Genomic DNA, 72,089 nt, shown 5'->3' on the forward strand with positions numbered 1-72,089 from the left:
ATATGTCCCCTTTCGCAACAATATAGACAATTTAAGTTAGAATGAGAGTTGCTTTTGCTAACTTGATCATTTACCACATAAGTGTATTTTTGATAAGGATTATTCATGTTACTTCTAAAATGTGATTGATCAATAACAAAGGTAACTTTAGGTTGTAAAGCCTTATCTAATTTGGCTTGAAGAGTTCTAACCTCTCTTTGCCAAATGTGATAGGTTTCACATCCGGACCATCCAAACCAAAATCCCTTATCATCTTCAGTTTTGCCTTTACTAACCTCTATCATAGATTTCTTGAGGGTTTCTAATTCCTTTTCGGAATCAGAAATCTTCTTTTCTAAATAGCAGAAAAATTTCTTTCTTGAGGCTAGGCGTTTGAAATCTTCCTTGGCCTCATTGTGTAGAGTACTAAAGGCATTTTGCAAATCACAATAAGACATTTTATCAACATGATCATATTTAGAATGACTCACATTCTTTTTCTTCTTTCGATGAGTTGTAAGACAAAGATTGTCGTTTTTTTCTTCATCACTTGAGTTATCATCGCTTGAGGACTCACTATCGCTCTCCCATGCAATGTATGCTCTTCTAGATTTGCTATATTTGTTGTGACAGTTGTCTTTTCCTTTGTATTTCTTCAGGAAGGGACAATCCGGCTTATAATGACCGGTCTTTCCGCAATTAAAGCATGATCCTTTTGACTTAGTTGTCTTACCTTCCTCTTGATTCGGGAATTTTGACTGTCTTCTATAGCAGATAAGATTTTTATCCGAATGTTGGACTTCGTTCTTTCTAAGGTATTGGTTATACCTCCTTACAAACAGTCTCATGTCTTCATTCGAATCTTTATCGTCATCACTTGATTCACTCTCTCACACATCATTGGTGGATGACTTATATCTTGAAGTATTTAAAGCGATAAACTTCCTTTCGATGTCCTTAGCTTTCTCCTTCTTTTCCTTCTTTTGACTCTTCTCATGTTTCTCAAGGTTCATGAGCTCTTGCTCATGCTCTTGAAGTTTTCCAAAGAATGTTTCCATGTCCAATATTGTTAGATCATTGGCTTCCTTATCGCGGTGACCTTTGGTAGACAATTCCTATTAATACATCTTAAGATTTTATTAATAGCAACATCATTAGGGGTAGTTCTACCAAGAGCATTTAATCGATTGATTAGGTGAGAAAATTGCTTTTGCATATCGGCAATGGTTTCACCATCCTCCATATGAAAAATGTCACGTTCTTGAGTTAAGGTGTTGATTCTAGATAGTTTGACATCATTGGTTCCCTCATGGGTAATTTGCAATGAGTCCCACATAGCTTTAGCACAAGTACAATGAGAAACCCTATAATACTCATCAACACCTAAGGCGGCGATGAGTATGTTTCTGGCTTTCCAATCATATCTGTACTTTTTCTCATCTTCTTCATTCCATTGTGCTTCAAGTTTACTATTAATTTCACACAAACCGTAATTAATGCAGAATTTAAAGAGTTAAGAGAAAGAGAGAACAAGACAGGATTTGTTGAGGCAGTTCCCCTATCATCCTCGCTTAGGATACGCCTGCCCTCAATTCTAAATCTAGAATTGAGATGTTTTTATTAACATGTTTCAAAGTTAATACAAGAGAAAAAATGATCACCACCAATCAACCCCTAGAGTTGTTGCAAATCCTACTTTATTCTCTCTCATTGATTCGAGTTGAACCAAGTCCTTCAAGTGCTTCGAACAAACCTCCGGTTACCGCTACCTTATTGCAAGAACGCCATGTTCCCCAAAACTTCAGCTCGTCTGATTTTGAACGCAAGTCGCTTAAACCCTAAGCTTTCTTCACAATCCTCCGGTTACCGTTAATTGTTTGACCGAACCCACCGTTCTTCAAACTTTTCACTCGGCTGAATCTGCGAAGCAAAGGTTAGTGCAAAAACCCCTAATTCTTGAAGGACAAAACCCCAATGGCTTTATTCAAGAAAAAATCACACAAAGCCTCAACCCAAACTAAGATAATCCAATCTTATTTGGACGTTATCACAACAGCAATGCATAATGCTCAACAAAGATTATTATGTGTGATTATTGAGAAATGCAATGAAGAATGAAGATGATGAGCACTTTGGTGTATATCTTTCACTTTTCTTGTTCCAATGATGAAGAAGAGACTCTAGAATATTTATATGATGCATGGACTAACTAACAGACATAACATAATTATTTTGCAAAATTACACAGCAGAAAATTAAGTCTAAGCAGCAGTCACTCGACCTGTATGGACCCGAGGCAAAATTATTCAAGTAAAACAGGTGATGACTCGACTCAAATAGGGGATGAGTCGCCTCAAACATAATTTTTCTAGGATTTCGTCGGCCTATGACTCGACCTGTTCAGACCCTTGACTACATGGTTCAAATGAAAATAGGCATTGAATCGACGCAACATGTGGATGAGTCGACTCATTCAGTTTTCCCAAGATTGAGTCGACCTGTGGCATGACTTGTTCAGACCTGAGAGTTACCCTCTGAGTCATTGAGTCGACCTGTGACTCGACCTGTTCAGACCCGAGAGTTACGCTCCGAGTCATGAGTCGACTCACAAGTCTTAAACTCCCAAAAATGAGTTTTGAGATGTATTTTGACCAATTTAACCAATCACTTATGAACCTAGGATATTTACTATGATCAAGTGCATGATTCACATCTATGATATGCTTTTATATGCCAGGACACGTTGAACCTATATTTTGAACATGTTAGAGGATGAATGCATTCTATGATATGACCATACTGTCCAAAGTACACGTTATGGGTGATTAGAAAGATTTGACATCATTAAAATAAGGACTAAGCATATTTGTCCTCACAGATGTGTTGCTAGATATCACTCACTATTTATTATATTAAATATGTGATTTAGTATTTTGCCAACATCACGAGAACCTACAGGGTCAAACACATAATGAGTGCTTAATGAGAGATAGAATTAGTAAGTGAAATAAGGAACACCATAAGGTACGTTGTACTTAAGTAACTTACGAAAGACCATAAGGTACAGTATACTTAAGTGAGTTGTAGAACATCATAAGGTACAATGCACTTGGATGGGATACGAATATTGTAAGGTACCGTGCAATTAAGTGAAATACAGTACATCGTAATGTACGGTTCACTAAAGTGGGCTTTTTCAGCTTGCAGCATGCACAAGTAGTTCTATAAATAAAACCCTTGTGCATAAGCGTTTTCACTTGATGAAATTTGGTATTGAACCCTAGATGTATTCTCTCTCTCTCTCTCTCTCTCTCTCTCTCTCTCTCTCTCTCTCTCTCTCTCTCTCTCTCTATCTATATATATATATATATATATATATATATATATATATATATATATATATATATATATATATATATATATATATATATATATATATATATATATATATATATATATATCTCAAGGTGTTCACTCTTAGCAGCTAAGACTGAGATTGAAGGCACTCTCTTCGTGTTGACTGATTTAAGGCGTTGTGTCTTTGTTCAATGCTTGTGATCGTTCATCCAATTATACACCAATGGTTTTAATTATCATAAGAGGTAATTGTTTCTATCAATGATCATGCTCGTTCGTAAGGATCGACTTAAGGAAAATTTCAGTTTTCCGTTGTGTTGTATATCGCGATTACCCTTTAGACAATATATGAGATTTGTCATATAAGTAATTTAAGACTTTTGCTATATAACCTTCCTAATGTACAAATATTCCTTTGTACAAATACTCAATTTGTAAACCTAAATATAACTTTGAATTTCCTAGGTTTTTTATCTCAAACTCTTTCTTTAAGCAACTTATAGCTTTTGAAAGCTCTTCGAGTTCCAATAATATTTATGTCATCCACATAGATAACTATTATCACAATATTTTTTATATCTTTTTATAAAAATACAAGGATAAATGGAGTTATTTGTATATCCCATCCCCCCTATAAATTATTCACTAAGACAATTATACCACATGCGCCAAGATTGGTTTAACCCATGAAAAAACTTGTTCAATTTGATGGAGTAGCTTTCTCGAGATCAAAAATCATGTGCCTTAGGTATAAAAAATCCTTCATGGAGTTTCATATAAATGTCATTATCAAGTGAGTCATAGAAATACGTTCTTACAATATCCATCATGTGAAAATTAATCCTTTCATGTTCCACAAGACTTATTAAATATAAAAAAATACTTCATCCACTACAGGTGAATATGTCTCATCAAAATTAATCTCAGGTCTTTGTGAAAACTCCTTGAGCGACAAGTTAAGCTTTGTATTTCACAATTTCATTATTTTCATATTTTTCGCACGAAAACCCATTTGTATCCAACTGGATTAACACATTGAGGTCTTCAAATTACATGTCCAAAAACATATCTCTTGTAAAGTGAATTTAATTATGCTTCAATTGCATCTTTCCATTTTGGTTAATCCTTATTTTGTCTACAATTTTTAATAGACATTGATTCATAATCATCTTTGTAACTTATCACATTTACTACTATATTGTATGCAAAAATATCGGCAATCTTGGGATCGTGTCAATTCCATAATATTCTATTATGGACATAATTTATCAAGATCTCTTTATTTTATACCCTCATTTGGGTTATCTTTATTCTTAGTCCCCTTTCTTGTTTGAAGATTTTTATCTTTGAAACTGGTTAGTCTGTTGCGCTTCGTGCGTGGTTGAGACTTATTAGACTATCCAACAGGGACATCCATTTTTTTAAACATTAATTGCTGGTAAGGGTGGAAAACCCCACAAATAAACACGGTGGTACAAGCATAACTAAGGGTGTGTGCCTAAAACCTTGGTTCGCCTTACAAAAATATGAGGGCGGTCCCACGAGCATTTCACATCTAAAGTCTAAAAATGAAAAAGAAATATGTTAATTCTTGCGTCCGTAAAAATCCGCAAAAAATAGTGTGGGCGGTATTAGAGGGTGTGAGTCTAAAACTTTGGTCCACCCCATAAAAAAGTGTGCGCAAAATGGGCATGCTCGGTGGGTCAGGACCATTTTTTACAGTCCTAGATGTTGGTATATGGTTTAGTCACGCATTTTGGATCAGTAAAAGCATTTGTTAAATGATTTTCTAAACTTTTTAAGTGAATTATCTTTTGAACTTCTAGTTCACATAGTTTTGTTCGAGGCTCGAGATAAGACAAAGATAATTCATTCCAACTAATCTCTTTTTCCAGCTTCTTATTCTCTTTGTCTAATAATAGGAAATTTGATTAATCAAAATGGAAATCAGCAAGTCGAGTAGTGAATAAATATCCAATTGTTGGTTCGTGGTACTTTATAATAGATGGAGATTCATATCCAATATATATTCTCAAACTTCTTTGAGGAGTCATCTTAATTAGTGTGGCATGGTAGAGAAATTGGAACGTACATTGAACATCTAAAAAGTAACTATAAATGGAAAGAGGTGTGATAAGTTAGCATGATGTGAATCATTGTTGCAACATGCAAAATTGCATGTCCCCAAGTAGAAATTGGGAGTTTGCATCTCATGATAAGTGGTCTTGCAATTAATTTTATACATTAATAGATAATTTTGCAAGTCCATATTTTGTATGAACATATGATGTTGGATGTTCAATGTTAATTCCAATCAACATACAACACTCATTAAATGCTTGAGATGAAAATCTGCAGTATTACCAAGACGTATTTTCTAGACAGTATAATTGAAGAAATTAGCTCTTATTTTTGAATTAGTTGATCTAGCAATCTCACAAACGTCTGGTTGCAAATTGACGACAAACAAACATGCGACCATCTAATTAATGCATCAATTAAAACCATAAAATGTCTAAATTGTCCACTTAATGAGTGTATTGACCCATATTATCACCATGTATACGCTCTAAAATATTGAAAGAGAGATTAAGAAATTCATTTTCAATTTTTGTTGGTGATTTTTCAACTTCTCTCGGTAGTAAGAGTTGCGTGAGAACTTAGTAAATTAAATAATCTCTTAACTCTTCAATGGATGACCAAATAAATTTTCAATTGTTTTTTTGCATCATATATAACCGGGATGACCCAACTAGTCATGCCAAATTACAAATTTATTATTATTTGTAAACTTCAAGTTTATAATGACATGTATATCATTTGTGCTGATATAAGTGTAATACAAATCCGAAAAAAAAGCCGGTAGCTTTTCCATTACATATTCAAATTTTGTTTTATACAACATAGATATTCAATGTCTTCATTGTCTCTTATTTCAATATGATATCCATTAATACAAATATCTTTAAACTTTAATAAATTTTTATGAGATTTAGAGGAATATAATATATTCTCAACGTGTAATTTTGTTCCGCCACGTAACAACATATTGTCTCATCCGAAATCTTATATTTTTGAAGTTCTAGACATAATACTGACATCACTTTTTCATTTCACTAAACAAGAAAAATATTTTTTATCCTTAAAATGTTTGTGTCAGGAATTGCACTATCAATGAGACAAACATCTTCTTTATATGTGTTAGTGGCAATATTCATTCTTCTAGATTTTGAAACTTTGAGTTGATAATGTGTTATAAAATTAATAAAAAACAAGAAGAGAGAGAAATAATATATTATTTTTTTAAATATCATTTAGATTAATTACAAAATAAATCATATTTATAGAACATTAATATACAAACATATTACTAAATACCAATAATAACAATTAATCATAGCAGTCAAGGAATAAATAAAGAGTGGAAAAATGGAAATTTACATCCATATTAAATATTTATGTATCTGACTTTTGCATCTCTAATACAAATAAATCTAAAAAGGTAAACAGAGGTGACACATAAGTTATTTAAAATTAATTGTTGAACAAAGAAATGTACGTGACTACCGACCCAATAATTGAGCTAACTATTTCATCAACATAATATACAATTTATCTAATACTTTCTTGATAATTTGTGTATCGAACAAGCACAATTTCTAGAACCAACATCGTTTGCAATGCATGGAGGCTGAACTTGTCCATCTTTATACCAAACATATCGTTTTTGGACAAATTCACGAACAAACGTGTCAAGCATTTCAATAGTAACATGCTTCAACACTACCACATGTGCAACATTTTTATTGCTCGCCAAATTCCATCTACGAGTAAAGTTATCATCTAAAGGTCTCTCAAAAACAACTATGTTGCTATACTCATTCAACATTGCACCAATTCCAGCACCACGTAGTTGATTTAGCAAGTAACGTGCTTTGAATATACATTTATGCACTTCATTCTCTAGTCCTGTTAAACCCCTTTTTTTGAGAGCATACCAAAGGAAGATTGGAGCGTGTCCACAACGACTACCTGTGATTGTGGCATCTCGTGAAGCAATGATGTCAACGTCTCTTGAAAGTTCATTGATGTATTTCAGACGAGTTATCAAAACACCACAAGGTGATGGACATCCTAAAAACTTATGGCCTGAAATAGTTATGCTGCCAATAGGTTTCTTGAAGCTAATCCTTAGAGCCTAGCAAATCACAAAAACAATATTTTAGAAGAAGTCATAATTAAAAAACATGAGAATATCTATATGTTTAGATTGAAGAAATGATGTTACTCACTTGTTTCATAAATGGCAACATGATTCCATAAAGAGCTCCATCACAGTGAATGTAGAACTGATCATTAGTAAATCCACATTTATCAAGTGTTTTAATGACAAGATCAAGATCATCAATACCTCCTTTCAAAGTTGTCCCTACAACAAAGTAATCATTTAAGTTTAGACAAAAGGAGAGTACCTATTAAAAAATGTATATACTTTTAAAATATAACTTAATTTAGACTAAAGGAGAATACCTATGTTTAAATTGATAATGGCTGGTTTGTCTTTGTTGGCAAGTAGAGAAGCCTCTAGTTTAGCACAATCAATTTCACCAGAGATCAAAGAGCCAACCTTCACACATTTCATTCTATACATTCTAGCTATTTTGAATATTGAATAATGTGAATCTTCTGAGGTATATAGAATTCCATCTGGAAGTTTCTCTCTCCTGTATTCAAATATATAAATTAGTGCTTATTCATCTCTAATCATTTTTTTATGCAAGTTGTAGATAGAAAAACTGACCCTACTAGAATTCCATGAAGATTGCCTTCTGTTCCACCAGAAGTAACGTATCCCCAGTACTCGTTCTTCTCTATTTCCCATAGTTTAGCAAACCAATCAAGCACACTAACTTCAAATTTCATTGAATTTAAAGAGAAACTGCTTCCCAGAAATGGATCTCCGGCATTGTTTAAGTGAAATTGAAGCAACGGTGCTAATGCCTCATAGTTGAAGTCTTGATTAGTAGGGTACCCTTCAATATAATATAACTACGTCCAAGTTAGATATATAGAAACTATATATATGATATAATATTAAATTGCGAAATTCTAAGATAGAAAAATGAAGCACCTACCTAAGTTACGCAAGCTGTAGTTGGTTAGAGTGTGTGCAAAGCCAGTAATGAGTGCATCCAAATGAGTATCTGTTTCACCAATGCACTGAGTGATAGCAAGTCTGTCACTATTGTTTTCATCAACATTTTCATGTCTCTCTTCTTCTCTTGAGAGCTTTTTAGCATCATCAATGAAAGTCACTGTCATTGCCACGTTGTTTCCTCCTAGGCTCTCCATTATATATTTCCCTGTAATATATTATCTGTGACACCAATGTGTATTATTATAGCATACACACAGCATTTATAACATGCATGTATTTTTATGAAGTAGTTTCTTATTGTGATTCCTTCTTAGTGGTCACAATCATGATTCTAATAACACGTGGGAATTGTGGTGTTGCGATTGCAATGTATATACTAATTCAAAGATATCTGAAATAACACAACCGTTTTTTTTCATTACAAGGAATGATAAATTGGAGAATTTTAATTTGGAAACTCTTTCTCAACTTTATTTCCAGCCTACCCAATCTCCTAACTAAAATCCAAATATATTCAACTTTCAAACAATAAAAAATCGTGCCAAAACAATTGACGTGTGTTTCTAATTTTAATAGACGTGTCAATTACATAGGTGTCATTGACTTTTTTTTTAATAAATGAAAATGAATGTGGGCCTAAAGTGTTGATAATTGATGAAAAATAAACGAAGGAGAAAAATGCTTACTTTTGATTTTGTAAATGTGTGGCAGATTTAAAAACACTTTCTTTCTCACGTTGTGTTTAATTGATCCTAAAGCTCTCCTTTATATAGAATATTGAAAATAAACATAATATTGAATATGGTTATGGGGACCGTCATTGAAAAGTCATTAGCAGTAACTTAATGTATCCAATCTGAATTGCATGTCTTAAAATTGCAGTTTACATTCAAATTGAGTAGGCAGTTTTTATTCAACTTCCTACGAAATTCAATTCAGCTACCTTAACAACATATATACTGTCTGCTATACTGTGTTATCTACAGCAATTGTCAGCTCAGCCGTTACAATAGTGTTTTTATTTCTAACTTTAAAATATTGATATCTAATTTTATATCAACAGGTATTTATTGAATTATTTACCATTTATATTCATTACTATTTATATTAATATCTAACTTTTAAATAGTGGTTTAGGTTTTGCTAACAATTTTCTTGTTCTTTTGATAATTTATCGGATGGTGTGACTTCTAGTCGGATTTTTTTATTAAGTGGTGTTTTGGTGAGCGGGTGTTTTTTCTAAAATTTTATTTTTTGGTGTTAGGATTTATTTTAAACTATTATCTTTTGAATTTTTTACGAAAATAATCCACTTTTAAAAGAAAGTTCCCAAAATATCCTTGATTTCAAAAAAAATCTCAAATTACCTCACTTTTAGGAGGAGTCGCCAATTGAATTGGAGACTCCTCTTAAAAATTGAATGGAGGCGCCAATTGGATTGGCTATTGCAGGTGCCCTAGCCAATCCAATTGGCGCCCCTGTGTAGGGCTTAAGAGGAGGCGCCAATTCAATTGGAGCCTCAGTGTAAAATGCTATTTTTTTTAAATGGTATACGTGATAGATAAATTTGATATAAGACCAATTGATATTAATAAAATTTGTCGTTTACACAAAGAAACCTAATGGTGATGACCGAGATCACCTAACCGACCTCCGGTCCCACATCCTCTAGCTACCCTAACCCGTGACTCTAACCCACGTTGATGATTTGGTACCGGTGTTTGAGCATCTGAGGGGCCAGGAGCGTCACTACCAACTATAGGAGAAGGTCTGTTGAGGTAGTCAGACAAGTCGGCATAGTCTTCAGTATGCATCGATGGTGTACCGTCGTAGCTGAGCTCATGACCCATGCCAGAGAAGTTGGGATGTGGTTGACTCATTGATGGGCGACCGGGACGGTTGAAGGGAGACATGGGTGTGAACGATACGTCGAGGAAAGGTTGAAAAGGTTGTTGGGGTGTTTGGTAGAGATAGGGTTGTTGGATGTTTTGGTTTTGTGAGGTTTGGGCTTCTTGGCTACGGTAGAAGGAGGGGCGGTTGATGTTGAATGATCGTTGGGTGTTTTGGCTTAGGCGACTTTGGTAGGGTGATGGGGTGGGTGCGAAGCGATGTTGAGTCTCAGGTTGATGGTCAATTTGTTGGTGGTGGTATGGGGTATGCTCTTGGTATTGAGGTTGGGTGTATGGAATGTTTTGGTTGTATGTTTGTGTGTTGGTTGAACGGAACGTTTGACGGACAGGGGGTTGTGTGTATCCGGTCTGACACTGTTGTTAGGGGTTTGATGTTGAGGTGTTAGGTGTGTAAGTCATCTGGCGTGGGTCGTACAAGTACATATCCTCGGCGATGAACTGAAAACCAACCGATCTGTACCAAGCCATATAAGTACGACTTGGTTTTTCTTCAGTTGGCATGACTGCGTCAGTTAACACATGGTCATGACGGTGCTTCCATTTGAGACACTCCGATCTTGCAAAGCTTTGCCATGGATTGAAGTTCCATTGGTCGTTAACTTTACGCAGATGCCATTCTCCTAGGCTAGCTGGGGGATCTGGGATATTTTGGGGCATACCGAACTGCAGCTTCACACGATCACTGTTGTGTATCTCCACAGTTGTGAACCGTATTATCGGTGTACATGCAGTTCATACGGCCGCGTCTTCAGCATTGACTTGATAGTCATGACCCAAATTAAGGTATGGACGCCAAATAAACTGAAATGTAAAAGAAGGTTGGATTATAGTCAAGGTAGAAGAAGTTAACAAAATATAACGAAATAATTAAGTTATTTTCCTTACGTTTATCGGTCGAAGGTGATCCAACAGGTTGCGATACTGAGTAATACAGTGTCTTGGACATTTGTTGTAACTCATACCACGTGCAGACCATCTACACGAAAAAGTCAAAAAATAATAGTTAGAGGTAATAATCTTTAAAGAAGTAAGTAAAGATATAGCAATTTAAACAACTTACTTTTGTGCATACGAAAATGTGAAAGGGTTGTTGTTGACGGGTGTTAGGGACAGTAGTCTTGACCAACCCCATGCTTGTAGCAAAACAGCACATCCAAAAAATGTAGATGTGTCTTTGTGTGAGTTTTTGCACAAGAAGCTATAGAGATAGGCTAGACAAGCAGATCCCTAACTGTAACTTCCTATTCTATCTACATGTCTAAGTAAAGGTAAATACATAATATGCATGCTAGAACCACTACCTTCGGGAAATAAAAACAAGTCAATTAACAGCATAATGTAACACCTAGTTTTTATTATTCGAGCATCTTCGGTAGAATGCTCATCTAAGTATAAACTATTATAATACGACTTAAGGCGTGAAAGTAGTATACCTTGATCTCTTGCGTTATCATCTAACAAATCAGTCTCCAAGAGATCCATGCAAATTGAATTCGCATAGTTGGTTTTACCATTAACAACCTTACCTTCAATGGGTAGTCCCAAAAGCATGTAGACGTCTTCTAACGTCACGGTACACTCACCGGTTGGGAACCAAAATGTGTGTGTCTCTGGTCTCCATCTTTTGCATAAAGCTAGAATGAGTTTGTTATCTATGGACCAAGACAAAATCTTGCTTATATGACCAAAACCGGCGAGTTCAACATAAAGTTGAATCATCGGGTCCATATGGACATATTCGTGGACCCGAGTTCGGAACCTTGATACATCCATAAAAGAAAGAACAAAAAACTTGACTAAGTTGGTATGTTAAAATAAAAGGGGGTTGGTGAAGATGAAAGATGAAAAGTTAACAAAAGAAAAAACTTACATATGTTGCGATGTTTGCAACCGTTCCTCGATGTGATTCGCCCATTGTGAGGATAGACATTTTGTCGGGGGGTTGGTGTAGATGAAACTACAAGAAGTTGTTGCAGATGAAATTGTAGAAGAAGTAGTGAGAGTGATGGTGTGGAAGAAGTGTTGATGGAGTGGATGTATTTATAGATAAATGGATGGGAGCATGAAAAGTTGTGTTTGCATGGTGTCTCCACTTGAATTGGCGACCATGTACAACCTTTAAGAGGGGTCGCCATTCAAATTGGCGCCTCCATAGGGACATGCATGTAAGACCTAGGTTTGATTGCTTGGTTTTGAGGTTTGAATGCATGCTTTGACAAGGTGTCTCCACTTGAATTGGCGCCCATGTGCAAGGAATGAGTGGGGGCGCCAATGCATTTGGAGTGTGTGTCTGCATGTCTGACACGTGGCTGTCCTCTCTCTTGCATGCTAAACATGTCACTTCTTAGTAGCTTGCATGGTTGACACGTCATTTCGGAGTAGCTTGCATGTGTGACACGTCACTTCGGAGTAGCTTGCATGTGCGACACATCACTTCGAACTAGCTAGCATGTGAGACACTTCACTCCTCTATTTAAGTGTCTTACTATCAACATCCAAAGCACTTCACTCACATTCATCTGCAGTAAGAAAATAGTTTTCATCTGCACAATGTCATCTTCATCATTATATAGTGTCAACGTTCACTGCAACGGTGAAACATACGAGTCTAAGCTATATGGTTTTTGTTTTTGAAACACCGATACCATTAGACTCGCGATCAAGAGAAATGCAACCTTCTTGCATTTGAAAAAAAGAATACAATCATGTATAGGATCAGGTATTGTGTCAAAGATCACATATCAAAATCCAATATTTTTTTAGAATAGTCAATGCAAGTATTTCCCCCTTAAGGTACGAGACGATGAAGATGTTGAATACATGTTTGTTAGTCATGAGCATTCAGGCTACAACTGTATTGAGTTGTACACTACTCTTCAACCATGTATACCATCTCAACAGTCTCAACTAACCAGTCAGGATGAATCTGTTGAATTTGATCCACAATGGTCAGATGACATCAACCCAAAAGCAGAAGCATAAGTGGATGTCGTTGATGAAGAAGAAGAGGAGAGCGAGATACAGGTTGATCACATGCTGAACAACGACGATGAAGATGATGATCAACCACCACCAATACCTCCTAGTCATGTCTACAACCCGCCTCAACATATGACAAATATGGATCTGCACGACGATGAAACATCCAACAGTATTTTCTATAATCCGTATCTGAGATCAGAAGGCAAATTAAAGGTGGGAGACATGTTTCGTACCAAAGAAGAATGTGTTTTGGCTATCAAAAAATTCCACATGAACAACTCTACTGATTTTACACTGAAACGCACTGATTCTAGAAGGTATGTTATCGAATGTCGTAACATGCTTTGTAAGTTTCGTTTGGCTGCATCTTACAAGAAGAAAAACGACTCTTGGGAGATCGACTCAATAGACCCACCTCACAGTTGCATTGCAACTAATGTTGAACAAGATTACCGTAAACTAAGCGCATCGTTGATATGTCAAGACATTCTGTCGTTGGTTAATAAAGAACCATCAGTGAAGGTGAGTATAATTATATCCCATATCAGAACAACATATAATTATACTTCATCTTACAAGAAAGCCTAGATTGCGAGGATAAAGGTTGTTGAACAAGTTTTTGGCAACTGAGAGGATTCATACAAGGAATTGCCACAGTTTTTATGGGCACTAAAAACATATGTCCTAAGAACTGTGGCAATTATGGAGACATTTCCAACGATGATGCCAGACGGAACCTGTGCTACAGGTAATAGAATTTTTCACCGTCCCTTTTGGGCATTTGACCAGTGCATCAAAGGTTTCGCATTCTGCAAACCTATTATTTAAATTGATCGCACTTGGTTATACGGAAAATACAAGGGTACTTTGCTCATGGCGGTTGCACAAGACGGAAACAACAATGTCTTTCCCATTGTCTTTGCTCTTGTTGAAGGTAAAACGGCTGGTGGATGGGGTTTCTTTCTTCGATATCTCAGAACGCATGTGGCTCCACAAGCCAATCTCTGTTTGATTTCTGATAGACATGCTGCCATTGAGATGCCTACAACAACCATGACAACGGATGGCATAATCCTCCTTCTACCCATGTCTATTACATCAGACACATTGCACAAAACTTCATGCGAGCTATAAAAGATAAGAATCTTCGCAAGAAGGTGGTGAGTGTTGGGTATGCTCTAACTCAGTCATCATTTCAATATTATCGTGATGAAATTAGACTGCCTAATGAAGACGCAGGGAGATGGCTAAATAACATACCAGTAGAGCAGTGGACAAGGACATTTGATGGAGGTTGTCGATGGGGCCAAATGAAAACAAACCTTGTGGAATGCATGAACGGGGTATTCAAAGGAATTCGAAATCTGCCGATAACCGCCTTGGTAAGATCAACCTATTATAGGTTGGCTTCTACGTTCATAACCAGAGGTGAAAGATGGAGTGCGGTGTTAATGTCCGGGCAAGTATTCAGTGAGTGTTACATGAAGGTCATGAAAGAGGAGAGCATCAAAACTAGCACACACGCTGTAACAGTCTTTGACCGTCATAGGCAAAATTTCAGCGTCCAGGAAACAATGGACCACAACGAGGGGAGACCAAATTTAGCCTACGCTATTAGACTAAACAGAAGTTGGTGCGATTGTGGAAAATTCCAGGCCTTCCGCATACCTTGCTCCCATGTCATTGCAGCATGCGCTTATACTTGTGAAGATGCTTACAGCCATTTATCTGATGTGTACAAGGCCGACACCGTCATGAATGTATATAATCAAAGTTTCTCGGTACTACCAATGGAGGATTACCGACCTCCATATGAAGGTGATATTGTTTGGCACAATGACGAGATGCGTAGAAAGAAAAAAGGAAGGCCAAACAACACACGTATCAGAACAGAGATGGATTCCACAGATAAAATGATAAGATTATGTAGTATTTGTCGTCAACCAGGTCATAACAAGAACAATTGTCCCAATCGAGGAGCATCATCTAGGTCTTAAGCTTTTTGTAACATTGTATTTCTGTAACCTTCAATCATTATATATCATTAAGTTTTTGTTACAACGAGGTTCACAACAAACATCAGTACAAAATAAGCTATCTGAAAACAAAAATATTTCTAACTGATTACAACAATCAAATTGATGTCGTCTCGACCGAACATCATTTTCCTAGCATCCTTATCAGTCTTCATTCACACCCAACCAAAGATACTGTCAAGTCTCTCAATACTTCTAATTTTTTCCCCATCTGGAATTTTCCCATCTAATCAACGAACCAGCTCCCTCTTTAGTTGATCGAACATAGTGATGTTCCAGAACAACATCAGCATTTGAGGTTTGTCTCTCGCATAAATCACCTTACCGTATCGACGACGAACACTAAACATGATTGCCAAATGATTGTATGAGATATGGAACAATTACTCACACAACGCATCTATTTATAACACAAAAATTGTATTTTAGGAGGAGTCTCCAATTGAATTGGCGCCTCCATTCAATTTTTAAGAGGAGTCTCCAATTCAATTGGCGACTCCTCCTAAAAGTGGGGTAGTTTGGGGATTTTTTTTGAAACCAGGGATATTTTGGGAATTTTCTTTAAAAAGTGGGTTATTTTTGTAAAAATTTCTTATCTTTTAATAATATATTATTTTTCTTTAAATATTTTTTTGCAAATAAGACTAAGATAATATGAGACTCTCAATGTTACCAACTCAACTAAAAGAAGATACATAATAAATATATGTCTTGTCAATATTGGACTTTCTTAATTAGATTGTGTTTGGTGGAACTCATCCCTTATTAGAAAGGAAATTGTGTCATGAACAAGTCAATTAGGCAATGCCTAACTTTAGAGTTACTTATGAACAAGTCAATTAAGCAATGCCTAACTTTAGAGTTACTTAATCGTTAAGGTCATCTCAACTAATATTGAGGTTTAAAGTGAATTTTAAAATTTTGACTTTTATAAAGTTAAATCTTTTATATAAATAATTTAAATAAAATCTATTTTTTAAATATTTTAAGATATAAAATCATTTATTTAATTGAAAATAGATAAAGTTTTGAAATAGATTTTGTGAGTGTGCTTATGACCTTATTACTTTGAGCGCAACATACTCAATTTAGATGATGTCCTATAAAAGATAAGACACTATGATCACATGATTAGATGACAAGCTTTTATCAAATACGTATTTTCTATATGTTTTTTTTTTTTGCATTTGATTATTTTAAATCAATAATCATAAACTCCATATTTTTTTATTTAAATTAATCTTTCTTCTTCATTTGATGATTTTTATGATATCTTACACTACGCCAAATAAGGGAAAAGAGGGCGCTTATTTTGGCCTATAACAGCGCTTTTAAGCGCTCTCTAATCTGGCGCTGGCATAGGTAAAGACAGCGCTTTGTTCTCCTGGAGAAAGCGCTGTCTAAAGTGGCCACATTATAGTGCGCTTTAAGAAAAAAGCGCCCTCTGGAGTGGTCCATAGAGGGACACCTTAGAGGGCGCTTTCTGGTAAAAGCGCCCTCTAAAGTTGTCAGTGTAAAGTGTTTAGAGGGCGCTTTCAGGAAAAAGCGCCCTCTAAAGTTGTCATTGTAAAGTGTTTAGAGGGCGCTTTCAGGAAAAAGCGCCCTCTAAAGTTATCAATGTAAAGTGTTTAGAGGGCGCTTTCAGGAAAAAGCGCCCTCTAAAGTTGTCATTGTAAAGTGTTTAGAGGGCGCTTTCTGGACAAAGCGCTCTCTAATGTGTTAGTTATTTTAAAAAAATTTGTTTGAAAAACAGTGGATATATATTTATTTGGTAACCTGTTCGCATGCTGCAAAAGTGTAAAATTCATATTGATTTCATCCTTTAATCCAATGTTATACACCATTAATCCATTGATATATACAACATGAATCCATTTATATACAACATTAATCCTCCATATATACAACATTAATATATGATTCTTTGATCAACAATATACAACAACATATTCTCAAAGTACTACAATTAAGAGAATAAAACATAGCAACCAACACCCAGTGACCACTGTATCCAAAAGCTGTCTAGTAGTTCTAACCAATACTAAACAAAAACGCCCATCCACCCATGGTGGCAAACATGTTCTGTATATCCAAAAGCTGTCTAGTAGTTCTATCGCACATCCATACAAAATAAGGCTCAACCAAAACAACAGATGGCAGCATAAGTAGTCCCCTACAAAAAGAACACGTCCAAATGCAAATAACACAGAACTGTCAAAAGGCGATTGAGCAACAAATAGTAAACAATGGCATAAAGTTAAATGACATAGCTAATATTACCTGAATTCCTGCATGGCTGTTAAGGTAAAAATCAAATTCCCTAGGGTGACAAATGTCGGTGTCTACCACGGTTCCTTTGACAATTTAGAACAACAAAATCAGCAAAAAGTGATAAATTCAAATGATAATATATACCAGCTGCATTGAGAAATATATTGAAAAAACCTGGCATAATTTTTCCACTTCTATCGGTCTCTTTGGGGTTGACAGGAAAGAGACGGGTGTGATGTCTCTTTTGGACCACTACAAAAGTAACTTTAAGTAGATACCCATCCTCTATTGAGACACAAGCCTGTATCTCCGACCATATTTTTTCTTTGCCAACCTTCAAGTCCGGACTTCTCCAATTATCACATGTAATCGGAATATGTTGTCGAACAAGGAAACCAATGTCGTAGAGGGATACTTTCAAATATCCAGCATCATCATCTAAACAAATATCAATTGATACTTTCGAGCATCCCTTGCCCCCTTGCACAAATGGTTGACTTCATAATAGCCATTTTACCTGTAAAAAAGAAAACAATTAAAATCAGATGACAAATGTAAAAACAATTAAAATCATAAAAGTCATTTTACCTGTAATAAAGAAAACAATTAAAATCATTTGACCTGTACCTTTTTCACTAAGTCCTCTTTCTTTTCTTGGTTGGAATATGTTCTACATGTCTCTTAACAACACGGACGGTTGGATTGATCCAAATACCCTCATTATGATCATTTCTAATATATGAAACATTTGATATATTATTCTCATCTTGATCATTTCTGGTAAACGATTCAATCTCAACATCAATATCATCACCTTGATCTCCAGTGTTTTCATCAATTACTTTGTTGGAAAAAAGAACTATAGACCATTTCGTACTTTTCGGATCATTGACATAGAACACTTGTCTAGCTTGAGAGGCTAGAATAAAAGACTCATCTTTGTATCCCACCCTATTAAGATCCACTTGCAAAAATCCTGACTTATCCATTCGAATGCCGTTATTATTTTCAACCCACTTGCAACCAAATATAGGAATCTGAAACTTCTCACAATCAAACACCCAAATGCGCTCGATAACACCAAAATACGACAGATTTGCAAATTTGGGGTTTAAGTCCTTCACACTTGATATGTGCATTGCTTCAGCTACCATGGTGACACCACTATTCTGCATAGTACTTTTATCATCTTGTTCTTTGGTATAAAATGTGTATCCATTAATCGCGTATGCGCTATAAGAAAAAACATGGAAACTTGGACCATATGCTAAGCATCTCAACCTTTCTGTTATTGAAGCGGGATCTGAATAATACTTTGAATAAATATGATCCTTAAACCAAGGTATAAAACATCGATTGTGCTCTCGTACTATCCAATTTTCATTTCTATTGGGATTTAAACCTCGGAGAACATCCTTGTGAATTTCAACATACGGCTCAACCTCATTCTCATTGTGCAGAACATACAAATGCACTTGATCCCGTTCGACCCTTGATACTGCCACGATTTTATTTCCAATTAGATTTTTTCCTTCTTTCTTTTCGACAAGCTGAGACTTGGGGAGTCCGATTGACTGAACATTAGACAAATATTCAGTACAAAACTCAATCGCTTCTTCAACAATGTATCTTTCAACCATACAACCTTCTGGTCGACTTCGGTTCTTCACGTACCCTTTTAATATTTTCATATAACGTTCAACAGGGTACATCCATCTCATATAAGCTGGTCCACACAATTGTGTCTCTTTCACAAGATGAACAACTAGATGTACCATTATGTCAAAAAATGATGGAGGAAAAAACATTTCAAGCTCACACAAAGTAATAACGATTTCTTTTTGCAACATTGGTAAGATCGCAGGATTGATCACCTTACTGCAAATTGACTTGAAGAAAGAACACAACTTAGTTATAGAGCTTCTTACTTTTTCTGGAAGAATAGAACGTATACCTATTGGGAGAAAATGTTCCATTATAACATGGCAATCATGGGTCTTTAAACTCTTTAACTTGAGGTCTTTCATAGACACAAGTCTTCTAATATCTGAAGAGTACCCTTCTGGAACTTTAACTTCACTTAGAAACTTACACAATGTTTTTTTCTCCTTTCTAGATAGAGTATAAGCAGCAGGCGGTAGATATGTTCGTTTTCCTTTCTTCAAGGGTCCTAATTCAGTTCTTATTCCCATCGCTATCAAGTCCTTTCTTGCCTTAAGGCCATCCTTAGACTTTCCTTGTATATTGAGTAACGTGCCAATAACACTTTCAAATACATTTTTTTCAATATGCATAACATCAAGAAAATGTCTCACATACAAGGACTTCCAATACGGCAATTCAAAAAAAACTGACCTCTTCTTCCACCCACTTTTGACAAGTGTGTGGGCAAAAGGCTTGCCAAACTGAGTATCCAAATCTTTCACCTTTTCAAAAATTTGATCACCCGTCAATATAGGTGGAGCTCTGCCTTGTTCTGTCTCTCCATTGAACCCCTTTCTCCATCCACGGTAGTGATGATTTGAATTTAAGAATCTCCGATGACCGAGAAAGACATTCTTCTGACCAAACTCCAAGCGCTTCCAATCTGTTTTATCTTCACAAATAGGACACGCACATTGACCTTTTATGCTATACCCTGATAGATTTCCGTATGCAGGAAAATCATTAATTGTGCCAAACAACATCGCCCTCAAGTTGAAACTTTCTTTCCTATATCCATCATAAACCTCCACACCGGTCTCCCACAAAATCTTTAAATCTTCGATTAAGGGCTTCAAGTACACGTCTATGTCATTCCCTGGTTGTTTAGGTCCAGAAATCAACAGAGACAACATCATGTACTTACGCTTCATACATAGCCATGGAGGTAGGTTATAAATCATAATAATCACAGGCCATGTACTGTGTGAGATACTCTGGATACCGTGTGGGTTCATTCCATCAGTAGATAATGCCAAGCGAAGGTTTCTTGATTCTTCTCCAAATTCAGGATAATCATTACCAATTTTCAACCACTGTGGTGAATCTGCCGGATGTCGATACTTTCCATCTATAATTCTTTCATCTGCATGCCAGGTCAAGTGTCTTGAATCGGTTTCACTACGAAACATGCGTCTAAATCTCGGAATAACAGGAAAATACCACAAGACCTTTGTTGGAGACAACTTGTTCTTATATCGCGAGACACCGCATTTAGGACACTCATTTAACGATGCATACTCATTTCGAAACAAAACGCAATCGTTTGGACATGCATGTATCTTATCATAGCTCATGCCAATAGAGCACAACATCTTTTTGGTCTCATATGTTCGATTGGGAAGAACATTATCCTCAGGAAGCATATCTTTCAAAAGGGCTAATAACTCTGTGAAACTTTTATCCGACCACCCATTGCCCGCCTTTAAGTTGTACAACTTTAATACCGCAGACAATCTTGTGAATTTAGTGCAACCATCATACAAAGGTTTCTCTGCATCACTTACCAACCTCTCAAACATTTCGGGACAATCCTTAAGATCTCCTTCAAGTGCTTCTGCAATCTCTTCAACTCGATCACAATCGTATGTATCTGCGCCACTATAGTTTGAGGCATAGGTCGTACTATCCCCCGGTTCAACATTTTCGTTACTTTTCTCACCATGCAAATTCCAACATGTATAACTTCGATCAATTCCATGCCTCATTAGATGCGATGTCAACTGAACTGCGTCAACCCGTTTCCCATAACAACAACCCAAGCAAGGACATATCATTCTACTGGGGTCTTCGGCGTTCGCAACGACAAACTTAACGAATTCTAATACCCCATTCTCGTACTCTCTCGACAATCGATTGGAAGACATCCATGTATTATCCATTACTAATTAGAATAAACAAAAAACAATTTCAGAAGAGTTCAAACACATTCGGACCTAGGTTTCTAATGATATTGGTGTTGACACAAAATCAGATATTCATAGGGCTTGAAATTGCCTAATAAACCCAAACAAACGTAGGGCTTGAAATTTAACGCATGCGCTATCAAATTTAAAATGACTATGAATATTGAAACTTTACAGGTTGAAACAAACGTAGCATAGACAACGCATAGACAACAATAACAAAAAACTGAAATGGGGCAAAGCTAAAACAAAGCAAGAAATAGGGCAAAGCTAAAACGAAACAAACGTACCTTTGGTGCCAGAAGGAGGAAACGTCGTAGATCTAACAGAGGTGGAAGGAGAACGCCTTAGAACCCTAACGTGAAAAAGAACGAAAATAACAGAGAGTGAAATAACAAAATGCGCAGTATGTTATAATTTTAATGTTTACTAAACGGGACCTTAGAGGGCGCTTGTGGAAAAAAAGCGCCCTCTAAGGTGCGCTGTCTATTGCTCCTTATTTTTTCGCTTCACTTTAGACAGCGCTTTTGTAATAAAGCGCCCTCTAAAGTGCGTTGTTGTACATGGACTTAGAGAGCGCTTCCTTAGAAGCGCCCTCTAAGGGTATCCTTAGAGGGCGCTTGCATAAACGCGCCCTCTATTGTTGTCCCTCCATTTCCTCATTATTTTTTCGCTTCACTTTAGAGGGCGCTTTGTTACACAAGCGCTATCTAAAGTGCGCTGTTGTACATGGACTTAGAGAGCGCTTTTTTAAAAGCGCCCTCTAAGGGTATCCTTAGAGGGCGCTTTCATAAACGCGCCCTCTATTGTTGTCCCTCCATTTCCTCATTATTTTTTCGCTTCACTTTAGAGGGCGCTTTGTTACACAAGCGCTCTCTAAAGTGCGCTGTTGTACATGGACTTAGAGAGCACTTTTTTAAAAGCGCCCTCTAAGGGTACCCTTAGAGGGCGCTTTCATAAACGCGCCCTCTATTGGTGTCCCTCCATTTCCTCATTATTTTTTTGCTTCACTTTAGAGGGCGCTTTGTTTCAAAAGCGCCCTCTAAAGTGCGCTGTCTATTCCTCCTTATTTTTCTCTTCACTTTAGAGTGCGCTTCTTTAAGAAAGCGCCCTCTAAGGTGCGCTGTCTATTCCAGTTTTTGGCGTAGTGTTACTCTGACCCGTTTTGTAATCATCAAAATTCGTTAAACATGTTAAGCAAATAGAACCACGGAAGTATCCATGAAGAAAGAGACACGTGTGAACTTCTTGATCGACCCACAAGAGTGAGATAAACATTTATGCCAACAAATATTTTGGTGTATGGGTGGGTAGTAGGAAAACATCCATGTTGGACCTGACTATGGTTTCACCACTTATGAGTTTGATTTTTATAAAGTTAAATTTTTTATATAAATAATTTAAATAAAATCTATTTTTGAATATTTTGAGATATAAAATCATTTATTTAATTATCATAATTGATTTCTTATCAATTTTTTTAATAGATAATAAATTCAATCAATTTAATATTTGTTGAGACGTTGTTATCTTAGGTAGGATTTTATTATTTCAATTTTGAAAAAAATGTTCCGTTGCGTAAGGCTTACCTAAATTGTTAACATTATTTTATAATTAAGAACATACATTTTGGAAATAATTTATTCTTTTTACATAATTAAGTATGGTGTATCATTTTCTACACGTATAATTTCTTTTAAGATATTTAGTTCTCTAAATAAATTCAATCCATCCATATCTGAGTTTTCATTATTTTTAATAAATGTTCAAGATTAAGACAATATTCTTTTAATTTTTTATTATCTAACAATTTTATTTTTTCAATGCTAAAAAAAATCTAGAAATATCATCATACAATTTAAATTGTTCATACTTATTTTGAAATAAAATAATTGTTTTATCTAATATGTATAAAAAATAATCAATTTTAAATAATTCCTCAAAAGATTTAACAACTTCATTATCAATATTCTTATTAAATTGTTTCTTTTTTTTGAATATTTATTTTTTACGAAATTTGAGTTCTATATTCATTTCAAAATTAAAAACTATAGCAATTTATCATTGAAATTATATTTTTCTCCCGATTTTAGTGTAAAAAAATAAAATCAAATAAAGGAGAAAGTAATTTATCATTGAGATTATATATTTTTTATTTAAAATATAGTATTTAATCAATTATACAAAATATTTAAACTAATTATATTAACTTAAAAAGTTACAAAATAAAGATAGAGGAAGATTAATTTTAGATAAATATAATAGTATTTATTGTCACTATGGTTAAAATAAGAAATATATATATATATATATATATATATATATATATATATATATATATATATATATATATATATATATATATATATATATATATATATATATATATATATATATATAATTTTTTTTAATTTTAAGATCTTTTATGTTAGTTGTTAGTGAAATATATGTTTGATATAAGTCAATAATATATATATATATCTTAGAAAAAAAATTAAAATTTTAGGATCTAAAACGAGGATTTTATTAATTTAAGGATCAAGAGGGTCCTGGTAATCATTGAATGGATGAACAAATGTATCACTAGGAGTCAATACAACTTTATCTTTAAAAATAATAGGTATGATTTTGTTTGGTAAAACTAGTCGATAGTTGAGTTGATAGTTGATAACTAATAGTTGATGGTTGATAGTTGATAATTGAGAGTTGATAAATGGTAATCGATAAGTTAATTTGAGTGTTTCATGAATTAGTTGTTACACAAGTTGATAAATATACAAAATGACATAGAAGAATATTTCTAATTAAATAAATTAATAATTGCATTATCTTATTATATTATTAAATTAATTTTTATTTGATGAAAATAAATGTATTGATAAAAATATGTAAATGAGTGAGAGTTTATATTGGTAAGTTTGGGGTTTTGTTTGAGGAAATGGTCAATTTGGTTTCTTGGTGTATTGTTTGATAATTTGGATGATGAAATCGTGATCAAAGTTGAAAATGAGTGGGAGTGTATGTTGGTAAGTTTCAGTTTCATTGCTTTTTTCATAATTTATGGAAAACCAGGGATGAACATTCATGTGTTCATCCTTTTGTTCTTCGTAATTATGAATTTGATCTAAAAAGACTTTTAAAACATGAGTTTTTCGTGTTAGTGGCTTAGAGAGTAGTAGAGAGAAAAATATGATAAGAGATAAGGAAAAAAGAGAATTAAGGAGCACATGTTTTACTCACTCTTTTGTTCAGTTTTCATTTCCATCCATAAAGCCACGTGGCGTCCTAACCACGCTTAGAAGTGATTATTATACCTTTAACCAAGGGTTCCCATGACGGTACCCGTACCATAATACCATGCTCCCTCATGCGTCATTCTTTGAATCATGACCACCCCCTTTGTATTCAAATCCAGCGCATCATATTGAGTTAAATTTTTTTACTCTTTTGATCATCTGATTGGGATAATGCCCTTGAGGCCTCAGCCCCCTAGGCTCAGATTGTTGTAAATATCCCCTTTGCCTTTTTATTTGCTATGTTTTTGTTGTCTTTTTTGTGTGGCGGGCCTTTAGCCTATTTCATCTTGCCTTCACTCATCACTCTCTTGTCATTACATGCACCCTCTCCCTTTTTACTTTTTCCCCTTCTATTTCATTATGTTATTTTATTTTTATTACTTGATTAATAAGATCATCTAATAACATAAAATCAACATTTTTTCAAAAAAAAAAAAACTCTTGACTATACATCAAGCTTGTTTTCAAAATCAAAATCAAACCATTTTCAAAATCAATCAAACACTCGACCAATGTCGATTCCTTTTCAAACTTAAGCGCTTACGATTTTTTTGCAATAAACAATCAATTGAAAAATGATTAATTAGACATAATTATCCTACCTAGTCTCTGAGTATTTGTATGACGGTCATACTTAGCCTCCCGTTCGAGTATTCGTCTTCTGTTTAAAACACATTAAATAATGGAATCTAGTTTATTCTTTATTAGACAAAAAAAGATTAGTTGGACATATTTATCCTTCCTAGTCTTGAGTATTTGTGTGATGGTCTTACTTAGCCTACCACGTGAATACTTATATTCCGTTAAAGAAACATGACTGGATTCGCCTAAATTTTTTTATAAATAACTTGGATGAAAAATATTAGATGGACATAATTATCCTTCTTAGTCCTGAGTATTTGGATGATAGTCGTACTTAACCTGTACTCGTCATCCTCCCAAAAATAATCTCAACTAATCAAACTCATTTTCCTCCTTAACACGATATCAAAACCTTTTCATAAATGAAGGATGCTTTGTCCATTACAAGACGATGCGAACTAGAGATTCAATCTTTCCATGTGCGAGTAGCAGGCAACGTTATCCGCTCGAATACGGTTAAAACACGATATACGAGAATCCATATCTTGTTTTATCCATTCCGACACGATGGATTCACAACTTTCCCTACTTCCATGTCTGGGTAATAAGCAATTTTTTCCCGCTTGAATGCGACCTAAACATCCTTTGCTAAAATGGACCAATACATAAACATTTGCTACCCAGAACTACGTAGCTTTGAATTCCTCATCGCACTAGAGGATACATAGGAGCGAGACTCAATGTCTCGTCAAGCACTGTAATAAAAAATCTAAAAATATATTTTTATTGCAAAGAACTACGTAGCTTTGAATTCCTCATCGCGCCTGAGGATATGTTGGAGCAAGACTCACAATCTTGTCAAGCACCCTAATAAAAAAGTTATTTTTAGTTCGTTATTTATTTTTCCTTTCAAACCTTTAATAAGTAGAAGAAAGAGACACATGTGAACTTATTGATCGATCCACAAGAGTATCTGTGAAGAAAGAGACACATGTGAACTTCTTGATCGATCCACAAGAGTGAGATAAACACTTATGCAAACAAATATTCTGGTGTATGGGTGGATAGTAGGAAAACATCCATGTTGGACCTGACTATGGTTTCACCACTTATGAGATTGAGTATTGAATTATGAGATTGAAGTCTGAACGCTTTACTTTGAGACAAACAATTCTCATAACCATTTCAAGCAAAGTGGGTAAATAGGAAAATGCATGTTCTGACAATCAACATATTTTTATATCGTTTGTGTTTGACACTTTTGGCCTCTTAGCACCATAGACAGTGGATCTTTAACAATGAGTTTAAAGGTCCATGCATACCAATATGATGTCTCATAGTTATATAAATGTAGTCTTAAAGATAATTAACTTTGATATCCAAAAAGAGTTAGGGCTTGTTTGAGTGAGTTTTGTAAAATTTGAAAATAATAAAACTTGTTTGATAGTCTAATTTTACAAAATTATTTTTTAAAATTATTTCTATTTAAGAGTTTTAAAAACTAAAAAACTAAATTAGCTTTTAGAGATTTTGATTTTTAATTATGAAATTCGAGAAGAGAAAAAAATGATGCACTTTTCTTAATGACAAATTTGTAATATTATACAACTTTAAAATAAAAGTAAAATTATATTATCTTGATTTTTTTTAAAATATTTTTTAAAATTAATTTATAAAATATTTTTTTAAAATTAAAAGTTTAAACTCTTTCGTACAAGTCCTTACTATTTTATGTGTTTATCATCATGTATAATAATAAATATACTTGTTCTATTTTAATATACAAAAGTAAACTAATATCAAAATTAGTTGTTAACCAACGAACTTTTTACCCAAATAATCCAAATTTTCAAAAAAAATCTCAAAATAACCCATTTTTCAGATTATTTCCCAAAATACCCCAGTTTGAAGAGGTGACGTCAGACCAATTGACACTTGCTCTTAAACTTAGAGAGGTGGCGCCAATTGGATTGGCTAGTGCACCTAGTGCCGCCAATCCAATTGGCGCCTATTTGTTAATTTATAAAGAAGGTGCCATATGGTTGTTGCATATTTTGGTTTTGTGATGTTTGGACTTCTTGGCTATAGTAGAAGGAGGGACGGTTGATGTTAAATGACCGTTGAGTGTTTTGGCTAAGGCGACTATGGTAGGGTGATGTGTTGGATGCATAGTGATGTTGGATGTCTTGATGAGGATCTACTTGTTGGCGGTGGTACGGGGTATGCTATTGGTATTGTGATTGGGTGTTTGAACTATTATGGTCGTAGGTTTGTGTGTCTGTGGTTCGGAAATTTTGATGGATAGGGGGTTGTGAGTAACCGGTCTGACAATGTTGTTAGGGGTTAGATGTTGAACCTTCTTGTGTGTAAGTTTCCTGTTGTGGGTCATATAGGTACATATCCTCGACAATGAACTCAAATCCAACTGATATGTACCAAGCCATATAATTACGACTTGGTTTTTCTTCGGTTGGCATCACAACGTCAGTTAAGACATGGTCTTGGCAGTGCTTCCATTTTCGACACTCAGATCTAGCGAAGCTTTTCCAAGGGTTAAAGTTCCATTGGTCATTAACTTTTCGTAGATACCATTCTTCGAGTTTTATCAGGGGATCTGGGATGTGTTGAAGCATACCGAACTGCAATTTAACATGATCATTATTGTGCATCTCCACAGTGGTGAATCTTATAATCGGTGTGCATGCAGTCCAAACGACTGTGTCTTGTTCGTTGATTTCATGGTCATGATCCAAGTTTAGATATAGACGCCAAAAGAACTGAAATGTGAACATACATTAGATTATAAATTTGTTAGAAGAAATTAACAAATTATTACAAATTGATTAAGTTAATGAAAATACACATGTTGGTCGAAGGTGATTCAAGAGATTGCAATATTGGGTAATATAGTGTGTAGGACATCTATTGTAACTCATACCACGTGTCGACCAACTGCACCATAAAAATAAACATATTATTTAGAGATAATAATTGGTAAAGTGAGTAAATATAGTCCATTTTTAAGAACTTACTTTTGTGCGTACAGGATTGTGAACGGGTTGTGGTTGACAGACGCTATTGACGATAGTCTGGACCAACCCCATGCTTGAAGCAAAACATCACATCCAGAAAATGTAGATGTGTCTTTGTGTGCATTTTTACACAAAGAGTTATAAAGATAAGCCAAACAAGCGGACCCCCAACTGTAACTTCTTGTTCTATCTATATGTCTTAGTAAAGGTAAATACATAACATGCATACTAGAACCACTACCTTCGGGAAATAAAGGTACAGGACGATGAAGATATTGAATATACGTTCGTTAGTCACGAACATTCTGGTTGTAACTCTATTGAGTTATATATTACTCTTCAATAAAGTATAGCATCTCGACAATCTCAGATAACTAATCAAGCTGAACCTGATGAATTTGATTCAGAAGACTCAAATGAAGTTGACCTAGAAACAGAAGCAGAAGTCAACGTCGTTGATGATGAAGAAGAAGAAATTGAGACACATGTCGATCAAATGTTGAACAACAACATTGAAGATGACGATCATCGAGTGCCATTACCTCCAAGTCATGTATATAATCCACCTCTACACATGACAAACATGGATTTGCATGACGATGAAGCATCCAACAATTTTATAACCCGTATCCCCAATAAGAGGGTGAGTTAAAATTGGGAGACACGTCCCGCACTAAAGGAGAATGTGTGCGAGCTATCAAAAAATTTCACATGAATAACTCTGTTGATTTCACCGTGAAATGCACTGATTCAAGAAGATATGTCATCAAATGTCGTAACATCCTTTGCAAGTTTCGGTTGGCTACGTCTCACAAGAAGAGAAGGGATTATTGGGAGATAGCTCCTATAGACCCACCTCATAGTTGCATTGTCACTAATGTTGTACAAGATCACCATAAATTAAGCACAGAATTGATACGTCAAGACATTTTACCGCTTGTTAACAAAGATCCATCAGCGAAGGTGAGTATAATAATATCTCATATCATCATAATATATAATTATACTCCATCTTACAAGAAAGCGTTGATTGTAAGGACAAAGGTTGTTGAACAGGTATTTGGCAACTGGGAGGATTCATACAAAGAATTGTCACGGTTTTTATGGGCACTTAAATAATACGCACCAGGAACTATTGCAATTATGGAGACATTGCCAGCATTTGCGCCATACGGAACTTGTGTTGCTGGAAATAGAATTTTTCACCGCTTCTTTTAGGTGTTTCAACCATGCATCAAAGGTTTTGCATTATGCAAACCTATTATTCAAATTGATGGAACATAGTTATACGACAAATACAAGGGCACTTTACTTATGGCTGTTGCACAAGACGAAAACAATAATATCTTTCCCATTGCCTTTGCTCTGGTTGAAGGTGAAACCGCTGGTGGTTGGGGTTTCTTCCTTCGTCATCTCAGAACACATGTCGCTCCACAAGTCAATCTCTGTTTGATTTCAGATAGACGTGTTGTCATTTAGAGTACTTAAAATAACCATGATAACGAATTGCATGATCCTCATTCTATCCATGTCTATTGCATTAGACATATCGCACAAAACTTTATATGTGCAATCAAAGACAAGAACCTTCACAAAAAAATGGTGAATGCAGGGTATGCTTTAACTCAACCGTCATTTCAACATTACTGTGACAAAATTAGATTGTCTAATGCATATGCAGGAAGGTGGGTGGATAACATACCATTAGAGAGCAGTGGACAAGGGTATTTGACAGAGGTTGTAGATGGGGCCACATGACAATAAACTCTGTGGAATGCATGAACGACATATTCAAAGACATTAGAAATCTACCAATAACCGCATTGGTCAGAACAACCTATTTTAGGTTGACATCTACCTTCGCAACCAAATGTGAAGAGATGAAGTGCATTGTTAATGTCAGGTCAATTATTTAGTGAATGTTGTATGAAAGTGATGAAAGAGGAAACTATCAAAGCTAGTACACACGCGGTTACAATCTTCGACCGTCATAGGCAAAATTTCAGTGTACAAGAAACAATGAACCATAATAAGGGGATGTCAAGTTTATCCTATGCTGTCAGACTAAACAAAAGTTGATGCAACTTTGGAAAGTTCTGGGCCTTTCGTATTCCTTGCTCCCATGTCATTGTGGCATGCGCACATACTCGCCAGGACGCTTACAGCCATCTATCTGATGTTTACAAGGCCATTACCGTCACGAATATGTATAACGAAAGCTTCTCAGTGCTAACAATGGAGGAAAACTGACTTCTATAAGAAGGGGATATAGTTTAGCACAACGATGAGATGTGAAGAAAGAAAAAAGGACGGTCAAACAGCACACGTATTAGAACAAAAATGGATACGACTGATAAAATGATAAGACTATGTAGTATATATCGTCAACCCGGACACAATAAGAACAAAAGTCACAATCTAGGAGAAACTTCTACATCATAATTTAGTATCTCCTTTCAATTTTTGTAACCTTGGTTTTTTATATATTAATAACTTTTTGTTACAACAAGGTTAATAACAAACATCACTCCCGCATAAGCACACTTAAAATCGAACAAGTCTAAATAAACAACACAAACAACAAATATCGAATACAGATGAAAATACTTAACCACAATATTTAAAAACAATATTTCTAACTGATTACAACAATCAAACTGATGTCATCTGGTTCAAACATCATTTCCCTAGCATCCTTATCAGTTTTTACTCGCACTCAACCAAATATACTATCGAGTCTCTCAATACTTCTAATTTTTGCTCCTTCTGGTATTTTTCCATCTAACCAACGAACCAACTCCCTCTTTTAGTTGATCGAAACAACATATGTTCCAGAAGAGCATCACTATCGAAGACTTCTCTCGAATAAAACACTTTTCCATAGCGACGACGAACACCAAACATGTTTGCAATATGATGAAAAGATATATGAAAAAATGAATCACACAACACCTCTATTTATACAAAAAATGCATATTTCATTGAGGCGCTAGACCAATTGACGTCTCCTCTCAATCCAATTGATGCCCCCTCTTAAAAATTAAGGACAAACACCAATTGATCTGATGCCTATGCCTTATTATTTTTTTTTGAAATTGAAATAGATTGAAAATTAATTTAAAACTGAATTATTTTAGATTTTTTTAAAAAAAATCTAAAATAGTTGAGTTAAATCTTTTATATAAATAATTTAAATAAAATATATTTTTTAAATATTTTGAGATATAAAATCATTTATTTAATTGAAAATAGATAAAGTTTTGAAATAGATTTTGTGAGTGTGTTTATGACCTTATTACTTTGAGCGCAACATACTCAATTTAGATGATGTCCTATAAAAGATAAGACACTATGATCACATGATTAGATGACAAGCTTTTATCAAATACGTATTTTCTATATGTTTTTTTTTTGCATTTGATTATTTTAAATCAATAATCATAAACTCCACATTTTTTTTATTTAAATTAATCTTTCTTCTTCATTTGATAATTTTTATGATATCTTACTCTGATCCGCTTTGTAATCATCAAAATTCGTTAAACATGTTAAGCAAATAGAACCACGGAAGTATCCATGAAGAAAGAGACACACGTGAACTTCTTGATCGATCCACAAGAGTGAGATAAACGCTTATGCCAACAAATATTTTGGTGTATGGGTGGGTAGTAGGAAAACATCCATGTTGGACCCGACTATGGTTTCACCACTTATAAGTTTGATTTTTATAAAGTTAGATTTTTTATATAAATAATTTAAATAAAATCTATTTTTGAATATTTTGAGATATAAAATCATTTATTTAATTATCATAATTGATTCCTTATCAAAAAAAATTTAATAGATAATAAATTCAACCAATTTAATATTTGTTGAGACGTTGTTATCTTAGGTAGGATTTTATTATTTCAATTTTGAAAAAAATGTTCCTCGTTGCGTAACACTTACCTAAATTGTTAACATTATTTTATAATTAAGAACATACATTTTGAAAATAATTCGTTCTTTTTACATAATTAAGTATGGTATATCATTTTCTATACGTATAATTTTTTTAAAGATATTTAGTTCCCTAAATAAATTCAATCCGTCCATATCTGAGTTTTCATTATTTTTAATAAATGTTCAAGATTAAGACAATATTCTTTTAATTTTTCATTATCTAACAATTTTATTTTTTCAATGCTAAAAAAAATCTAGAAATATCATCATACAATTTAAATTGTTCATACTTATTTTGAAATAAAATAATTGTTTTATCTAATATGTATAAAAGATAATCAATTTTAAATAATTTCTCAGAAGATTTAACAACTTCATTATCAATATTCTCATTAAATTGTTTCTTTTTTTTTTAATATTTATTTTTTACGGAATTTGAGTTCTATATTCATTTTAAAATTAAAAACTATAGCAATGTATCATTGAAATTATATTTTTCTCCCGAATTTAGTGTAAAAAAATAAAAGCAAATAAAGGAGAAAGTAATTTATCATTGAGATTATATATTTTTTATTTAAAATATAGTGTTTAATCAATTATATAAAATATTTAAACTAATTATATTAACTTAAAAAGTTACAAAATAAAGAGAGAGGAAGATTAATTTTAGATAAATATAATAGTGTTTATTGTCACTATGGTTAAAATAAGAAATATATATATAATATTTTTTTAATTTTAAGATTTTTTATGTTAGTTGTTAGTGGAATATATGTTTGATATAAGTCAATAATATATATATATATATATATATATATATATATATATATATATATATATATATATATATATATATATATATATATATATATATATATATTAGAAAAAAATTTAAAATTTTAGGATCTAAAACGAAGATTATATTAATTTAAGGACCGAGAGGGTCCTGATAATCATTGAATGGATGAACAAATGTATCACTAGGAGTCAATACAACTTTATCTTTAAAAATGATAGGTATGATTTTGTTTGATAAAACTAGTCGATAGTTGAGTTGATAGCTGATAACTAATAGTTGATGGTTGATAGTTGATAATTAATAGTTGATAATTGAGAGTTGGTAAATGATAATTGATAAGTTAATTTGAGTGTTTCATAAATTAGTTGTTACACAATTTGATAAATATACAAAATGACATAGAAGAATATTTTTAATTAAAAAAATTAATAGTTGCATTATCTTATTATATTATTAAACTAATTTTTATTTGATGAAAATAAATGTATTGATAAAAATATGTAAGTTAGTGGGAGTTTATGTTGGTAAGTTTGGGGTTTTGTTTGAGTAAAAAATTCAAAATTTTTACAAAAATAATCCACTTTTTCAAGGAAATTCCCAAAATACCTCTGGTTTCAAAAAAAATCCCAAACTACCCCATTTTTAGGAGTAGTCGCCAATGGAATTGGCGACTCCTTTTAAAAATTGAATGCAGGCGCCAATTGGATTGGCTAGGGCAGGTGCCCTAGCCAATTGGATTGACGCCCCTGTGTATATCTTGAGAGGAGGCGCCAATTGGATTGGCGCCTCAGTGTAAAATGTAATTTTTGTGTTATAAATAGATGTGTTGTGTGAGTCATTATTCCAAATCTCAATTAATCATTTGGCAATCATGTTTGGTGTTCGTCGCCGATACGAAAATGTGATTTATGGGAGAGACAAACCTCAGATGCTGATGCTGTTATGGAACATCACTACGTTCGATCAACTAAAGAGGGAGCTGGTTCTTTGGTTATATGGGAAAATACCAGAAGGGAAAAAATTAGAAGTATTGAGAGACTCGACAGTATCAACGCTGAAGATGCTGAAAAATTGGATCATGACCATCAGGTAAACGCTGAAGACGCGACCGTATGGACTACATGCACACCGATAATACGGTTCACAACTATGGAGATGCACAACACTGATCGTGTGAAGCTGCAGTTCGGTATGCCCCAAAACATCCCAGATCCCCCAGTTAGCCTAGGAGATGACATATGCGTAAAGTTAACGACCAATGGAACTTCAATCCATGGCAAAGCTTCGCAAGATCGGAGTGTCGCAAATGGAAGCACCGTCATGACCATGTGTTAACTGACGCAGTCATGCCAACTGAAGAAAAACCAAGTCGTACTTATATGGCTTGGTACAGATCGGTTGGTTTTCAGTTCATCGCCGAGGATATGTACTTGTACGACCCACGCCAGATGACTTACACACCTGACACCTCAACATCAAACCCCCAACAACAATGTCAGACTGGATACACACAACCCCTTGTCCGTCAAACGTTTCGTTCAACCAACACACAAACATAGAACCAAAATATACCATACAACCAACCGCAATACCAAGAGCATACCCCATACCACCAACAACAAATTGACCATCAACCTGAGACTCAACATCGCTTCGCACCCACCCCATCACCCGACCAAAGTCGCCTAAGCCAAAACACCCAACGATCATTCAACATCAACCGCCCCTCCCCCTACCATAGCCAAGAAGCCCAAACCTCACAAAACCAAAACATCCAACAACCCTATCTCTACCAAACACCCCAACAACCTTTTTAACCTTTCCTCGACGAATCGTTCACACCCATGTCTCCCTTCAACCGTCCCGGTCGCCCATCAATGAGTCAACCACAATCCAACTTCTCTAGCATGGGTCATGAACTCAACTAAATTCAAAAAATCCTTAACCAGCATGTTAATCCTTCCTATTTCAATACAAATTAATAATATTAGTAAAATATATATTTTAAAAAAAATATTAAAGATCTTATATATAGATATACACATTTTATGAAAGGCCTTATAAAAAGAGAGGGGGAGAAGTACAAGTTAAACAAATTAACAATAAATTCGAGTATCTTTAGAAAAAGATATGCAAATAAAATAGTTGTAATTTAATAAAAAGACCTAATTTATTTACCTCCAATTAAGCCGGAAATATTTGCCCTCGGTAGCAAAATCACAACATCATGCCCCTTAATTCAGCGGCAAATTCATTGAGTTGACGAAAACACCCTTTACTTCTTTTCCACTCCCAACTCAACCTTTCTCCTCTACCAGAGTCAAAGATCCTCTTTCTCTTTCTTACTTCTCAATGCACGCGAAAAATTTATAGGCAATTGAACTCGCTTTCTATTTCTTTTCCACCATGCAACAATCTTGAACATACAATAGAAAAAACGTTAATGGATTTACTTGAAGGCGTCGGAGAGAGTTCATCGCCACCGCGCTCATTTGGCGGTTACAGCAACCACGATATCAGGACCGACGTTTACAACCGATTGGTGGAAACCGGTCACGACGAAGCCATATCCAATCCTGATTTTCGCGAACAGCTTGAAGCTCACTTCAATCTCTTGCCTCCAAGGTTCATCATCAATCCGATCCTTACTGTTCTCCGTTTTCAATTTCGTTTTCTCTCCGTTTTTGTTGTTGTTGATTTGAATTTGAACTGTTGTTTTGTGATTGTTACGATTTGAATGCACTCGCAATCGCACGCGTAGTGTGTTTCAATTTTTTTAGCTAAGATTTGAGTTGGTAGCAGATTTGGTCAGTATTAAAAGGAGTAAGCAATTCAAGTGATGGTGGTGTGCTCTTTTAAGCAATCTATTGGTGTTGTTTCAGTTACGGACTTGATGTTAATGTTGATAGAGCTGAAGATGTTTTAGTTCATCGGAAACTTCTTGATTTGGCAAGAGACCCCGATAAGCGCCCTGTTTACCATATACGCTTATTGGAGGTATTATAATTACTTTTAATTAATTTGGTTCCAAATTTGGAATGAGTTCTAGAAATAGTAACTTCATTTTCAAGTACAACATGTTTAGTAGCTCATTGTATGATACTAATTGATATTTTTCTTTTTTTCTTTTTCTTTCATTTTCATATTAATGTCTATTATAGCTATGAAGTACTAACACCGGCACTAGCACAACATTGACACATAGACACTGGTAACACTTTGAGTAAATGGAAGTGATTCATCATAACTACATTTGTTGATATTGTACCTGTGTGCTGTACTGAGTTTTCTTCTCCTCTGTCAATTTGGTGGACAGAATATTTCTACTAGGACAGATGGCGAAGATCAAGAAATTGTAAGTACTCATACTAGCCCTGAGTTATCTTCTCATACAACAAATGGGGGAGTCGTAGCATCTAATAAGAGGTATTTAGTGAAATGTAAAGAATAATAATGTATATATACACGCACACACATTTTTCCAGGAAGGTTTCACGAATCTATTTATGAAAATATAAATTTTATCTTCTCATAATCTATAATTCATATAGTTTATATCTCCAGGACAAGAGATCTTGCAACTGAGTTTGAGCCTTGCTCAAAGCTTGAGGACCTAAATTTGGATGTTATAAAGAACTCCAAGGAAACAAAAGAAAAATTTGTTACTGACAGCTTTTCTCAAAGGTACCAATTGAATAAGATTGTGACGCTGATTCTTACTTTATCTTTCAATTTTTTGAAATAACTATCTTGTTACATTGATTAGAACTGGGTATGGCTGCAATTGTTATTATTTTTATTGTTGTTTTGAGAGCAGGAATTTAGCTCTATACTTGTTACCATATGTACGTGTCTCAAATGTTTATGTTTCTTGACAAAGATAAAAATCTATTAGAATTGAAGTTACAAGTGGAATTAGAAAGTCCAAATTTCTAAAAGTTTGTGCTAGGTGAGAAGATGAGAGAAAGACCAATAAAACCAAGAGAAATGTCTTCTGAGAATGTTAGACAGAACTTTCTGAAAATTTTATTTCTTAAATTGTGAAATGATACAGAAACTGGTACTCTGTATTTAAAGCGTGAAATGTTATAGTACCTTATGATTTTGAGTGTTAGGGTGCAAACTATTATGATGTATTGTTACTTCTATTGCATTAGCATAATACATAGCTAGGTTTTTCTACTATCAGTTCTCGACGTAGCTTCTGTTTCTAGTACCATATGTTTCCTTCTTTTATAGTAGCTTCTGTGTATCAGCTCTGAGATCCGAGAGGCATTGGAATCATCTCTGGAAGCTTGGGGAAAGTCAGATGAGGCTGTCTGAGATGATTGAGACAGGGAAACAAAAGGCTTTGACTGAAAGTGTTGTTGCCGTGGAGGCTGGAAGAGTAACTGTAAAGACTTGAAATTGGTTCTGAGAAGATTGAAATGCTGCTGTGAAGGCTGAAACTGATTCTGCGAGTACTGGGATAATTGAGGCTGTTTCAGAATGTAATATTAGCATTAAATGGATGGATCATGGCCGGATTTATAGCATACTTTGCACTGAATGCTATTGTAGCCACCACAGCCACCTATTCCAAATCTACCTCCCCTGCCTCAAAATTACTATTTCTACCATTGATCTGAGTGCAATGAACATGTGGTGCAGGGGTTTCTTGATTTGAAACTTGAGAAGAAGAAACCTACAGTTTGGGCACTCATGAAATGTTAAAGATCATAGGCTCACCAAGTTGTTTGAACATTTCAATTGTATTCTCTAATGCTGCTAACAGAGATTCAATCTCAGCAAAATCAAATACTTCAGGCTTACTGTTGGTGAGAGGAATTAGGGTTTCATATTCAATAGGAAGACCTTCAAGGATAACATCCGATTGTACCTTCTCAGAAACAGTTTCTCCCATAGAATTCGATGAATCTGCTAGAGCTTTAATGCACACAAGAGACTTAGGGATGAGTCTATCACCTTTCTCTGTGATTTGTAATTTGGTTCGGAGTTGACACGCTTAGGATTTGGTTTGAAGTTGAAAATGAATATGGATTCATTCCCATCGTTGGAAGGAATGTTGGCAACCAATGACTCTTGGTAGTAATGATAAAGATAGACAGGATTACAACCAAGTAAACGGCATTTGGTCTCGAAGCTTCCAAGCATGTATGCTTAATTCTCAATACCAATGGCATGATCAACAATTGAAAGATACTGTGGTGGAATTCGAGAGCTTACCACATCAAGATAAAGTCTGTATGCTTTTAGAACAGGATCAAGTTGCTGTTTCCAAATGAGAAAGCTGCAACCATTCAACTTCTCAATGATAGCCATGGTTAAGCTTTAGAAGCTCTAGAGACAATGATAGGATCTGATCCAGGTTCATAGCTTGAAAACAGAGAGAATTTGAGAGTAAGATAAAACTGAATCGGCTATGGAAAATTCGGAGTATTGAAGTTATGAGACTCAGCAATATGACTCAGATATTTATAAAGCGGGATAGTTATAAATAATTAGTTCTGAGTTGCTTACAGCTGCTAACTGAATCTGATATGAAAATGCTGTAAATTTCGGAGTTATGGGACTAAGCAATATGACTCAAGTATTTATAGTACAGGGAAGCTACAAGGTATTAGTTATGAGTTAGTTACAGCTGACTAACTCTAGAAGTGCAAAGCTAATACAATGCACATAACAGGGTTTAATAGAGTACATATGAACATAAGCTATTCAAGCATATACTCTAACAACTACTACAACAGATGCCAAGAGAAGCGAGTTGAAGCGGGAGCTACCAGAAAATAGTAGAAGCACACATGCTATATACTAGGGAATGCAACAACCACAATCATACACCCGACAATACAACAAATTATATGCACTCTTAACACTAACATATGCGTAGATAGAAGTTCCATGTATGTCTAACTTAAAGGAAGAAACTAACTTTATTTTAGGGGGAGGGGTGGCCCAAATGAGAGGAGGAAGCTGTTCTTTATATCTGTTTAGAGTCCCACATCGGACAATATATGGCCTGAACATGTGTTTATAAGTGGGGGCAGTCTTCACTCTACCAACCGGTTTGTGTTATTTTTATGTCATTTAAAAGTTGCATAGATTTATTCATTATGACCGGTATATTTAACCTTCTTGCAGAGTGTTAGTGAATTAGGACCTTCGATCTCGAGTCTTAAACTTTAAAATATGTGATCTCTCTATACTGCAAATTAAAGTATTACTTGTGTGCAAAATGCTACCTGCATATTTCAGCATCTTTGCTTGTGGAAAATAAGTTAAACATAAAATGCAGGCATGAAAATTCAAGTGTCCCAGTTCATGAAATAATATTTTCTGCTGTTGACAAACCAAAGCTTTTAAGTCAGGTATGTTTGAAAAGTTTATCTTATCTTTTTATAACTAAAATTTGCATATTTTGGAAGTTAATTTAAACTCCAAATGTAAATGAGCTAAAATTTTCATCTACACTTCATAAAATATATAGATTTGTTTTCCATTGTTTTCTTGATTTGACATGTATGCGGAATTTGTGGAATGAAATGGAACCATTCCTTAATGTTGTAGGTATTTGATAACTAGAATTTATTGAGGAGTTTTGGAGTATACTATTCTATAAAGCAAAGATAGAAAAAGAAGCTACAGGAACTTTTTGAAAGCTAATGTGTGATATTGAAAAATGAAATTTTAATTCATAGCTTTCTGCATCATTGTTTTCTTGATACTGACAAGTGGTTTGTAATTTGTATTATTGCATATTCTTGTTAATTTGACACATTATTATTCCTTCATTATCCATAAACATTGATCTTCCGGGTGGATATTGGTGATTTTCTTTGTGCAAACTTAGCTCCATTTTGTTATTACGATGAAGTATGAGGTTCTATTTTGTTAATGCCTTAAAATATGGGTGATGGATAGCATGATTTCTTTTTATGACTATTATTTCCTGTTGACGGATACCATGATTTCTTTGATGAATATTATTTTCTTTAGCTGTCCGCTTTGCTGTCTGATATTGGACTTAACATCCGTGAAGCACATGTATTTTCCACAACTGATGGCTACTCCCTCGATGTTTTTGTGGTAGATGGATGGCCACTAGAGGTATGCTGCTACTTGCGGTGAATTTGATGCTATTTGTTTCCTCTTGAAGACCTCTGCAAATTTGTATCTTTATTTCCTCGAAACCAATCATTGTTCATAAATTTAAATTTTACATTGGCATTTGTGTTGTTGCATGCATTTGATAACTCTTCAACTTTATACTTAGTGGTTAAAATGTTCAACTCTGCTACTGATATCTAAGCTTTTGACGACGAATTAGGTTTGAATACCACTATTTAACTCACTAATGTTCATCTCAATTATAATTACTTAAGACTAATAATTAGGGGTGTACATGGGTTGGGCAAATCCAACAAACCCAATAAAACCCACCCAAACTGATCCAAAAAAATGGGTTGGATCGGGTCAGTGTGTGAACACGGTTTTCAAAAATGAAAAACCATTCAAAATAATTGGGTTATGGGTAAACCGACACCCAACCCACAAACCTATGGGTTATTGAGTGACTTCTTTTTAGCTATTTTTTATAATTTGATGAGTGGTGACTTTGATATCTTTAATCTTGGTTACTTCAATTTGAACATCTTTTATTTTATAAGTAATGATTTAAACTTATTTAGGATGTTGTACTTTGATTATTTTGATGCTAATTCTTGTAAGTTGTAAGTATTTTATAAATTCTAGGTATTACTGTAATGTAACTTAGGTTGTTGTAAATATGCTTATGATGAATTTTATTGTGTATTTAGACATTTGATGTTTTAAAAAATAGCGGTAATAGGTTAAATTATTTATTAAGAAAAAATGTGACAAATCATTTATAATTATATAAGGAAGAAAAAAAAATAGGTAACCCATTACCCAATCCAACCCACAAATTAGCGGTTTTACCCAATCCGGCCTAATGATGTTGTGGGTGGTTATTTTACCTCACCCAAACCGGTGTGCCCCTTACTAATAATTGTATCAGGTTTTTTAATTTGGGTTAAAAAGTGAATTAGTCTAAACTAGGGCATGGGAGCATTGTTATTATATTTCTCTTGTGTCAGGGATCTATGCTAAGTCCCATTGTTACTGACTTTACAATCTTGTGCCCAGGAAACTGATGGGTTGTATGCTGCAATGGAAAAAGCTGTAGAAAGGAGTGAGGTGCATTTGTCTCCTTGACTTTGTATCTACAAAATCTTATGTTTGTCTTATTTGAGATGTTGAATTATATCTCCGTCAAGAATGAGTTAGTGATTTTTGATGATCGTTGGCATGTGTTTTCTGCAATAAACTTTTAAAAAAGTAACTCAACAGTTTCCTTGGACATGGCTAATGAGTATAGAATCCTAGGGGGGTAAATATTTTGGATTTTAAAACTGAATATAGAGAAATAGACCACTTATAACAAACATAACAAATCCTGGAAAGTAGTTAAATTTTAGCTTGCTTTTGAAAAATTTAGAATTAGTATTGAAGTTTCCCATGGCTCATGCACAATGGACTCCTTATAGGATGGACAATTGTGAAAAGAAGCTGGAGAAACCCTCAAACCCAATGTTCATACAAGCTGCCAAAATATGTAGTCCAAAGCTGCCAGTTAACCCCAGTGTGTAAAAAATGGTGTCAGTAGTGGTCAATCTACAAAAATAAAACACAAACATATGGACTAACAGACCTTGTCAAGCCACATATGAGCTTGTTACAAATAGTTAATATTACTATTGATACTAATGTCCCAAAATAGTCTTTTGTAGCATCACATACTGTATCTTACTTAAAAATCATTATGCACAAATCCTCTTCATAGACTATAGTTGGATATGTATCTTACCCTTTGTTTAAACATGTACTCCCTTTAGCTTTAGTAAATATTCACAAAGCCCTGTTCATCAGAAATCCACTTCAGCCACGGAAAAGTGTAATCTGTATTTCATATGATCACATAACATAATTGTAACTCATGATGTTGGATCTAAGAAAAGATATATATATATATATGTATATATATATATATATATATATATATATATATATATATATATATATATATATATATATATATATATATATATATATATATATATATATATATTATTTTTTTTGGTTGGAAATTCCGCCTTCATTGCAGTCCGTTCCTAGTCGCCTAATTACAATATTTGAGTTGCCTTCATTATAGCCTCCAACACCTTCATTGTGTTGGGTTTGAAGGGGTGGATCAATCCCATATTTCTTAGAGATATGACGTGTCGCTTTATAATGTTTAGGCAACCTTCATCTTACAGGCTGGTTTTGTAAGGATGAATTAGACCAACTCAAATTCTAAGATAGTATCGGAGCCTATCTAAAGTTGACAGAGGCTTTTATTTCAGTCACTTCCATTTTATGCTCTCCAAATTACTCCCTAGTTTATACCCAGCGCGAAACATTAGGTCCTCTTTCTCAACAAGAGTATGCGCGAACCTCCTAGAGAGTGGGGCTATTCTTCTTCCGGGGAGGCTAAGTCGTCCCCTCTACTGATCGAACCCTCAGTTCGGGGGTCTTCGTCAACATGTTATGAGGCTCCAGTCTTAGGCGGGTCACCATTACTTGACTTAGAAAGGCGAACATCTAGGCAAGGAAAAGTGCAGTGCGTCTGGTGCAAATAAATGGCTTTAGTTTTTCATGATACACCAATAAGAATGGGGGACCCTACCTACAAGTCAACCAAGGCTTTCTTTCATAGAGGCTCGAATGATGTTGCTTGTTTGGGTCGAGCGATACAGTCCTAACTGTAAGGGTGTGTGCTGAGTCCTACATCGGCCAAAGATTTGATCTTAGTAGTGATTGTAAGGCTTGACAGTCCTCACCTTACAAGTAGTTTTGTAGGGATGTGTTTGGTCATGAGCTCAAATTTTATCTTGCTAGTTGCTAAGAAACAAAATATTGTTGCAAGGTCAAGTACAAAAGCAAAATATTGAGCCATGTTATCAATTACTTGCGAGTTCATATGGCATAAATAGTTACTTTAGTATCTTAGATTTGGAGAATGGAGATGCAACATTGATGACACTTAATAATTAAGTTGCTTTGCTTTTGCCTCAAATCCAATATTTCATGTGAGGACTAAACATACTAAGATAAGTTGCCATTTTATTCCGGAGAAGATTTTATCTAGAGATATCACTATCTTTGTTGGTTCAAATGATCAATTGGAAGATGTAATGGGTTCTCTGGTTCTCTTTATCGTTTTCTCTTTCTTAACACTGGAAAATCACAAAATCACACATTAGTCAAAGTTTAAAGTGGTATTTTGGATTTATCCTAGTATTTTGGATTCAGTAATTCTCTTGCTAAGCATGTAAACGAAGCCTGTGATATTGTAATCAATACTTTTCCTTTCTCTAGGGGTCATGGTCTCATTCTTCAAATTCTCATTCAGCTGTGGCGAAAGCATTAGCAGCGGAAGGAAAATCTGGAGACTGGGAAATAGACAGGAGGTCGTTAAAGATAGGAGAAAAAGTAGCATCTGGATCCTGTGGAGATTTGTAAGTTGAGTTGTTTTGCCATTATTGTTTTCTATATTCTTTAATTTTGTTTCTGTTCTGCTCTATATCATAATATTTATATTCTTTTGCTTCTAATTCACTTAGTATTTCGGACAGGTATCACGGAGTTTATCTCGGTGAAGATGTTGCTGTTAAGGTTTTGAAATCTGGGCAACTGAATGATGCCTTAGAAGATGAGTTTACGCAAGAAGTAGCAATTTTGAGGCCAGTATTTTGCCGCCCTTGGTTTAAGAATTAAAACAATCCTGCATATTGCATAATTTGTTTATCATATAAATTATTTTTCTGAAATTTTTATTCTTGTTTGTTGTACAGCATAATTTTTTTAACTGTTAACTTTTTGTTGTACAGCATAACTTTTTTTTCTTTTTTTTCAGGAATACTCTTATATTCTAAATAATAGCATAATATCAAGCTATTATAAGATATTTACTTTTATTCTAACTACTACATATTTAAATCAGTAAAGAAAGAATTGAAATATCAACTCAAGTACCAAGTCTTAAGAAGTGTTTGGCATGCTACAAAATTATCATTCTTAATTTTTTCAAGGAAAGCGAAATAGGCTTTGCTGTACTCTGGTCCAGTAGTGACTTACTTTTTATCAAGTATATAAATCATGGCAATAAACTGCTCAGTTAGCTGCTTACTTGCAACTGTTCACTTGGTTAATCCTTCAAGGATTGCATGTCAGCCTATCAAAAACTTCTTAGGTTTCTCGGTGATGTTTCCTGTGCTGGAATTCCTCTATCTGCTACTACCTTCATCTCATCATAAGTGTCTTATTGCAATATTTATGTCTCAAATTAATTGTCACTTTAGAATTCCAATATTATGTCTATTAACTCTTTCCAACAATGCTCTCAATTATTTAAATCATCCATCTAACTATTTCACTACTACTACTACTACTTTCAACCATTCTAATTAATATGGGTATTTTAGACTATACCCAATTTTACTATTGAATGTGACATAACTAATCATTTTCTTAAGACATGTGCATTAGCTTAACAAGACACATATGGGATGGTGTGAGTACTTACGTTTAATACTTTAGTTTACATCACTCAGTCTTGCAAGAATTTAATTATGCATCTTTAAGATGTAAGTGTAAAAATTTCTTACTTTCTCATTTATGTTGTGCCCTGATATATACCTTTCTCTAACCTGAAAATATTTTGACAATATGACTTCAGTATTTCTGAATGCAGACAGGTGCATGAAAAAATGTAGCTTTCTCTAGCCTGAATATTTTGACAATCAGATTTTTGTATTTCTGAATGCAGACAGGTGCATCATAAAAATGTTGTTCGTTTCATTGGTGCATGCACTAAGTGTCCACATTTGTGCATAGTAACAGGTATTAGATTTATCCATTTGGTTTCGCTGATATATAGTTGTACAATAGCCAATTAAATGCGTAATTTATAAATGACTCCCTTTATTGAGAGATTTCTTACGTAACTAAAGACTATGGGAGGGGAGTTCTATGAAATTTATTTGAATTTGCACACCAATGTAAAAAATTGAGATATCATATAAGATGATGAGTTATGTATATAATCCTCATTTTATTCAAACAAATGAGAATCCCTTGATTAATTGAAATATGAAACAAAAATAAAAATAAAAGCAAGAAATCATTATTTGTATTCAAATGATATTTCAAAATTCTGTATGTTCTGGCAGAGTATATGACTGGGGGAAGTCTGTATGATTACTTGCACAAAAATCGTAATGTCTTGGAGCAGTCTCAATTGCTCAAGTTTTCAATTGATGTCTGCAAGGGAATGGAGTATTTGCATGGAAATAACATAATTCACAGGGATCTGAAGACAGCCAATTTGCTGATGGATACTCATAATGTATGAAAGAAAGTTTGAATTTGAACTACTGCTGATATATATATATATATATATATATATATATATATATATATATATATATATATATATATATATATTTTAATTTTCTTATTATGAATTCGTTTTATTTTGTTTTCAAAGAAACATTGGTTGCATGTTTGTTATTTTATGCAACTTTATTTCATTTAAGTTTTTTTTTTCTTTTTCATTTTTGATTAGGTTGTTAAAGTGGCAGATTTTGGAGTTGCTCGGTTCCTTATTCAGGGGGGAGTGATGACTGCAGAGACTGGAACTTATAGATGGATGGCACCCGAGGTTTGCTATTTGAAATTAAAATCTTTTATGCCTTTTTGTGTTTTAATATCATGTTGCAATAATGGGTAATGAAAACCAAGGATTCTGGTTCATTTAAATGTGGTTGAGCATAACTCAACCCTACAAAACCGATTTGGTAGAGTGAGGACTACCCCCACTTATAAACACATGTTTATGCTATATATTGTCTGATGTGGCCCACTGGATCTTAAACGAGGCTCTGATACCATGTTAAGAAATGTGGTTAGGCCTAACACAACCATACAAAACCGGTTGGTAGAGTAAGGACTGTCCCCACTTATAAACACATGTTCATGCCATATCTTGTCCGATGTGGGATTCTTAACACACACCCTCACCATGTTGAAATACAAGAGACTAAGAGACATTTGAATAAACCGTATCTAACGTATACCTTTTCGAAGGGCAATCGGAAGATCGGACTCAGATTGCAGGATCAAATCCGGTAATGACGGAGGCGTCGGAGGAGAGTCTGCAATGACCTTAGGGACAGGGACGGCAAGCGTTGGGTGAGGATGCTGATATGTTTGAAGTGGTCGAGAATTGGACGGGTCAGGAGCCCTAGACTGATGGGGGATAATGGTAGGCAGGACATTAATAACTATCGGAAAAAGTCTGGGAGTACTTTCTTGAATGGGTTCTGGAGTTATGTGACTGGACTCGAAATATGGAACAGACTCGAAGAATGCAACATCGGCCGATACGAGGTATCGTTGTAGAGTTGTGAATAACAACGATAACATTTTTGGAATCGATGACAACCAAGAAAGACACACTTTAGTGATCGAGCTGATAGTTTATCAAGACTAGGAGAGAGATTGTGTATAAAACATGTGGACTAGAAGACTCGGGGAGGAATTGGGTGAAATGGGGAATTGGGAAAAAGGATTGAATGATGGATTTTATTGTTAAGGACAGATGAGGGCGTGCGATTTATAAGGTAACATGTTGTTAGCACAACATCCCCCCCAAACCGAAGTGGAACATTACCATGGAGAAGTAGGGTTCGAGTGGTTTCTATGAGATGTCGATTTTTGCGTTGGACTATCCTGTTTTGTTGAGGTGTGTGAGGATAAGATGTTTGTTGGAGAATACCATTGCATGACATAAAATTTTGAAATTGTTAGGATAAATATTCACGGGCATTGTCACTTCTTAAGGTACGGATAAACACACTGAATTGAGTTCTTATTTCTTGATAGAATTGTTAAAAAATAGAAAATAATTCAGATATATTCTTCACTAAAAATAATCACGTGCAACGTGAAAAATCATCAATAAAGGTGACAAAATACCTAGACTCAAGAGTAGAGACAGTACACGAGGGACCCCAAACATCGGTGTGAACTAAAGCAAAAGGGGACGAAGCTCGTTTATTGACTCGATTGGGAAACTGACCACGATGTTTCCCTAGTTGACACGACTCAATGTAAATTAGATACCTTCGATAAATTTGGCACCAACTTATGTAGTTTGGAAAGACTGGGATGACCTTATTGAGCATGGAGTGAGTGGAGAATCTTTGACTGAGCATGTCTGAGATGATACTGAGAGGTAATAAAGGTCTTGAGACTCACATCCGACGCCAATCGTCCGTCCCGAACTCTGATCTTGCAAGATAATATTATTGTTAGTGAAGGTGACACTACAATCAAGAGAACGAGTTAAACGAATGACTGAAAGTAAATTAAATGGACAATTAGGTACATAGAGGACAGAAGTAACAAAGAGAGAAGGTAGAATTTGAACAGTACCAATCCCTTCGGATCGGGTGTGAGAACCATTGGCAGAAGTTATAGTAGGTAAGAAATCGGATGTAGAGAGGGAAGAGAGATTTTTTTTATTACCGGTAACATGATCAGACGCACCAGAATCAAGGCTCCAAGGTCCAAGAGAAGATGATTGAGAAAGACAAGCTGATAAATTACCAGTGTGTGCTACCGAAGCAGTAGAATCTAAGTTCTGATAATTCTGATACCACCTGAGGAAATCATCGTAGTTTGGCGTATAGTTATGAGGAGTAGCCATGATATCAGATCTGAAACTATTGTCCTATGGAGAGTGTGGCTGTAGAAAAATTGTCGAGATCGGCTGTCGGATGTGCTGTCACGTGCGGGTCAGGTGCCGACACGCGAGACCCACGCGTAGAGACGTAGGCAGTGCTTGCGGAGGTTTCTGTCGGTGAAAAGTGGGTAACGGCTGGATCGGAGGAGGCGCTTTTGCCGGTAGGTTTAGTTTAGGAACTTCGCCGGGAACAATAGCAACGGTAGCCGACGGCCGCAGCAGTGCGGTGGTGACTAGAGAATTTTAAAAACTGATGCCGGAATGAGTCACGGCAGTGTATGGAAGGCAAACCGGAGTTATGATACGGTTTGTCAAAAAAAAAGATTCGCCGGAAGACAGTGGGTCAACCGGGTAAATGTGCTTGGACCTAACTCAACCCTACAAAACTGGTTGGTAGAGTGAGGACTGTCCCCATTTATAAACACATGTTCATGTCATATATTGTCCGATATGGGACTCTTAACAGTTTCTTTGCGAGATGAAGATCGGGATTGGAGGAGCTCAGTAGAGCAGTAATAGTTGTGCCACATTACTGGCATATATCATAAATGATGACGCCACATCATTAAAAATGGTGGCGGACCAAAAAAACCTTAAGATTTTGAAGAAGGGACCCAAAAACTCGGTTTTAGAAATACAGGGACAAAATTTTAATTTTGGTCAAAATATGGGGTCAAAAGCGCAATTAAGTCTAATAACACTTAAATGTTTCTTCTAATGACTACTTGAGTTTGGTATCTAGAATTTTAATTTGCACTTTCTTGTTTCACACTTCAACATAAACCGTTAGAAACATGATGATGACACATCAAAATGGCGGCGGACCAAAAAAATCCTAAAGATATTGAAAAAGGGGATGAAAAACTCGGTTTTAGAAATGTGGGGACACAAATTTAATTTTGGTCAAAATAGGAGATCAAAAAGTGTATTTAAGTCTAGTAACAATTAAATGTTCTTCTGATGACTACTTGAGTTTGGGATCTAGAATTTCGATTTGCACTTTCTTGTTAAATACCAAAAGTGTATTTATGTGCTAGGATGTTTGGATATTAAATAAAGGGGGTATTTATGTGCTAGGATGTTTGGATATTAAATAAAGGGGGATTAGAGGTAGTTAGGAGTAGTAGTTAGTCTTAAAATTTGGATTATGGATAACTTGACCCTACAAAACCGATCAACCTTCGGCCACTGCCAGAACCGCCAAATAAGGAGCCACCCATGGTAGCAGTGGAGATTCAAGTTAAAAGTTGCTCAACCATTCCCCAGCAATACTACAGCCCTCAGACACTGTATCTTCCACAGAAAGGCATGTGTTCTCTCATTTTCGTATAGGCTGGCTATGTTTCTGCCATTATAACCATTGAATACCAGCTCGCAGGTGGCAATGACTAGGCTACTACAGGTGTAGTAACCATGGGCATCAACAAAATCTATTTTTCTCATGTAAATTGATTTTGGCGAAGAAGAAACATGGCTTAAGAGAATGGACATTCTACAAGTTGGGAATCATTCCAAACCTAATGGGTCAGGGCCAAAACTGTGGTTAGTCTGTGGTTTATACATACATTTCCATCCAAAGTGCACATTCGATTTATTTCCCAGCATGCTCCCAAGTCCCAACAGTGGGATCCTAAGGGAAAGAATTTTGTTTTCAGCAGCTTTTAGAAAGGCTTTAAGGTGTCTACAAGCTGCTCAGGAACTGTAATATGAGAAATAACCAGAGTTTTTCTCACGACTTTCTCCGTGTCTATACCGAGTTTCATTTGCCATCTTAAGATAACAGTAGTAATAAAGCAAACATTGAGTTCAATGAGGAGAGTGATGCCAAAAACATTTAGCAGCTGTGTGAGAGCTAAACTGCTGTACTCTACTTCGGCACTGGACCAAGCCACCAATATCCGCTTTTTTGGATCACCAAGATACCAGATCTAGCCCAAGAAATATGCAAGAACCACTAGTGGACCTCCTCTTTTTTGGATATGTTGACCAGTCCCCGTCACAGAAAACAGGTTTCTGGTATTTCAAAATAGATTTGATGATTTTCTGGTGCTCCTGTGAAGGTTGTGCCATAATCTATTTTCAGGCCTTGAAACAGTCACACGTTGAAAGGCACCCACAACTGACCTGTACTACCGCGAGGGTCTTCCATATATGTTTCTGCCAAGCATAGAAAGCTTGCAGCCCCACTAGGGTAAATTCCCTTTGATTCATCAATTTAGGAAAATAATAGCAAGATACTAATATGTTTGGACTTATCAGTGCACTGGTATTTATTTTAGAAAGTGAGAGAAGATAAAATTTCATCATTTAGAATATTCTAGAATAGAGAGAATGAATAAACATTTTGTTACGATTGAATAGAAATGATCAAATTCTATTACAGATTAATAGCTGACAGTTATTTATAAAGGCTTGTAACTAATGTGAGTTATTTAAAGTCATGCTGACTCAGCATGGGATTTGTTACAACAAGCTACCAACTATGCTGACTCAACATAAGGTTGTTACAAGATAAAGCCAAGCTCAATTTGTTTTGTTAATCATAACAGTTACTCATTTATTTAATGCAGTGACTGCACTGATACTGCAGTTACTCTAACAATTCAGACCATGATGCAAGCTACTCAACAAGCCTCATACACATTCTTAGAATTTAGACTTGGGCCTAGCTCGGCCAAGCTACTTAATATTTGGATTGATCATTGGGGATTTTTAATGCACCCCATGGATTACTAACACACCTCGTGAAAATACAATAATACCCCGAGATTTCGGAGATGCATCTCCGGGGCGGATGCACCCCAAACACACACAATTCATTCGTTTTTGAGACATTGTGACTAAATTTATTCCGGAAATGCATTTCCGGAATAAATTTAGCCATAAAACTGAGGTGTAGCTCAAAATCGAATGAATTGTATGTGTGTGAGGTGCGTCCGGAGATGCATCTTCGGAAACTGAGGGGCATTTTTGGATTTCCATAGGATTCTTTTCCACCTCATTGGGTGGGATAAGAAATTCCCATCAGTACAGTTGCAAGCTGGATCAGAAGCCTTATTCACATTCTTAGAATTTGAACTTGGGCTAGCTCAGCCTGAAAAACTAGCTCTAGAGACGACGATCGGTAATCTTTGTAATGACTACTTTAGCAATATCTCGTGTCAATGTGGGATCTCAATACATAATACAAAATATCACAGAAGTCAGTAACTGTAGAAACATCTTGCTGACACTTCTAGTAGGAGCTTCAGCATAATACGTGATACTCTAGTTCCTTGACACAATTTACATAAAAAAATCCTAATAGAAGTGTCTTTAATTGTAATGCATACAACAAATAACTTGCTTTCTCTATCTCCTTTTCTGCCTAAACCTAAGCTAGAATGCAAAGAAATAATCTCTTTTCTATGTTCTATATTTTCATTATTACTAGACGTGTTTGGCGTGTGATTTATTAGTTTTACTATGGTTATACATTGGGTATCTTACTGTTATGGGATTTTCTCTCAAGGTCATAAACCACCAGCCTTATGATCAGAAGGCAGATGTATTCAGTTTTTCCATAGTACTATGGGAACTAGTGACAGCAAAGGTTGGAGTTATAGTATTTTATTCTCTTATTTATTGAACTGATAAAAAAGTTCTATATATTAAGAGAGATTTTTGTACTGACGTTTTCTTCCCTTTGGTTACATCAGGTACCGTATGATACCATGACTCCACTACAAGCTGCTTTGGGTGTGAGACAGGTTTGTTATTTATTTATCAGTGGAATTTATGTTTGATGCGTAAAATTGAGACCTCAATAAATTGTTGCTGTAAAACTGCATGACAACGCCATACCCAACCAATTCTTTGTAGGCCGTCTTTACAAACACCATACCCACTGTATGCATACCTCTAGTCACAATATTCTATGAGTTGCCTGACTTGTCAACAGCATTTTGAAATGATCTTGTCTTAGAGTCTAAAATCATAGTAAAAAAAATAAACAATCCAGTGCACAAATATCTTGTCAATAAAATTCTAATGCCGATAAGGGTTTTATAATAAACATAAGTTTGCACACTGTATCAATAACAATTCTATAACAGTGCATATAAATATTTTGTGGGGACATATTTAATGTTTGTTAATGCAATAACTACAATTAAAGAAGTTTTTTTTTTCAAGTTTTAACATCAGTCTACCCATTATAGGTGATCTAACATTTATGCAAAATAATATGACAAATTTATGTCAAACATAAGCATAATAAATCAACAAAAGCACATGTCATGACTTATTATATATAAGGAATTAAAATTAATCTTTAACCTTATAATTTGGCTTTCTAAAGTGAGCAGTTCACTTTAAAGGGTAAAGTCGGTAATTTCAACTTTTAATGAAAAAATCAAACGCTAATATTACATGCACATGGATAACAAATTAAATTTGTTAGACTACAATTTAGCTATTGATTTTCTCATTAATGGTTGAGATGAGCTCAATTTTTTAGGATCTATAGTGCTGACACCTTAAAAACAAATATGAGACCCAACTGGCATGACAGTGAGTAATCCAAGCCATCACAGGCCATTCAGAACAACTTCCAAGCAGTGTCCATCGACATTGCATAAATCATGTTAACGTGATTGTGTATAAGTTGCAGTATTCAACCAGTAGTTTGCACTTTTGTGTCCGTCCGGTTGTGATTTTTTGTACATCTTTTCAGGGACTGCGGCCAGAACTTCCAAAGCATGGGCACCCTAAACTATTAGATTTGATGCAAAGATGTTGGGAAGCAATTCCAAGTACTCGTCCATCCTTCAATGAGATAAGAGTTGAACTTGAAAATCTTTTGCTAGAAGTGGAGGTAAATCATAGTAACTGTTATTTTTTATATAAAAAAATGGTTTAATTTTTTGTTACATTCCAATAACATTTAACTTCACCAAAACTTCTAAGGCATGGTCTTATCTTCGTTTTTAACATGCAAATTGCAGAATAATTCAGAAGCTAACGGTGCTTAAGATTTCAAGCGCATACTATTATATTCTACTTATTTTCATACGGTTGGGGTGGTCTTTCGCTGTTCAAATAGCTGTAGAGTTTTTCACGCTCCCTTTTACTCCAAGGGTAAAAGGACTTCACAAAAGCTGACCAATAGAGTGAGAACATGTAAAGAGGCATACTAATGTTATTTGTTTATATAAGTGAAAAAAGGAATAACTTAATATATATATACCAGGCAAAATCGCGTCCATGTTAACTGTGTAAAGATGTTGTGAAAAGAGGAATGTGTTCCACCCTGTTTTGATGTGTTTTTTTTAATGATATAAGATGTGTTCTTTCAATTGACGTAAAATTAATGAAGTTGTATTCTGAGGGTAATTATTATGTTATGAACTAACGTTTCGTATTGTATATCCAAGCTTAAGCTTAGTGCAAAGTATTAAAATTCTTTATTATACCGTGAGTTATTTATTGTTTACCGATCGTTTTTTAGCCTAGTGGCTAAATACAACTGGTTATTAGTGTACTTCAATAAATTTTTATTATAGTTGATTTTATTTGTTTCAGTAAAAAGATGACATGTTAAAGAGCATTTTATTTTACAATGACAGAATAAACTTGTTTAAATAGAGATAAATTTAAATGCAGTAATTTATTTAATGAGTTTCATAATTGTAACTATTATTATTTATGGTTTAATATTTGCAATGTTACTATTTATGATCCAATATTTACGACATTCTCTCTCAAACGGGTGAATGAATGAATATTAATCATTCTAAACTTGCAAATAAGTTAGTTTAATTGTTCAGTTGATCAATTTTTTTGTTAATATATCTGGCAATTGATGTTTAGAATGTATGTAAGCAATAGTTATCAATCTACTATTTATTTTTTATTTTATAAAATGTTGGTCAATTATAATATATTTTATTACGTCATGTTGAACATGATTATGTGTAATAATGATGATTGATGTAGTCACAACGATTTTACAGGGCATTCATATCTAATCTAAAAAATTTCTAGCACTTGTTTCATCTATATTAGTTCATAAATTGCTAATATCATATCTCTGAATTTTACTTCTTTATAATTACATTTTGCTTCTTACTGTTCTAAGCAACAACGATTTCACACAATAGACTACAATAAATAAACCTTCTATCAAACTTGCATAAAATTTTCTTTTAAACAAAAAATTTCTTCAAGAAGCAACTTTGAGATATTGTAGAATATTGTTTATATTCTGCAATTGTCTCACTCTCAGATGATCATGCATGAATTAACTCATCACATTAATTGTATATGTATAATTTGATTTAGTGCGTGCCAAATAAATTAAATTTTTCACTAAACATCTATACTGAACCTTTGTCAACTTTGACATTTTTCTTCCCATAATTCATCTTAGGATTTTGTTTAATAAGAATACTTATAGATTTGCTTAATATTTTTTTTTTATTTTCTAGAAAAGATCAAACACAAACTATCTCTATTTGAACGAGTCCCATCAATTTCTAAGAAGTGCTTTAGTTTTAAAAAGTCCTTCGTCGCAAACTCTACCGATATGTTCTTTTTAATAGTTGTCTTTCATTCAAATTACTTTTTATCACAATAATCTCATTAACACAGACAAAAAGTACAATTAACTATCATCCTTATGTATGTTTAGTGTGATTTCATTGACTTTGCTTCTAGTCCAAGAGGATTTCTTTAGTCTATATAATTTATTTTTTCAATCAATACACCTTGTTGGCTCCATCTATGGAAATAAAACCAAGTGAATCTCCATATATAATTTCCCTCTAAATTCTATACAAAAGCGTATTTTTAACATTAAATTATTGTAATTTCGATACATAATAAGTATTAAGAGATAGTAAGATACTATCAATATTCATCTTTGTCTTTGGGGCAAATATTTCATCATAATCAATTGTTAACACACAAGGAGGAAAAAACAATTGAATCCATAATGTAAAGCAGAAATCAAAAGGCACCTTTGCCGTCATAAGAAAAGACTAGTGACAGAAGGCTACATTAGATGCAATAAAATTTCGAAGCTGTGGGAAAAGATATTTAAAAGAGAAATATGATATCTATATTTGAAGGGGCAAGATTAGGGCTGACAATAAACTAGATTGACTTGAAAATAGTTTGGAATTCGGTTCGACAATTAAATCGTTAAACTAGGTTCATGAACCAAATGAGTTGAATATGAACGAAAAACTAAGTTCGTTAATTAAATGATCCGAACTTGAACTATACATAGTTCGACTCGTTAAGTTCATGAGTTAACTCGACTATATATGAGAATGATTATATAGTCTTTTAGAGTATGTTTAAATATTTAAACCAAATTTTAACCCTATATAGTCTCTTCTATACCAGTTATGGAAATAAAGCTGACAATTGCATTTAAAATCATCTTTATTGGAGGCATTATGATATTGTTAAAATAATATTTGTAATGAAGGTTGCAAATGGTGTAATCATTCTCTGATAAAAATGTATCAATTTCTAGTAATTTTTGACATACTATTTTATTAAACTTGCAAGGTTCCTAAAATATTTAGATGAAGTTGTGGATTTTTGAGACAAATTTAAATTCTAATCGAGTAGTTTGTGAATTAGATTTTCAAATGTATCTCTTGAAAGTTGTGTAGTTTTTAGTCTAGGAGATTTTTTAGACAGTTAAATTTCAAACTGATAATTTTTATTTTATTTCAATTTTTTTTTAAAATATAAAAGATAGATTTATTAAAATGCTTTTCAAGTCCATTAATCAAGTGAGCTAAATCTAACGAGTTGAATCAAATTATTCATAAACTTATAATGAATCGAGTTTGAGTTAAAAAAAAAGTTTGTGACAAACTCGAACTCGAACTGAGATTTAAGTTGAACAAATTCTTAACGAACCGAGCTGAGACAAGTTTTGACTTGACTCGACTCATTTCTAATTCCAAACAATTTTTTTTATCTATTTTTAAAATAATGGATAAATCAATCGAATAAATATCACACATATCATAAATATGAGAATCGTCAAAATAAATATTATTTTATGTACTTACCTACAACTCAAACAATTGAAGTTTTTTTTGGGAATATCAAATTTAATTTTTCTTGCTTACAGTAGTTGCTAAAAACATAAGACAATGGGGACCGAAATAGAACTAAAAGTAAATTCATGACTATGATTATGAATGGGCTCACTCACAATATATGATATAACTCAAGTTCAGGATTTCTGATAAACTCAATACTTAGGAGTAAATGTTTCCGTCTGAGATTTAGGACGAATAAATCTTATACTAGAAAAAAAACTAAAAATATTATTATTTACCACAAATCATCTAAAAATTCTTACAAACATAACAAAGATGAAACAGTGCTATCTTGATGTGTCAATAAAATCAAAAAGGCTATCTTGGTTTAATAAATCTAAAAAAATAGAATATATAACTTGGTTTTTTTTGTTAAATAAAATTTAATTTTAAATCTTTTTCATCGGCAAAGTTTAGCTTTATTATATGTGTTTTGATTTACCTTCGCATGCCTTTAATGTTTCCCATACTATCAACCCATTCTCAGGACAAAGAATATAATTTGGACTTTGATTTATCAATCTAGAATTAGAACTAGGACCATTATTTTTGCGAATGGCTATTTTCACTCTTATAGCAGTAGAATGTTATATTTATAAATTTCAAATATATCCTTAAAATAATATCTTTAAAATAATATAAAAGTTAATATCTATACGTTTTTATACACATCAAATATTTTGTAAGTGAACCACCACTATTTTATTAAAAAATGAAAAAAAAATATGGACGTTAATCTCCGAATTAAGGAAAAATTGAGTCCGTAGATTAATTTTCAGACTAACTTTTGAATACATTTCGAACTTATGATAATGTGTTTATTTATCCACTATCAGTGGATAATACGGAAGTTAACTTCCATATTAATCTTCGGAACAATAAATTTTCATCCTAGACTATTCTTTTAATTAAAAATTTGACATATTTTTAATTAACCTTATATAATTCAATCAAACGATACATTGATCACAAAATACAATAAAAATATCATATATAATTCAATCAAACCATACACTTACGTAATTCAATCAAAATATCGTATATTAAATCAAAACGCAAATCATACATTGTTTATAAAATACAAATGATCAAAATACAAAGAAAAAGTCAATTACGAGATATATCTGACCCCCGATTCCTCCTCTGCCTCCTATACTGCAAGATATGCCACTCATCGACTATCATGACCTCTATAATGGTCCTCCTAAGAGTTCGTAAAATATCCTCCCTATATACCCACGCTGACAGATAGACAACACACTACTACAAATAACACATGTCATGTCGGATGCGAAACGAATTTTACATTGATTACAATGTCGAGGTAACGAGAGGAAATATATATATATATATATATATATATATATATATATATATATATATATATATATATATATATATATATATATATATATATATATATATATATATATATATATATATATATATATATATATATATATATTCATTACATTGTTTACACAAAATATTAATAAATTAATTTGTTTACAAACTACATTGTTTATACATAATATTAAAGTAAAAATGTTGTTCTTCATCGCCATCGTTGTCGGTGAAGAACAAATGTTGGATATTTGGAGAAGAACAAATGTTAGGGATTCTCGTTTCATTGATCTTGAGGAAGATCAAATGTTGAATGCAATATATTCTTTATGGCTTTTGTATTTATTTGTTTCTGATATAAAATAAAAAAGAAGGTTAGATAAATAAAATAAATATTCAATCATATGATTATATAAGATCACAAACCTTGAACCCCAAATAATTTTCTACACTTGCAATCCATCAATTGAAAAGTAAATACAATACTCTCACGAATCACATATTAAAATTATAATTTTTTTTCTGATCTTGCAATCTATCACATTGATACAACACTCTGATTAAACATAAAGGGTTTCAGAACGTTTGGGTTTCTTGTGAATTCACTAATATTCAGAATGCTTTTATAATGAGGTTTTTAGGTTTCGCGAGGATCACTAATGACAATGTCTTAAGCGTTGATATTCATTAAATGGACGACAAATATTTGTTTAAGGACGGTGAAGAAACACACTTATATTTTACCTCAATAAAATATTTTACCTCGGTTATTAATAAAAATCGAGGTAAAATCTGTTTCTTTTTAGATAAAAAAAAACAATAAAATATGTTTCAACCTAAGCGTCACATACCTCTCGATTTTTTAAAAAAATCGAGGGGAAATAATTTTTTTTTATATTTACATCGTTTACACATGATAATAAAATAAATTGTTCAAACAAATAAAGAGTTTGACAATTGATTCTTGGAGAACAACGTATCTTTTCAAAATTTTAATAAATTATCTATTCCAACTAAGAATTTTTTTTCTGTTCTTGCAATCCATCCCAAAGAGATTTCATTATCTTGAGCAAATGTTTTTCATAGAAAATGCTTTCACGTGATACAAAGCATGAAAGAGAACGTGAAAGAGAAATTAATGATTATTTTTAGGAATAAATTTATCAATATTGTCAACCAAGGAAAGTAATAAATTTCTCAATGTTTCTTTGCTTGATAACATAAGAAGTTTATTACAAAAATACAACAACAACATCAATATCATTATGTGAGATATATTGCAAGGGCATAAAAAGTATTTTGTTCAATATTGAAGAAAATTGAACATTTTTCTGTCTTGCAATCCATCACAGAGAATGATGCGTAAGACTTTGGAGCGGCTACATATTGAAGGAGAATTGTGATCCAAAACGCAGCGGAAATTAAAATTTTCTCCTTTAGAGATCCTTACGAATGGTCATGATCAGTGATAGAATATTTACCTCTTCTGACGATTGAAACCTTTGGTGTAGATCTCTTGTGACGATCAAAACCTTTGATGCAGATATACGGAGCGATCACGAACGTTGAACGATGACAACGTCTCTACTCAGTCCACACGAACAGATTCCTTCAATCTCAGTGCTAACTGGTACGAGTGAAGGCTTTGAGTGTGTGTGTGTGTGTGAGAGAGAGAGATAGATAGATAGATAGATAGATAAATAGATAGATAGAGAGAGAGAGAGAGAGAGAACGAAAATAATGCAACCGCAATTAATGCTTCTGCACAAGGGTTCTATTTATAGAACCACTTGTATGGGCTTCAAGCTAAAAAGCCCACTTAAGTGTATTTTGGCCCATATCTTATAATATGCCCAAAATCACTTAAGCCCATGGTACCTTACCATATTTCGTATTCTACTTAAGTACACCGTACCTTACGATGTTCTACAATTCACTTAAGGGCACCGTACCTTACGGTGTTCCTTAGTTACTCTATCTCTCATCAATCCGTCCTTTGTGTGTGACCTTGTAGGTTTTCGCGGCATTGACAATTATATTAAATCACGTATTTAACATAATAAACAGTGAGCGGTATCTAGCAACACATCACTGCTACCCAAGACACGAAAATGTCATGTGATCTGACAAATCCTTCTGTGATAATACTTATGTGTATAATTACCCTTTTGCCCTTATGTCTATATTGAACACAAGGCATAGACCGTGTCATCCTTGTCCAGTTCAATATTGGGCCCATAGACATTTATCCTGTTATGCAGGATGGGCAAATTCCATCTAGGTCACTCGTGTCCCTCAGCATGCTTCGTGGAGTACCCATCAACTGTCTTTATGGTTATCCAGTTACGGACAACGTTTGATCAGCAATAAAGCACTCGACTCTACATCTAGGGTCCATAGTGGTTTTAGGTCGAAGAGTGGTATACACCATTATCACCATGAGAATAACTTATGACACTTTGCATAACTTTCTATATAGTATTCTCATAGCGGGTCAGTCCGGTATAAATATTACTCTTAATATTCATACCTATGTTTAAGACTTGATAACTCCTTATCCATGATCCATGAGATGTGATCATCAGTCTATATACATAATAGTCTTAATGCTTTAATATTATCCCACTTCACAATAAAGCTCGATTACGGATACTTTAAGAATATTGTCCTTATGTTTAATGTGATCTCATGATCAAGTCACACTTGATACATTAAACGGACTAGCTATTCTAGGGACTTTATTAAACAAACGTAATAAAGAAAAAGCTTTTTACTATTAATAAATAATTCGATACAAGTACCAAAAGTATTGGCCTCTAGGGCTTACACCAACACATATAAGTCACATTTAGGGTAAAATCTGATTAATGAATGCTTTTATAGTAAAATATGATAATCTAATCCCCTAGTTATTAAATATAACCGAAGGAATAAATCATTAATTTATAAATTAAAAATAAAATGAAAAGAAAAACACTAATTTTGAAGAAATAAAAATATAAACTGCTATTGCTGGGATTCGAAGCATGTCCAAAAATAGTTTCCCCTCGGTTTTATTTAGAAACCGAGGGAATATGTGGTATTTAATAAAAAATAATATAAATCATGGTGCACCCTAACCTTTTACCTCGGGTTTTGGTAGAGTGAGGTGAAAGCTTTATCATGAAATGTATTATTTGTAGTAGTGACATCAATGACACAATTCACCCTAGTCTGCAAATCTTCTAATATCTTATGATGTGATGACCTAGGTGGCTCTCCCTCAACATTTGGTGTCATATAAGGATGTGTCACTCTATAAAACAATTGGATGCAGCCGAATGCAGTACACCATGGTTGAGGAGTTGGCACACTACGTACATCCTCTGAAACCAAATGATCATGGTACTCCTCAAATATCTTATCAACATTATGCGGTGGATTATGGGAGAAACAACGGCGGGGGCTCTAGGAATTCATTGCATATATCCGAATTGGCGTATGACTTGCGCATGACTCATTCAGGTAGACGTGGATACATCAATCGTGACCCACAAACTAGTCATATGGAGTATAAGGACATCTCATTAAACTGGCATGTGTCATGGTTTTCTTGTACAGTGTGAAGTTTATATCATTTGCTACGATATAATTAAGATAAACTCGAAAAGGCTCAATCACCTGATTCCTCTAAGCGGGATGAAAGAGCAAGCACGTGGCAAAACCTCGATGTAGTCATTCACATATGCCTAGCCAGAGAGACGTGGAAAGTGTTAGAGGATTCATGTCTACAAATGATTTAGATGAAATATTAGTAACAACATAACACAATTGTTCTGAAATATTAGTAAGAGTATAGGTGCAAATATATTACCGTGAATAAGGTGTTGTTTGTTGTCATCTGTCTAGTCTCCCATAAGCAAGTTTCACATAATTTAGAGTAAATGGAAACCAAATAAGAGGCCCCTAGGTATACTCATGAATTTTCTCTCAAAGTCAATAAAGTATCTCAGGTAGACAACATCGATATAATATGCACATTTGTCCAAGTTTATGGACGTGCCAACCAGATGAAAGGGGCATGACCTCAATGCGCACACTCTATGACATGGTGCCGAAAGAGACGCTTGAGTTAATGATAAGTTACTTTGGGAACCAACTAGAGCTTTGTTTTTCCTCGCCCCGATCCTCACCAGATGAATCACCTAACCAGCTAGAGAGTCAGGGAGATTAAGGGGGGGGGGGGGGGGGGACATCCTTTATCTCAGTAAGAGAGGTAGAAGTTGTCTATATTTCATATAGGTACATATTCCACTGAAGTGTCAGACTGCGAACACCCTCCTCTAGCCCATCCTTCTCAGCACATTGGTGGTCATAACAAAGAGTGTCCCAGTGACATGCTCCTCCGAGGGACAAGGCAGCAGAGGCACACGTGGTATATCGAGCTAGAGTTACCAATTCTCCCTCAAAAGCACTCCATGAGACGTTGGCCAATACGAGCAATCTTCCTCCTAGGGAAAAACCCAACATTCTCTACAAGGACGAGGGTTTGAATTCAAATCACCCTCTGACCTCTAAAGAGCAACCAAAACAACATCACTTCTAGAAGGATCCAAAGTAGTAAAGAGACTTATTTCGGTCCCTGTCGACCATATTCCTCGCCTCAGGAGCCGAAGTTTTACTTAATTCTTCATCAAATATACGCGCAATCATGATCAAAGAAAACATTTCATGAATAAGAAAACTAAAGGAAGAAATCCAAGAACTTCTGGAGCTGACCAAAAATAACTCTTCTTTCTTCTCGAGAACAGGCCTCAATTAGCAATTGAACATTGACAAGGTGCTGAGCTTATCTGAGGGCACACCATCCCCAAGATAACCTAGGTTGCTGATGAAGTTAATATGCCATTTCTTCTAATACAAATCTTTTGTAGTGAGGTCCTCCTTTTTATACACAGACACTCCGTTCCCCATAAGAAAATGACTCTTAATACAATAATTGGGGAAAAATTGGGCACATCTACCCACAATTTGTCCCCAACAACGCAAACCATAGTGTGGGCCTCAGGGTGGATAAGGGTAGCCAAAAGATGCGATCCTCGAAAGGCTACAACTCAGAAAGATTCCCAAAGTCCTGAATGGTCGGTGCCATAGAGACTAAGCCCGTACTCCATGATCGAGTCACAAAACCATTGAAAGAGATGAAAGAAAGGGGTCACCAAAGGATTTCCCTTCAAGTATTCACTCCAATATTGGTAGACTTTTACATATTCCCAACTTCCTGGATGAAGTTGAGAATGAGCCATTACCAGACGATTAAGAACTTCTATCTCAAAGATAGTAAATGGAAAGCGAATACCCAAAAACGAGAAGGTGCATTCATAAAAGGGATGACACAATCACCATACTCGCTACATATCATCTCGTTCTTGTTCGGGATCAAGACACCCTAGTGAGAAGGTGGACGAACTTCAAGAAATGACCCATCAAGGTTGCCTTCTCTAGTGAAAACAAAACCGATGAAGGAGTAAACAGGTACCACCCACAAAGATTGGTGTCATACGGTGAACTGACTTGGGGGTATTTTGCTTTTTATCGCAATGTCGCGGATAGCAAGAGTCGCCACCGACTTTTCTTTTATCCAATAAGGAAAGGTGGAAAAGAACAGGAAAGACCTCAATAGATTTTGGGTTCGGGAGGTACATTATACAAAGGGAAGGTGTTAGCACCCTTTGTATCCATGGTTATCCATGGGCTCTTAATTGCTGGATCACTTATATTTTTGTCTGAAAAGTGTCGATGGATTGCTTAAAAAATGTTTGAAAGAGAGTTTAACTTTGTAATGATTCTCGTATGAATGTATACAAAGTGTTTATCTCGTTTGATTTTGAAAGCGGTTTAGAAAAGGTATAACTTGGTAATGATTCTAGTGTGAATGTACACCAAGTGTGACGTGTGAAAAATGTTTTAGGTTGTGAGTCAGCAATTAAGAGTTATACCTATCCGAGGTCTTTGTGGGTATTTCCTGTCCTGAGGAGGGTAAAACTGTCCTTACTATTGAGAAGTAAGTAATTTTATCCTTTGGATATAAAGGGACATCGTAGGGTCATCGCTTAGTCATTGAAGGCAACAGTTGTAAGGATACCTTAGCATTCGAAGGGACGATCATCATTTAACCGTAGGCTACACCGAAGGGTCATCGAGGGACAAAATCATATATTCGAAGGCAACATCCGAGGGACTATGATTTATTTTAAAGGGACATGATGATTTAATCGAAGGGTCTTTGCTAAGTGTATCCCCACATTCGCGGGACATGACCGTATTACGTAATCGTGGGGTAACAAAGAGAGGTCCGATATCATTTATTTAAAGTCCATGTTTTAACGTTCATTAGGTAATTACGATGAATCTCCACATTAAAATCAACACATTAAAATTAATACATTAAAATTAATACATTAAAATTAATTAAGCAATTTAGGGTGGATCTTCATAAGGGTATCCCACAAATAAAGTGGAAGGCCTAAACATCACTCTTTTCCTGGGATATGTGAGCCTTTACAAAATTCAGCAAACGGGTTAGAATACCAATCAGGATGCAATCAAGAGTTGCACCAAAGCAGTAATAGTATCAGGTAAACAGAGCATGGTTATAATAAAACAGGTCAGATGGGCAAAGATCAAAACAGAGCGAAAAAACAGCGACATCCATTACAACAATTCAAGGTATCCAGGCATACTTAAGTCCACATGCAAAACCTCAAATATATTTATGAATTCAATTATGGTATCACATGTGAATTCGGAACATAAAGCGGCGATAGTAACGCAAACCTGTTTGCAATTGAATTGCAACCTTGAATTAGCCGATCGGATCGAATTGAGCGGTGCTGCCGGCTTTTCCTTCAGGGTTTCCTTTAGGGTTACTCGGAATAAGTTAAACAGTAGTCCTGAACACTCCACCACAAGCCGGTAGGATTTGTTCTTGGATTCTTCAACTAAACAACAAATTAAAACGAAGGAAATAAACTAGATCCTAACGTAAGGTTAGATCCGGTAAAAAGGTACACAATAGTTTCCGTTGTAGAAACTATTGTGCGAAAAGAATTAACTAAATGCTAAAAAGGAAATAGGAAATTGCAAGGGAAATAGTGTAGAACTCGTAGGAAAAACAATGCCTAAGCTGATGGAAAAGAAAATATGCAAAAGCGAAAACGGAAAAGGAAAAAATGTGGAAAAGCTTCCGCCCCTTTAGGTTTTCAAAGTGGCTATTTATATTGGTGTCATTAAGTAACTGCCTGCTGCCAAAAGGTCTTCAACGTGGCTAATTGCATGGCGTGGATATAGGGCCCAACACTCCTCAACGTCTCTTCAAGTCTCTGAGGCGTTACTTGCGCCCAAAAAGTAGGGGGATGGTGTGACGTTCGTCACACCATGTGTGACGTTCGTCACACCATGTGTGACGTTCGTCACAAGGCTGTTTTGCGTGACGCTCGTCACGCCCTCTGTGACGTCCGTCACAGGCACAACATTTGTGTCTTGCGCTTTGGGCTGGGCTTTGGCATTTGGTTCTTTTTCTCTCCTTTTTGCACCTCTTTCCCTCCATTTTTACTTGTGCTTCCAAATAAGCCACCTGAGACAAATAGGAAGAAAATACCGCGTAATATCTAACAACATAAAGTGAACTGAAATAAATAATGATAAAATTTAATTGAATTAAGTCCTAAAATATGATATAATTTCATGTTATCACTAGGCGAGCGTGTAGCGAACAGGCCAGTTTGGGTCATTCGTGAGCTGGGCCTTCGTTCCTTTAAGATCAGTGTCATAAAAATGAGTCGGAGTGCCCTGAAAAAATATCTTGAAATATTAATGGGCAAATTTTGGGGTATGACAGCTGCCCCTGTTCAATATTCTTGAACCGAGAGAGTCAGAATGGTATGTACGCCATTCGTGGTCTGGAGGTGGAAGATTATTGAACACTTAGAACGCCCCAAAAATTTGCACTTGTCAATTAGTTAGTCTTGATGGAGATGGGCTTAAAGATGCCATCTAGGAAGTTTGATGATGAGAGCCTCAGAGTGCGTCGTACGTTAGAAGATATCTGAAGTCATGGGTGTCACTGGGTCATACGCCAGACCGTATAGTGAGTCATTCATTAGGCCGTCGACTTCACTGGGGAGTTAGAATGGGTCATACGCCGCTGGAGATAACAGATCAGAATGGATCATATGCTAGACCGTATCTGAGTTGCAGAATGGGCCGTTTGTTAGGCTGTATCTGACGAAAAGTAGTCGTACGCTAGACTACACCTCGGGATGTACCGTACGCTAGGTAGTATCTGAGGAATGAAGATCCGAATGGGTCGTACGCTAGACCGTATTGTTGGAGGAGTAATATGTTGTGCCGAATCAAAATAAGATAAGAATCCGAATGAGTCATACACTGCTGGGGATAAAGGATCAGAATGGATCGTACGCTAGATCGTATCTGAGTTGCGGAACGAGCCGTCCGTTAGGCTGTATCGTTACTGGGGGTGAAGGATCAGAATGGATCGTATGCTAGATCGTATCTGAGTTGTAGACTGAGCCGTCCGTTAGGCTGTACCTGATGATGAAGGGGGTAGTCATACGCTAGACTACACTTCAGAAATGTACCGTACGCTAGGCAACATTTGAGGACTTGAAGGGTTTAACTGGGTCGTACATTAGACCGTATTTGAGCAGAATGAGCCGTCCGTTAGGCTGCATCTGATAATAAAGGGGTAGTCATACGCCAGACTACACTTCAGAAATGTACCGTACACTAGGTAGCATCTGAGGAGATGAAGGTCTAACTTGGTCGTACATTAGACTGTATCTGAGCGGAATGAAGGTCTAACTTGGTCGTATATTAGACTGTATTTGAGCCGCATTTGAAGACTTGAAGGTCTAACTTGGTCGTACATTAGACTGTCATTGAGCAGAATCTGAGGGCTTGAAGGTCTAACTTGGTCGTACATTAGACTGTATTTGAGTGGTTGAAGATCAGAATGGATCGTACGCTAGATCGTATCTGAGTTGTTGAAGGTCAGACTGGATCGTATGCTAGATCGTATCTGAGTTGAAGGAGCCATATGTTGAGCTGAATCAGAATGAACCGTACGCTAGGCTATATCTGCTAGTATTTGTATATGTTGTATTTGCAATGAATGTCTGGGATGTAGTTATAGATGCCACCGTTAGGAAGATGTCGGAATGAATGTTGACACGGAGTATATCTGAAAGATGTATCTGAAGAAGAAAGTAGTCGTACGCTAGACTGCGCCTCGGAATATACCGTAGGCTAGGCAATATCTGAGGGATATAGTTAAATCTTGAATGTACTAGATAAAGATGCCCGTCTGAATGGACCTTTGTTTTGACTGTGTCAGGAGGATAATTGACCTGAAAAATAAAGTTAGCTTCATGCTATGTCATGATGCATGAGATGTTTTATGCCTGCGAACATGGTATGCATGTGCATGCTATGAAATGATGTACTGTATGTGATGCGGAATGAAAATTGTATGTAGGTATGTGATGTGAAATGATGTAATGAATGCACTATGTGTCTGAAACGTTCTTCCAGGGGATTCTACTGGGGAAATAACTCTCAGTCTTCTGGTCGGAGATATTTGTATTGATGATCCTTTCTTAGCTGGGGGATACTTGATTTCTGTCTGACGATGGAAACACTCAACAGGGCCTGGCTGGGGATAGAAGAGACGACCAGTCTGTCTGGTGATGCCGACCTCTTCTGGAAAATAACTGGCTTTGCTGGGGGAATAGGATTAGCAACGGATTCATTGGAAAGCATGATTAGACCTTCTCCTCGATCCTGAAGTCTAGTAGTAATCGCTATTTCTAGTTTATGCACGCATTTTTGGGTAAACATCGATCATATCCAAATGCCTATATTAATTCGAATTAAATCAATGGACGTTTATGCAAACAAAATAGAGAAAGTAAAACAAAAGCATTTTTTTTGAAACTAAAATTATATTGATTTCGAAAGAGGGCCTATAAACAGGCAATTTGTGTACAAGGAGACAGAAATCCTAGTAAGAGGAAATCGTCAAGAAAACAAAGAGAAAGCTATGCCGAAAACGTCCTATTGACTTTAATTCCACTACTGTCATTATGTCTTCAAGCCTCTCATCTCCCGCTGTCGGATAGAAGTGATTAGCTTGTTCAGTCCTTTGAACTTGGATGAAGCTGTCTGAGAACGGGACATAGTCATACGCTTTAATCCTTAATTTTTGCCTGGACCGCCTTTTCAGGTTTTCAGTCCACCAGGATACCCCTTTTTGCCCAAGCCGCCTTTTCAGGTTTTCGACTTGCCGGGTGTACATTTTTTTTTATGTTTATCCCTAAATTTTGCCCGAACCCTTTTGGTTCGCCGGGATGCCCTTACTTTTGCCTAGATACGTCGACCTAGCGGGTCTCTTTTATGCGTAGTATTTTTTGACTATGTCTGCGTTCACGGGATGCGGGAAGTCTTCGCCGTCCATTGTAGCTAGTATCATGGCTCCACCCGAGAATACTTTCTTAACCACAAATGGCCCTTCGTATGTGGGAGTCCACTTGCCTCTGGGATCACCTTGTGGTAGAATGATACGCTTGACCACTAAGTCGCCGATTTGATACACCTGTCTTTTGACCCTTTTGTTAAATGCCTGGGTCATGCGCTTCTGATATATCTGTCCATGACAAACAGCCGCAAGTCTCTTCTCATCGATCAAGTTTATCTGGTCGAGTCGAGTCTGAATCCATTCATCTTCATCTAAGCCCGCCTCTTTCATGATTCGTAGAGAGGGAATCTGAACTTCCACTGGTAAAACGGCTTCCATTCCGTAGACTAAAGAGAAAGGAGTTGCTCCTGTCGAAGTGCGTACTGAAGTGCGATAACCGTGAAGAGCAAACGGTAACATCTCATGCCAGTCTTTGTACGTCACCGTCATCTTTTGTATGATCTTCTTGATATTCTTATTAGCAGCTTCTACAGCGCCATTCATCTTTGGTCGGTACGGAGAAGAGTTATGGTGCTTTACGTTGAACTGCGTGCAGAGTTCAGTAATCATCTTGTTGTTCAAATTAGTACCATTGTCGGTGATAATCCTTTCAGGGATACCATACCGACAAATAAGACTATTCTTGATGAACCGTGCCACCACATTCTTGGTGACAGAAGCAAATGAGGCGGCCTCTACCCACTTTGTAAAGTAATCAATAGCGACAAGGATGAAGCGATGTCCATTAGAAGCAGTAGGTTTAATCTCTCCAATCATGTCAATGCCCCACATTGCAAAGGGCCAAGGTGCGGTCAACACGTTCAATGGAGCAGGAGGTGCATGTACTTTATCCGCATATATCTGGCACTTGTGACAGGTTCTGGAGTGATGATGGCAATCAGCTTCCATGGTAGACCAATAATACCCTGATCTCAGAATCTTCTTGGTCATCGTATGTCCACTAGAATGAGTCCCGAAAATACCGTCGTGCATATCTTCCATAATCTTTTCTGCTTCCTTTTTATCCACACAGCGAAGCAAAGTTGAGTCATGATTACGTTTGTATAATACTCCATTACTCAAAAAGAATTTAGCAGAGAACTTCCTCAGGAATTTTCTATCATTGATAGATGCCCCCTCAGGGTACTCCTGAGTTTCTAAATATCTTTTTACTTCGTGGAACCAAGGTTTTTCCCGTACTCCCTCGGTGTTAAGTTCATAACAGTATGCCGGTTCATCTAGTCGCTCAATGGTGATCCTGGGAGCTTCATTGTCCCATCTGACTCTGAACATAGATGACATGGTAGCTAATGCGTCTGCCAACTGATTCTCTTCTCGTGGGATATGCTCGAATGTTATCTCTTCAAAGTATGGGATTAATGTCATCACCCGTTCTCGGTAAGGGATGAGATTCGGATGCTTAGTGTCCCATTCTCCTTTGATCTGACTGATTACTAATGCTGAGTCTCCGTACACACTCAAAAACTTGACCCGCCGGTTTATAGCAGCCTTGAGTCCCAAAATACATGCTTCATACTCAGCCATATTATTGGTACAATGAAAACATAGTCTAGCAGTGAAAGGCGTATGGTAACCCTCGGGAGAAATGATTACCACACCAACACCATTGCCCAATGCATTAGAAGACCCATCGAAAACCATAGTCCATCGGGATCCTAGCTCGGGTCCTTCATCCGGTCCAGGTTCTTCATAATCAGTAACAAGCATGACATCCTCATCTGGGAACTCAAAATTCATAGATTGGTAATCATCTACTGCTTGATGAGCCAAATGATCGGCTAGCACGCTTCCTTTGATTGCTTTCTGGGTAGTATACTGGATGTCGTACTCTGTTAGAATCATCTGCCATCTTGCTATTCTTCCGGAGAGAGCGGGTTTCTCAAATATGTATTTGATAGGATCCATCTTAGAAATCAATAAAGTGGTGTGATTCAACATATACTGTCTCAGTCGGCGAGCAGCCCAGGCCAAAGCACAACAAGTTTTCTCGAGCAGTGAGTATCTTGTTTCACAGTCGGTAAACTTTTTGCTAAGGTAGTATATGGCATGCTCTTTTCGACCAGACTCGTCATGTTGTCCCAACACGCACCCCATTGAATTTTCTAACACGGTTAAATACATGATTAGAGGTCTTCCTTCAACTGGTGGCATCAGAATTGGAGGTTCTCGAAGATACTTCTTGATTTTGTCAAAAGCTTCTTGACATTCCTCATTCCATATCATCTATTGATTTTTCCTCAGTAGCTTGAAGAGGGGTTTGCAGGTAGCAGTCAAGTGGGAGATAAATCGGGCAATATAATTCAAACGTCCCAAGAAACCTCTGACTTCCTTATCTGTACGGGGAACTGGCATTTCTTGAATAGCTCTCACCTTGGCCGGGTCGACCTCAATTCCTTTACCACTGACAATAAAGCCCAGGAGTTTGCCGGACCTTACCCGAAAGGTGCATTTGTTCGGGTTCAACCTCAACTTGTATTTCTTCAACCTCTCGAACAGTTTGTATAAATGATCGAGATGTTCCTCCTCAGTATGAGATCTGGCTATCATGTCATCCACATATACTTCTATTTCATGATGGATCATATCATGGAACAAAACCACCATAGCACGCTGGTACGTTGCCCCTGCATTCTTTAAACCAAATGGCATTACTTTATAATAGAACGTGCCCCATTGCGTCACAAACGTAGTTTTCTCCATGTCCTCAGGCGCCATCTTAATCTGGTTGTAACCTGAGAATCCATCCATGAATGAGAATACCTTGTGTTGAGCGGTGTTATCTACCAGAACATCAATGTGCGGGAGTGGAAAGTCATCCTTGGGACTCGCTTTATTCAGGTCTCGGTAATCTACACACATTCGCACCTTGCCATCCTTCTTCGGCACTGGTACCACATTAGCAACCCATTGAGGATAAGAAGTAACAGCCAGAAAACCTGCATCAAATTGTTTCATAACCTCGGCTTTGATTTTCTCAGACATTTCGGGACGCATGCGACGAACCTTTTGCTTAACAGGACGAAAATCTTCCCTCGTTGGCAGCCGATGTACTACTATATCAGTATCCAGTCCTGGCATGTCGTCATAAGACCAAGCAAAAATCTCTACATAGTCACGTAACATCTGAATCAACCTTCTTTTGACACTGTTTTCCAAGCCTGCTCCTATTTTGACTTCTTTCTTGTTTACTTCAGTACCCAGATTTACAGTCTCAACTGACTCCTCGTGTGGCTGTATAGTCCTTTCTTCCTGCAGTAACAGTCTGGCAAGTTCTCCAGGTACTTCACAATCTTCCTCACTTCCATCCTCGGCTTGGTAGATCGGATTTTCAAAGTCATAATGAACAGTAGTAGAACTATTGTCAACAGGATCCAGAGTGGGTATGGATCTGCAATTCGTTACGTGAGTGTGTGTAAGAAAACATAGCTCGTTTGGAAGATGACAGAAAAGATAAAGAGCGCAATATTTGAATGCAAAAAGTCCATTGATTTATTGAATATGAATATGCTTATGAAGATGACAAAACCCTTAACAAATTAGCTATTGTGCCCCGGGCATAGACACAACGCTTGGAGAAGTTCAATTGTAAAAAAAACAAAAATTTGCAACACTAAAATAGACAATAACAATTACTCCTGACTAAAGGAAATCGGGATAGTGTCCTCAGCCTTCCAATTATTGAGTCCGTCACCAATTGTTGGGAAAATCCAGCTATCCAGGTCGCAATCGCTGTCAGCATCTTCTACAACATTAATTTGACTCTTGTCAGAGCTGAACCCCAGGCCAAATTTGTCAGACTTGTACGGTACGTCGATCAATTGACCCCAGCCAGTACGACCACCATCTTCAACCACAGCTTGAGCGTCCTTCAGAGAAATCATAGCAGGAGGAGCACGAATAACCTTGGGTACACAGGAAGTTGGCTTAAGGACAGGATTGGTCGGAGGAACTACTTCAAATGACTGACAAGGAGTCTCAACGAATTCACCATCCATCTCGACGT

The 72,089-nt window shown here is 35.4% G+C and overlaps 2 protein-coding genes across 2 annotated transcripts; one reads left to right on the plus strand and one right to left on the minus strand.

The window, feature by feature from the left end:
- Nucleotides 1-6,900: 6,900 nt before the first annotated feature.
- Nucleotides 6,901-8,836, minus strand: LOC127097599 (serine decarboxylase 1). Its single transcript, XM_051036101.1, has 5 exons — nt 8,472-8,836; nt 8,138-8,369; nt 7,867-8,060; nt 7,629-7,765; nt 6,901-7,534 (listed from the first exon to the last, which is right to left on the minus strand). The coding sequence occupies exons 1-5, from the start codon at nt 8,686-8,688 to the stop codon at nt 6,953-6,955; spliced, it is 1,362 nt and encodes a 453-aa protein (XP_050892058.1). The 5' UTR covers nt 8,689-8,836; the 3' UTR covers nt 6,901-6,952.
- Nucleotides 8,837-35,458: 26,622 nt separating this feature from the next.
- Nucleotides 35,459-53,553, plus strand: LOC127097600 (serine/threonine-protein kinase STY8). Its single transcript, XM_051036102.1, has 16 exons — nt 35,459-35,856; nt 36,114-36,228; nt 36,548-36,657; nt 36,796-36,915; nt 39,530-39,602; nt 40,231-40,341; nt 41,401-41,451; nt 43,675-43,814; nt 43,932-44,039; nt 45,125-45,198; nt 45,528-45,703; nt 45,923-46,018; nt 51,615-51,695; nt 51,802-51,852; nt 52,818-52,958; nt 53,089-53,553. Exons 1-16 carry the CDS (start codon nt 35,675-35,677, stop codon nt 53,113-53,115), a joined length of 1,656 nt encoding a protein of 551 aa, XP_050892059.1. The 5' UTR covers nt 35,459-35,674; the 3' UTR covers nt 53,116-53,553.
- Nucleotides 53,554-72,089: the final 18,536 nt, after the last annotated feature.

This window comes from Lathyrus oleraceus, chromosome 6, assembly GCF_024323335.1.
Source record: "Lathyrus oleraceus cultivar Zhongwan6 chromosome 6, CAAS_Psat_ZW6_1.0, whole genome shotgun sequence".
Taxonomy (NCBI): Eukaryota; Viridiplantae; Streptophyta; class Magnoliopsida; order Fabales; family Fabaceae; genus Lathyrus; species Lathyrus oleraceus.

Coding starts and splice junctions, on each gene's coding strand:
- LOC127097599 (XM_051036101.1), bottom strand. CDS start 8,688: ATGGAGAGCCTAGGAGGAAACAACGTGGCAATGACAGTGACTTTCATT. Junction 8,061..8,137: donor CTTCATGGAATTCTAGTAGG/GTCAGTTTTTCT, acceptor ATTTGAATACAG/GAGAGAGAAACTTCCAGATG. Junction 7,535..7,628: donor TGTTGCCATTTATGAAACAA/GTGAGTAACATC, acceptor GTGATTTGCTAG/GCTCTAAGGATTAGCTTCAA.
- LOC127097600 (XM_051036102.1), top strand. CDS start 35,675: ATGGATTTACTTGAAGGCGTCGGAGAGAGTTCATCGCCACCGCGCTCA. Junction 40,342..41,400: donor TAGATGGATGGCCACTAGAG/GTATGCTGCTAC, acceptor TCTTGTGCCCAG/GAAACTGATGGGTTGTATGC. Junction 51,853..52,817: donor CTGCTTTGGGTGTGAGACAG/GTTTGTTATTTA, acceptor ACATCTTTTCAG/GGACTGCGGCCAGAACTTCC.